Genomic DNA, 72,089 nt, shown 5'->3' with positions numbered 1-72,089 from the left:
GTTGATTTCTTCACATTCAGAGTGACATTCTTCATCAGTTGAAGAAAATCGATTCATCATGTGTTGCACATCTAAGTCATCAATTTTGCATAAGTGTTAGGATGTGTGCATGTTTTTACAAAACATTTGAAGATTCTAAGATATTTAGCTCACACCGCAACTTGCAAAACCTTTTCTCATCCAAGGGCTTAGTGAAGATATCTGCCAGTTGATCATCAGTCTTCACATGGTCGATGAGGATATTGCCCTTGAGGACATGCTCCCGAAGAAAATGATGACGAATCTGGATGTGCTTGGTCTTTGAGTGTTGTACTGGGTTGTATGCAATCTTGATAGCACTCTCATTGTCACAGTAGAAGAGGCACATTCTTCATGTTGATGTCGTAGTCCTTGAGGGTTTGCTTCATCCATAGTAATTGAGCACAGCATGAACGAGTAGCAATGTACTCAGCTTCGGCAGTGGAGAGTGATATGCAGTTCTGCTTCTTTGAGGACCAGCAAACTAGTGATCTTCTGAGGAAATGGCATGTGCCAGAAGTTGACTTGCGATCCACACGGTCACCAGCATAGTCAGAATCAGAATACCCTACCAGATGAAGATTTGAGCCATTGGGATACCATAATCCTAGTGTTGGTGTGTGAGCTAAGTATCGAAGAATATGTTTCACAGCCTTATGGTGTGATTCCTTCGATTTTGCTTGAAAACGTGCACACATGCAAACACTAAGCATTATATCTGGCCTAGATGCACATAGATACAATAAAGAACCAATTATAGAATGATATACCTGCTGATCGAAATCTTTACCATTTTCATCAGTGCCGAGGTGGCCGTTGGTAGGCATTGGAGTCTTGGCACCTTTGCATTCATGCATGTCGAATTTCCTCAGAACATCTTTGAGGTATTTCTCCTGTGATATGAAGATTCCATTGCTTTGTTGACGAATTTGAAGACCTAAGAAGAATTTCAGCTCCCCCATCATGGACATCTGATATTCTTCACTCATCATGTAAGCAAATTCATCACTGTATCGTTTGTCAGTACAGCCAAATATGATATCATCGACATATATTTGACACACAAATAGCTCATTATCATAGGATTTAGTGAAAAGAGTTGGATCGAGTGAACCAGGTTTGAAGCCTTTCTTCATGAGGAATTCCTTCAATGTATCATACCATGCCCGAGGGGCTTGCTTGAGACCATAAAGAGCCTTTTTGAGTCTGAAGACTTTGTCTGGATTCTTTGGATCCTCAAAACCTGGGGGCTGAGCAACATATACTTCTTCCTCAAGCTTACCATTGAGGAATGCACTTTTCACATCCATTTGATATAAGATGATGTTATGATGATTAGCATAAGCAATTAGTATTCGAATAGCTTCAAGTCTAGCAACAGGTGCAAAAGTTTCATCGAAATCTATTCCTTCAACCTGGGTGTAGCCTTGGGCTACAAGTCGTGCCTCGTTCCTCACCACTTGACCGTCCTCATCTTGCTTGTTTCGAAAAATCCACTTAGTGCCGATGATGTTGTGCTTGCGAGGATCTGGTCGTTTGACGAGCTCCCATACGTCATTCAGCTTGAATTGAAGAAGTTCGTCTTGCATAGCTTGGATCCACTCCGGTTCCAGAAAAGCCTCAGCAACTTTTGAGGGTTCTGTGATGGATACAAAGGAAAAATGCCCACAAAAGTTAACTAAGTGTGAAGCTTTTGAGCGAGTGAGAGGACCTGGCGCGTTGATGTCGTTGAGGATTTTGTCAAGTTCTACTTCATTTGCAATCCTCGGATGAGCTGGTTGAGGATTTTGTCTGGGCTGAGGAAGTGGTTCTGATGCAATTTCCTCAGGAGCATCTTCTTGATTTTCATCAGTGATGGGGATCGTTTCTTCACCAATTTCCTCAGTCGGGACAATGTCTTCAGTAGGTTTGAGCTTTATTGCTTCCTCAGGAGACAGCTTATCTGGATCAGAAGGCAATTGCTCTCTTTGCGAGCCATTAGTTTCATCGAACCGCACATCTATAGTCTCAACAACTTCGTTGTGATAGTTGTTGACGAGTCTGTAAGTGTGCGAGTCCTTTCCATAACCGAGCATAAAACCTTCATGTGCCTTAGGTGCAAATTTTGAGCTATGGTGAGGATCTCTAATCGAGCATTTTGCACCGAAGACTTTGAAATAACTTACATTGGGTTTCTTGTCAGTGAGGAGTTCATATGAGGTTTTCTTGAGGAATTTGTGAAGATATACCCTATTGATGATATGGCATGCAGTGTTGATTGCTTCAGGCCAAAAGCGGCGAGGAGTCTGATATTCTTCAAGCATAGTTCTTGCCATTTCAACCAGAGTCATGTTCTTCCTTTCGACGACACCATTCTGCTGAGGAGTATAAGGAGCAGATAATTCGTGAGTAATACCAAGTTCATCAATACAATCATCAAGACCAGTGTTTTTGAACTCGGTTCCATTATCACTCCTGATATGTTTGATCTTGATGCCAAAGTTCGTCGAGGCCCTTGAAGAAAATCGTTTGAAGATTTCCTGCACTTCAGTTTTATACACTATGATATGCACCCAAGTATATCTAGAATAATCATCAACTATGACGAAGCCATATAACGATGCTGCATTGGTTAATGTGGCATAGTGAGTAAGTCCAAATAGATCCATATGAAGCAATTCAAATGGACGTGTAGTGGTCATGATAGTCTTCGAGGGATGCTTGGATCTGGTCATTTTCCCAGATTCACAAGCACCGCAGAGATGATCCTTGAGGAATTTGACTAATTCGATGCCGATGACATGCTTCTTCTTCGCGAGCGTGTGCAAATTCTTCATGCCTGCATGACCTAGTCTTCGGTGCCACAACCATCCTTCTGAGGTTTTTGCTAGTAAGCAAGTGGCTGGTTGAGGACCTGTAGAGAAATCAACAATGTACAAATCCCCTCTTCTTACACCTTCGAAGACTTTGGATCTGCCAGATTCCATGATGACTACACATCTATATCTACCAAAGATAACAATCATATCAAGATCACAAAGCATCGAGACTGACATGAGGTTAAAACCAAGGGATTCAACAAGCATCACTTTGTCCATATGCCTATCCTTGGAAATAGCCACTTTGCCAAGTCCCAATACCTTGCTTTTACCTTTGTCAGCATATGCGATTTGCTTCAGAGGTGATGGAGTTAGTGGCATATTCATCAGTAAGCTTTTATCACCAGTCATGTGATGTGTGCATCCACTATCAAGAACCCACTCCGTATTCTTGGGTTCGTCATCCTGCAGATGAATTAGTACAGCTTACCATCTCATATGCTTCAGATTTGAAGAATATGATACTAATTTCATCAGATCAGTAATTTCGTCATAACAGAAATGTAAGGACGTGTGAAATATTTCTATTTCATCAATCATTAGCTTGCGTCCTATCAAGCATTTCCTCAGGTCTCCAACAAATTCTTCAGATGATGATTTTCATCTGGAGACTTGACCTGCAGAAGTGATTAGTTCGATTTCTTCACCACCCACATCTGAAGGGGTGGCAAAGCATTCATCATCCTGCGAGCACCATATGAGAACGGTGGCATTGAGGCCAATGCACTTCTCTTAGAAGTAGGGGGGTTAAAATACTCATATGAATATGCAGAGAACTGGTTTGAGGATTTATGAACATAATGATTTGAGGAGTAACACTCATATTCATATTCCTTGTAGTTTCCCTGCATGTTAGACGCATTAGCACGGGCACGAGCATAGTTTTTACCAGTTGAGGACTTTGATCCTCTTCAAGACTTTGGTCCTCCTGAGGAATTTGATCTAGGGTTCAGATTCTTCAGTGGTGGTGTCATGAGGACATTCACCTGAAGATTTTCAAGACAACTTTTGGGAACCTAGATTTTCCTCAGGGGAGGGCCATTCCTACAGTTAGTTCCAACATATCGAGCAAATACTTCACCAGATTGATTTTTAAACAGTTTATAGTTGGAGTCAAATGACTCATCTGAGGAATAGGACAAAATTCACATGAAAATCCAGTTAGATTAGATGGATCAAAAGGAGGCCCAGTAGCAGCAACCCATGAGGTTTTGGGATACTGCTCAGGTTTCCAATAAGATCCATCAGCATTTAATTTCCTCTCAAAGGCAATTCCTTCTTTCCTCGGGTTCCTGTTCAAGATCTGCTTTTTGAGCACATCACAAAGGGTTTGATGTCCTTTGAGGCTTTTGTATATGCCTGTCATGTACAATTCCTTCAACCCTGCATTTTCATCAGTAACATTTGTTTTTTCCTCAAGTGAGGAAATAGACACAACAGGTGCAGTTGACGAATTTGTAGCAATAGTAGCATTTGATGATTCTGGTGAGGAATTAGCAGTTTCGCGTTCAATGCATTTAATACATGGAGGAATGAATTCAAATTGACCAGCGCTGATCTGTTGAGCTAGTAATGAATCATTTTCCATACGAAGATCATCATGAGACATCCTCGGCTTCTCAAGATCAAGCTTCCTTTGAAGAAATTCATAGGAAAGCTTCTCATGATCAGTGAGGAGTGTATCATAACGATCCTGAAGATTATCAAATCTAGACTGAAGACTTTTCACATCTTCAGTGAGGATTTGGGTAAGGTTCATTTCATCACAACAGATCATCACTTTTATCTAGTAGTTTCTGAAGCTTTTCCAGGGCAGTTTGTTGTTTAGTGGCAATGATAGCAAGTTTACTGTAACTGGGTTTCTTATAATCATTAGGTTCACAGTCACTTGAATCAGAGGAGGAGGCATTATTTGGTACCTTTGAACCTTTTGCCATGAAGCAATAGGTTGGAGTGAAGTCATCAGCATAGTCATCAGTGTGGATGGTGCTATCATTTTCTTCAAGGTTGAAGATTGACTTGCTGACGAAAGTGATTGCCAGTGCAAGACTAGCCTGTCCGGATTCTGAGTCTTCATCAGAACCCTCTTCTTCATCACATTCCTCTGATTCTGCCTCGGAGTCCATTTCCTTGCCAATAAGTGCCCGAGCCTTTCTGAAACTAGTCTTCTTGTGCGATGAGGGCTTTGAAGATGAGGATTTTGAAGATTTCTTCTTCTTCTTCGAGTCATCAGAACTGTCATCCTTGTATTTCTTCTTCTTTGATTCCTTTCCCCAACGGGGACAATCAGCAATGTAATGACCTGATTTCTTGCACTTGTGGCAGGTTCGTTTCTTGTAGTCCTGAGATGAAGATTCTGACTTCCTCATATCTCTTCTTGAAGATTTACCGAACTGGCCACGTCGTGTAAATCTCTGGAATTTTCTCACGAGCATTGCAAGCTCATGTCCAAATTCTTCAGGGTCACCAATGTTTTCATTTGTATCTTCTTCTTCAGATGAGGAAATTGCTCTAGCCTTCAGTGCACGTGGTCTGGAATAGCTTGGTCCATATAGATCTCTCTTTTCTTCTAGCTGGAATTCATGAGTATTTAGCCTTTCAAGTATATCAGCTGGATCAAGCATCTTGTAGTCTGGTCTTTCTTGAATCATCAGGACTAAAGTATCAAATGAAGAATCCAAAGATCTCAGCAGTTTCTTCACAACTTCATGATCAGTGATGTCTCGAGCTCCCAGTGCTTGCAGTTCATTTGATATGTTAGTGAGGCGATCAAAGGTGTCTTGGCAGCTTTCATTGTCATGTCTCTTGAAGCGATTGAAGAGATTGCGAAGAACATCAACACGAGAGCCACGCTAGGTTGATACTCCTTCATTTACCTTGCACAATCTCTCCCAGATCAGTGTTGCAGAGCCCAAAGCACTTACCCTTCCAAACTGGCCTGGACTTAGATGGCCACAGATGATGTTCTTCGCTTGAGAATCGAGTTGCTTGAATTTCTTCACATCAGCAGCAGAGACACTGGCAGAGATGATGGGGACGCCATGTTCCACAATATACCAGAGATCATTATCAATAGCTTGTAGATGCATTTGCATTTTGTTCTTCCAGAAGGGAAAGTTCTTTCCTTCGTAGGTAGGACATGCTGCAGTCACCTTAAACATGCCTGCAGTCGACATAACTAAAACTCCAGGTGGTTAAACCAAAATCACATAGAACAAGGGAGTACCTTACTCTGATACCAATTGAAAGTGCGTTATATCGACTAGAGGGGGGTGAATAGGAGATTTTTAGAATTTCATCACTGAGGAAATTCCTTTTGAGGAAATTCCTCACTGATGACTAACTTACAGCGGAAACAGTAAAGGATCAGAAGTGCAAAGTTTCACAACAGCAGTTTTTCAGAGTGAAGAATGTGAAAACAGATTGCACTGTGAGCAGGCACGCAGAATACAGATGAGGATTAACTGACGTGAAGAATTTGGGGTTGAGGAAATTCAGAGAAAGTATTCAGCAAATTCTTCAAACAGTCGCAGTGAAAGTCATCAACACATAATATGAGGAAAGTAAGGAGTTGAGGAATTAGAACCCGTTTCTCAGTGAAGACAGTCGTTGATGACCCAGTTCCAACTGCTGTGACAGTCGTACATCTGGTTTGGAGCGGCTTGGTATTGAAACCAAAGGACACACAGTCTCGGGACACACATTCCCTACCGTATTCTCCTTGAGCTAAGGACACACAGTCCTCGCCCAACACTCGTGGTAAGTCTTCAGGGCAGACTTCCAAACCCTCACAAACTTGGTCACCCGACGACCCACAATTGACTGTTGGAAAGCTCTAGACCATGATGCCTAACCGTCTGGAGGATGCACAGTTCTCAAAGGTAAAAGGCTTCAGTCCCACACAGGAACAACTTCTTCAGTGATGCTCAATCACTAGGTTTGGTTTGTGGTTTCGGTGTATGGGGTATTTCCTCACTGATGAATTACTCTCGAAGACTCTGAGGAATTGGATTTCTCTTATGACAAGTGTCAGTTTCTAACGGAGCAGCCCCCCAGTTAATGGTTGTGGGGGTGGCTATTTATAGCCTGGGAGCATCCCGACATAATTTGAAACTAATGCCCTTAAATAATATGATCGTTGGAGTGGATAAGACCAATGACTTGGCGTGGCTATCGAAACGGTCGGAACCCTCAACTGTGAGAGTCCTCATATCACTCGTATTCCTCACTTGAGGCTTTTGGTAGGATTAGGCTTGGGTTGAGCATCATGAGGAAATTCATTCCAAAGTGTAACTTCGGCCCCCTTTAACAGTACGGTGTTCCTATTACTCAAATGCGAAGAAAATAAAACAGAAAGTGTAAATCTTCATGCTTCAAATTCTTCAGAGTGATTTTCTTCAGGACACACCGGATTCCTCGATATCAGTATCTTCATGAGGAATATCAATTTCATCGTAGATTCCTCGCTATTCATTTCTTTAGTTCACACTAATTTCTTCAACTGAAGACATATATTTTTAGAGGTCGATATTCTTCAAATATCTCAAACTCCTCGGTGACTTATAGATCCTGTGTACACTCACAAACACATTAGATACTTAACTTATAAGTCTTCAAACCACCAAAATCACTAAGGGGCACTAGATGCACTTACACCATACCACACCTCATATGGTGTCGTCTCAACGGATTTTGATCGTGCCCTATTTAAAATGCATGCACCTGTCTCCAATGCATAGCCCTAAAATGATAACGGCAAATCGGTAAGAGACATCATAGAACGCACCATATCTAATAAAGTATGATTACGATGTTCGGAAACACCATTGCGTTGTGGTGTTCCATGCGGTGTCAACTGTGAAACAATTCCACATTGTCCTAAGTGAGCACCAAACTCATAACTCAGATATCCACCTCCTCGATCACATCGTAGGAACTTGATCTTCTTGTTACGATGATTTTTAACTTCACTCTAAAATTTCTTGAACTTTTCAAACATTGCATACTTATGCTTCATCAACTAGATATAACCATACCTACTCAAATCGTTAGTGAAGGTGAGAAAATAATGATATCCGACGCGCGCCTCTATGCTCATCGGTCCGCACACATCAGAATGTATGATCTCCAACAAGTCACTTGCACGCTGTTGGAAATATGCCCTAGAGGCAATGATAAATAGTTATTATTATATTTCATGTTTAAAGATAATCGTTTATTATCTATGCTATAATTGTATTGAATGAAAACATACATACATGTGTGGATACATAGACAAAACAATGTTCGTAGCAAGCCTCTAGTTGGCTAGCCAGTTGATCAATGATAGTCAAGGTTTTCTGACTATATGCAAGTGTTGTCACTTGGTAACTGGATCACATCATTAGGAGAATCATGTGATGGACTAGACCCAAACTATGAACGTAGCATCTTGATTGTGTCGTTTTATTGCTATTGTTTTCTTCGTGTCAAGTATTTGTTCCTATGACCATGAGATCATATAACTCACTGGCACCGGAAGAATACCTTGTGTGCATCAAACATCACAACGTAATTGGGTGACTATAAAGGTGTTCTACAAGTATCTCCAAAGGTGTTCGTTGAGTTAGTATGGATCAAGACTGGGTTTTGTCACTCCGTGTGACGGAGAGGTATCTCGGGGCCCACTCGGTGATACAACATCACACACAAGCCTTGCAAGCAATGTGACTAAGTGTAAGTCACGGCATCTTGTATTACGGAACGAGTAAAGAGACTTGCCGGTAACGATATTGAAATAGGTATGCGGATACCGACGATCAAATCTCGGGCAAGTAACATACCGAAGGACAAAGGGAATGACATACGGGATTATATGAATCCTTGACACTGAGGTACAACCGATAAGATCTTCGGAGAATATGTAGGATCCAATATGGGCATCCAGGTCCCGCTATTGGATATTTACCAAGGAGTGCCTCGGGGCATGTCTACATAGTTCTCGAACCCGCAGGGTCTAAACACTTAAGGTTCGATGATGTTTTAGTATAGTTGAGTTATATGTGTGGTTACCGAATGTTGTTCGGAGTCCCGGATGAGATCACGGACGTCACGAGGGTTTCCAGAATGTTCTGGAAACAAAGATTGATATATAGGATGGTTTCATTTGGTCACCGGAAAGTTTCAGGCAATTCCGGCAGTGTCTCGGGAGTGACGAATGGGTTCCGGGAGTTCACCGGGACGGGCCCACCCACCCGGGAGTGAGCCCAAGGCACTAGGGTAGCTCCACAAGTCCTTAGTGGGATGGTGGAGTCAGCCCAAGGGGCCCATGGGGCCACATAAGAAAATACCAAAAGAAGAGAAAAAGGAAAAGGAAAGAGGGAGGTGGGAAGGAAGAGGAGGACTCCTCCTTCCCAAACCGAATTGGAGGAGGAGTCCTCCTCCTAGCGCCGGCGCACCCTTGAGGGCCTTGTCCCTCAAGGCTAGCCCCTCCCCCTCCCTCCTATATATAGTGGAGGTTTAGGGCTTTTTGAGACACAACTTTGCCACGTGCAACTCTAGCCTAAACCACACAGTTTCACCTCTAGATCGGATTTCTGCAGAGCTCGGGCGGAGACCTCCAGGAGTAGATCATCACCACCACCGAAGCGTCGTCACTCTGCTGGAGAACTCATATACTTCTCCATCTTGCTTGCTAGATCAAGAAGGCCAAGATCATCGTCGAGCTATACGTGTGCTGAACGCGGAGGTGTCGTCCGTTCGGCACTAGATCGGAACGGATCGTGGGACGGATCGCCGGACGATTCGTGGGAAGGTTCGAGGGACGTGAAGACGTTCCACTACATCAACTGTGTTTCTTAACGCTTCCTGCTATGCGATCTACAAGGGTACGTAGATCCAAATCTCCACTCGTAGATGGACATCACTATGATAGGTCTTCGTGTGCGTAGGAAATTTTTTGTTTCCCATGCAACGTTCCGCAACATTGGCATCATGAGCTAGGTTAATGCGTAGATGTTATCTCGAGTAGAACACAAAAGGTTTTGTGGACGGTTATGTTTGATTTACTGCCCTCCTTAATATTTTCTCGATTCGGCGGTATTGTTGGATTGTAGCGGTCCGGACCGACATAACTCATACGCTTACGAGAGACTGGTTTCATCGATTGACATGTAACCTCGTTGCATAAAGATGACTGGCGGGTGTCGGTTTCTTCAAATTTAGTTGAATTGGTTTTGACCGAGGCGGTCCTTGGAGAGGTTAAATAGAAATTTGCACATCTCTATTGTGGTTTTTGCGTAAGTAAGATGCGATCATACTAGATACCCATAGCAGCCACGTAAAACATGCAACAACAAATTAGAAGACATCTAACTTGTTTTTGCAGGGTATGCTTGTGATATGATATGGACAATGACGTGATGTGATATATTGTATGTATGAGATGATCATGTTGTAATAGTTAATATCGACTTGCACGTCGATGCTACGGCAACCGGCAGGAGCCATAGGGTTGACTTTAAACTAACATTTGTGTTTGCAGATGCGTTTACTATATTTCTAGGTCATAGCTTTAGTAGTAATAGCATAAGTAGCATGACAACCTCGATGGCGACACGTTGATGGAGATCATGGTGTGGCGTCGGTGACAAGAAGATCATGCCGGTGCTTGAGTGATGGAGATCAAGAAGCACAAGATGATGGCCATATCATGTCACTTATGAATTGCATGTGATGTTAATCCTTTTATGCACCTTATTTTGCTTAGAACGACGGTAGCATTATAAGGTGATCTCTCACTAAAATTTCAAGACGAAATTGTGTTCTCCCCGGCTGTGCACCGTTGCTACAGTTCGTCGTTTCGACACACCACGTGATGATTGGGTGTGATAGACTCAACGTTCACATACAACGGGTGCAAAACAGTTGCACACGCGGAATACTCGGGTTAAGATTGACGAGCCTAGCATGTGCAGCCATGGCCTCAGAACACATGAGACCGAAAGGTCGAACATGAATCGTATAGTTGATATGATTAGCATAGAGATGCTTACAACTGAAACTATTCTCAACTCACGTGATGATCGGACTTGAGTTAGTGAATTTGGGTCATGTACCACTCAAATGACTAGAGAGATGTACTTTTTGAGTGGGAGTTTAGCAAATAATTTGATTAGTTAATCTCTAATTATCTTGAACATAGTCTAAGTCCACTTTGAAATATTTGTGTTGTAGATCAATGGCTCACGTGGCAGTCACCCTGAATTTTAATACGTTCCTAGAGAAAGCTAAGTTGAAAGATGATGGAAGCAACTTTGTAGACTGGGCTCGTAGTCTTAAGTTGCTCGTGCAAGCTGGGAAGAAGGATTATGTCCTTAATGCTGCGCTAGGAGATGAACCACCAACTACGGCTGACCAAGATGTTAAGAACGCTTGGTTAACACGTAAGGAGGACTACTCAGTAGTTCAATGTGCAGTCTTGTATGGCTTAGAGTCGGGACTTCAATGTCGCTTTGAGCGTCATGGAGCATATGAGATGTTCCAGGAGTTGAAGTTTATCTTTTAGAAGAACGCCTGGATCGAGAGGTATGAGACCTCCAATAAATTCTATGCTTGCAAGATGGAGGAGAATTCGTCTGTCAGTGAACATGTGCTCAAAATGTGTGGGTACTCAAACCGTCTAGCTGAGCTGGGGATTGAACTCCCGCGAGAGGCTATCACTGATAGAATTCTTCAATCACTGCCACCAAGCTACAAGAGCTTTGTGTTGAACTATAACATGCAAGGGATGAACAAGTCACCCGGCGAGTTATTCGCGATGCTGAAAGTCGCAGAGTCAGAACTTCGGAAAGAGCATCAAGTGTTGATGGTCAATAAGACCACTAGTTTTAAGAGAAACGACAAAGGCAAGAAGGGTAACTCCAAGAAGAGCGGTAAACCTTTTGCCAATCCGACGAAGAAACCCAAGGCTGGACCTAAGCCTGAAACAAAGTGTTATTATTGCAAGGGACTGGGTCACTAGAAGTGCAACTGCCCCAAGTATTTGGTTGGTAAGAAGGCGGCCAAGGAAAAATTAGGTATATTCTATATACATGTTATTGATGTGTACTTAACCAACTCTCGTAGTAGTGCCTGGGTATTCGATGCCGATTCTGTTGCTCATATTTGCAACTCGGAACAGGAACTGCGGAATAAACGAAGGTTGGCGAAAGAAGAAGTGACGATGCGCGTGGGAAATGGTTCCAAGGTTGATGCAATCGTCGTCAGCATAGTTTCACTTTAGTTACCACCAGGATTAGTTATGAACTTCAATAATTGTTATTTAGTGCCTGCGTTAAGCATGAACATTATATCTGGATCTTGTTTATTGCGAGACGGTTACTCGTTTAAGTCAGAGAATAATGGTTGTTCTATTTGTATGAGTAATATCTTTTATGGTCATGCACCCAATGTGAGAGGATTGTTCATATCGAATCTTGATAGCAATGATACACATATACATAACATTGAGACCAAAAGAGTTAGAGTTAACAATGATAGCGCCATGTTTTTGTGGCACTGCCGCTTAGGTCATATTGGTGTAAAGCGCATGAAGAAACTCCATTCCGATGGACTTTTGGAGTCACTTTACTTTGATTCACTTGACACGTGCGAACCATGCCTTATGGGCAAGATGACTAAGACTCCGTTCTCCGGAACAATGGAGTGTGCAAGTGACTTGTTGGAAATCATACATACCGATGTGTGCGGTCCGATGAGTGTGGAGGCGCGCGGCGGATATCGTTATTTTCTCACCTTCATTGATGATTTGAGTGGATATGGTTATGTCTACTTGATAAAGCACAAGTCTGGAACATTTGAGAAGTTCAACCAATTTCAGAGTGAAGTTGAAAATCATTGTAACAAGAAGATCAAGTTCCTAAGGTCTGATCGTGAGGGTAAATATCTGAGTTTCAAGTTTGGTGCTCGCTTAAGAAAATGTGGAATTGTTTCACAGTTGACACCGCCTGGAACACCACAGCGTAATGGTGTGTCCGAACGTCGTAATTGTACTTTGTTAGAGATGGTGCGATCTATGATGTCTCTTACTGAATTGTCGTTATCGTTTTGGGGTTATGCATTAGAGCCAGCTGCATTCACTTTAAACAGGGCACCATCAAAATCCATTGAGACGACACCATACGAACTGTGGTATGGCAAAAGACCAAAATTGTCGTTTCTTAAAGTTTGGGGATGTGATGCTTGTGTCAAAAAGCTTCAGCCTGAAAAGTTGGAACCCAAAGCGGAAAAGTGTGTCTTCATAAGTTACCGAAAAGAGATAGTTGGGTATACCTTCTATCTCAAATCCGAGGGCAAAGTGTTTGTTGCTAAAAACGGAGCTTTTCTTGAGAAGAAGTTTCTCTCGAAAGAATTGAGTGGGAGGAAGATAGAACTTGATGAGATTCTCTAACCTCTAATCCCTTTGGATGGTAGCGCGGGGCAAGGGGAAACCCCTGTCGTTGCGACGCCGGTTGAGGAGGAAGTTGATGATGATGATCACGAAACTTCAGATCAAGTTCCTATCGGACCTCGCAGATCGACGAGATCACGTACTGCTCCTGAGTGGTACGGTAATCCTGTCTTATCAATTATGTTGTTAGACAACAATGAACCTGCGAATTATGAAGAAGCAATGGTGGGCCCGGATTCCAACAAATGGCTGGAGGCCATGAAGTCCGAGATAGGATCCATGTACGAGAACAAAGTGTGGACTTTGGAAGTACTACCTGAAGGTCGCAAGGCTATTCAGAACAAATGGATCTTTAAGAAGAAGACGGACGTAGACGGTAATGTGACCGGTTATAAAGCTCGACTTGTGGCAAAGGGTTTTTTCACAAGTTCAAGGAGTTGACTATGATGAGACTTTCTCATCGGTAGCGATGGTTAAGTCCGTTTGAATCATGTTAGCAATAGCTGCATTTTTCGATTATGAAATCTGGCAGATGGATGTCAAAACAACGTTCCTTAACGGTTCTCTTAAGGAAGAGTTGTATATGATGCAACCCGAAGGTTTTGTCGATCCAAAGAATTCTAACAAAGTGTGCAAGCTCCAGCGATCCATTTATGGACTAGTGCAAGCATCCCGGAGTTGGAATAAACGCTTTGATGAGGTGATCAAAGCATTTGGATTTATACAAGTGGTTGGAGAATCTTGCATTTACAAGAAAGTGAGTGCGAGCTCTGGGGCGTTTCTAATATTATATGTGGATGACATATTGCTGATTGGAAACAACGTGGAGCTTTTGGAGAGCATAAAGGAATACTTGAATAAAAGTTTCTCTATGAAGGACCTAGGAGAATATGCTTACATTCTAGGCATTAAGATCTATAGGGATAGATCGAGACGCGTGATAGGACTTTCACAAAGCACATACCTTGATAAAGTTTTGAAGAAGTTCAAAAAGGATCAGTCCAAGAAAGGGTTCTTGCCACTGTTACAAGGTATGAAATTTAGTAAGACTCAGTGCCCAGCAACTGCGGAAGATAGAGAACAAATGAGTTTCGTCCCCTATGCTTCAGCCGTAGGTTCTATCATGTATGCAATGTTGTGCACTAGACCAGACGTCAGCTTGGGCATAAGTATGGCAGGCAGGTTTCAGAGTAATCCAGGAGTGGATCACTCGACGGTTGTCAAGAATATTCTGAAGTACCTGAAAAGGACTAAGGAAATGTTTCTCGTTTATGGAGGTGACGAAGAGCTCGTCATAAAAGGTTATGTCGACACAAGCTTTGACACTGATCCGGATGACTCTAAGTCTCAAACCGGGTACGTATTTATTCTTAATGGGGGTGCGGTAAGCTGGTGCAGTTCCAAGCAAAGCGTCCTAGCAGATTCTACATGTGAAGCGGAGTACATGGGTGCCTCGGAGGCACCAAAGGAGGGTGTCTGGATGAAGCAGTTCATGATAGATCTTGGAGTTGTGCCGAGCGCATTAAATCCAATAACTCTGTTATGTGACAACATTGGTGCCATTGCCTTAGCAAAGGAACCAAGGTTTCACAAGAAGACCAGACAAATCAAACGATGTTTCAACCTCATCTGCGACTACGTCGAAGGAGAGGACGTGAATATTTGCAAAGTGCACACGGATCTGAATGTAGCAGACCCGCTGACTAAACCTCTTCCACGGGCAAAACATGATCAGCACCAGAACTATATGGGTGTTAGATTGATTACAATGTAAATCGCATGGCGATGTGAGGGCTGGATTATTGACTCTAGTGCAAGTGGTAGACTATTGGAAATATGCCCTAGAGGCAATGATAAATAGTTATTATTATATTTCCTGTTTAAAGATAATGGTTTATTATCCATGCTATAATTGTATTGAATGAAAACATAGATACATGTGTGGATACATAGACAAAACAATGTCCCTAGCAAACCTCTAGTTGGCTAGCCAGTTGATCAATGATAGTCAAGGTTTTCTGACTATATGCAAGTGTTATCACTTGATAACTGGATCACATCATTAGGAGAATCATGTGATGGACTAGACCCAAACTATGAACGTAGCATATTGATCGTGTCGTTTTATTACTATTATTTTCTGCGTGTCAAGTATTTGTTCCTATGACCATGAGATCATATAACTCACTGGCACCGGAAGAATACCTTGTGTGCATCAAACATCACAACGTAACTGGGTGACTATAAAGGTGTTCTACAGGTATCTCCAAAGGTGTCCGTTGAGTTAGTATGGATCAAGACTGGGATTTTTCACTCTGTGTGATGGAGAGGTATCTCGGGGCCCACTCGGTAATACAACATCACACACAAGCCTTGCAAGCAATGTGACTAAGTGTAAGTCACAGGATCTTGTATTAGGGAACGAGTAAAGAGACTTGTCGGTAACGAGATTGAAATAGGTATGCGGATACCAACGATCAAATCTCGGGCAAGTAACATACCGAAGGACAAAGGGAATGACATATGGGATTATATGAATCCTTGACACTGAGGTACAACCGATAAGATCTTCGGAGAATATGTAGGATCCAATATGGGCATCGAGGTCCCGCTATTGGATATTGACAGAGGAGTGCCTCGGGGCATGTCTACATAGTTCCCGAACCCGCAGGGTCTGCACACTTAAGGTTCGATGATGTTTTAGTATAGTTGAGTTATATGTGTGGTTACCGAATGTTGTTCGGAGTCTCATATGAAATCACGGACGTCACGAGGGTTTCCAGAATGGTCCGGAAACGAAGATTGATATATAGGGTGGTTTCATTTGGTCACCGAAAAGTTTCGGGCAATTCCGGTAGTGTACCGGGAGTGACGAATGGGTTATGGGAGTTCATCGGGAGGGGCCCACCCACCCGGGGGTGAACCCAAGGCAATAGGGTAGCTCCACAAGTCTTTAGTGGGCTGGTGGAGTCAGCCCAAGGGGCCCATGGCGCCACATAAGAAAATACTAAAAGAAAAGAAAAAAGAAAAGGAAAGAGGGAGGTGGGAAGGAAGAGGAGGAATCCTCCTTCCCAAACCGAATTGGAGGAGGAGTCCTCCTCCTCCTAGCGCCAGCGCACCCTTGAGGGCCTTGTCCCTCCAGGCTAGCCCCTCCCCCTCCCTCCTATATATAGTGGAGGTTTAGGGCTTTTTGAGACACAACTTTGCCACGTGCAACTCTAGCCTTAACCACAGAGTTTCACCTCTAGATCGGATTTCTGCGGAGCTCGGGGGGAGACCTGCAGGAGTAGATCATCACCACCACCGGAGCGTCGTCACTCTGCCGGAGAACTCATCTACTTCTCCGTCTTGCTTGCTGGATCAAGAAGGCCGAGATCATCGTTGAGCTATACGTGTGTTGAACGCGAAGGTGTCGTCCGTTTGGCACTAGATCGAAACGGATCGTGGGACGGATCGCGGGACGGTTCGTGGGACGGTTCGAGGGACGTGAAGACGTTCTACTACATCAACCGCTTTTCTTAACGCTTCTTGTTGTGCGATCTACAAGGGTACGTAGATCCAAATCTCCACTCGTAGATGGACATCACCATGATAGGTCTTCGTGTGCGTAGGAAAAAATTTGTTTCCCATGCAACATTCCCCAACACAGGCTCCATTGTTCCGGAGAACGGAGTCTTAGTCATCTTTGCCATGAGACATGGTTCGCATATGTCAAGTGATTCGAAATCAAGTGACTCCAAAAGTCCATCTGCATGGAGTTTCTTCATGCGCTTTACACCAATATCATCTAAGCGGCAGTGCCACAAGAAAGTGGCGCTATCATTATTAACTCTACATCTTTTGGTCTCAATGTTATGGACATGAGTGTCATCACAATCGAGATTCAATATGAACAAACCCCTCACATTGGGTGCATGACCATAAAAGATATTACTCATATAAATAGAACAACCATTATTCTCTGACTTAAATGAGTAACCGCCTCGCAATAAACAAGATCCAGATATAATGTTCATGCTCAACGCAGGCACTAAATAACAATTATTTAAGTTCATCACTAATCCCGATGGTAACTGAAGTGAGAGTGTGCCTACGGCGATCGCATCAACCTTGGAACCATTTCCCACGCGCATCGTCACTTCATCCTTCGCCAGCCTTCGTTTATTCCGCAGTTCCTATTTCGAGTTGCAAATGTGAGTAACAGAACCGGTATCAAATAGCCAGGCACTACTACGAGAGTTGGTGAGGTACACATCAATAACATGTATATCAAATATACCTTGTTTGGCGTTGGTCGCCTTCTTATCGGCCAGATACTTGGGGCAGTTTCGCTTCAAGTGACCAGTTCCCTTGCAATAACAACACTCAGTTTTCGGCTTAGGTCTAGCCTTGGGTTTCTTCGCCGGAGGGGCAACAGATTGCCACTCTTCTTGGAGTTACCCTTCTTCCCTTTTTCCGTTCTTCTTGAAACTAGTGGTCTTATTGACCATCAACACTTGATGCTCTTTCTCGATTTCTGACTCTGCAACTTTCGGCATCACAAACAACTCGGCGAGTGACTTATTCATCCCTTGCATGTTATAGTTCAACATGAAGCTCTTATAGCTAGGTGGCAGTGATTGAAGAACGCTGTTAGTGATAGCCTCTTGCGGGAGTTCAATCCCCAGCTCAGCTAGATAGTGAGAGTACCCAGACATTCTGAGTATGTGTTCACTGACATACCCGTTCTCCTCCATTTTGCAAGCATAGAACTTATCAAAGGTCTCATACCTCTCGATTCGGGCATTGTTCTCAAAGATAAACTTCAACCCCTGGAACATCTCATGTGCTCCATGACGTTCAAAACGTCTTTGAAGTCCCGGTTCTAAGCCATACAAAATTGCACATTGAACCAATCAGTAGTCATCCTTACGGGACTGCCAAGCGTTCAAAACATCTTGGGTCGCCGTAGCGGGCGGTGCATCACCTAGCGCAGCATCAAGGACATATTTCTTTTGGCCAGTCATGAGGATAAGCCTCATATTACGAATCCAGTCAACAAAGTTGCTTCCATCATCTTTCAGCTTAGCTTTCTCTAGGAACGTATTAAAATTCAGGGTTGCTACTGCGCGAGCCATTGATCTACAACATAAAATTTTGCAAAGATTACTTAGACTATGTTCAAGACAATTGAGTTTAGCTAATCATATTACTAATAAACTCCCACTCAAATAGACATCCCTCTAGTCATTCGAGTGTCGCATGATCCAAATCCACTAACTCAAGTCTGATCATCACATGAATTGAGATTAGTTCCAATGGTGAACATCTCCATGTTGATCATATCAACTATATGATTCATGCTCGACCTTTCAGTCTCTTGTGTTCCGAGGCCATGTCCGTACATGCTAGGCTCGTCAAGTTTAACCCGAGTGTTCCGCATGTGCAACTATTTTGCACCCTTTGTATGTGAACGTTGAGTGTATCACACCCGATCATCACGTGATGTCTCGAAACGACGAATTTTCGCAACGGTGCACGGTCGGGGAGAACACAATTTTATCTTGAAATTTTAGTGAGGGATCACCTTATAATGCTATCGTCGTCCTAAGAAAAATAAGGTGCATAAAGGATTAACATCACATGCAAATTCAAAAAGTGACATGATATGGCCATGAACTTGTGCTTCTTGATCTCCATCATCAAAGCACCGGCATGATATCCATCGTCACCGGCGCCACACCATGATCTCCATCATTGTGCTGCCATCGAGGTTGTCGCGCTATCTATGTTGTTACTACTAAAGCTACTGCCTAGCGATATAGCAAGAGCATCTGCAAGCGCAAAATAAATTTAAAGACAACCCTATGGCTCCTGCCGGTTGCCACAGCATCGGCGTGCAAGTCGATATTTAACTATTACAACATGATCATCTCATACGTCCAATATATCATATCATGTCTTTGGCCATATCACATCACAAGCATACCCTGCAAAAACAAGTTAGACGTCCTCTAATTTGTTGTCGCATGTCGTACGTGGCTGCCATGGGTATCTAGTATGATCGCATCTTACTTACGCAAAGCCACAACGGTGATATGCAAATTGCTATTTAACCTTCTCCAAGGACCGCCTCGGTCAAATCCAATTCAACTAAAGTTGAAGAAGCACACACCCGCCAGTCATCTTTATGCAACAAGTTGCATGTCAGTCGATGAAACCGGTCTCTCTTAAGCGTACGAGTAAAGTTGGTCCGGGCCGCTTCAATCCAACAATGTCGTTGAATCAAGAAAAGACTAAGCAGGGCAGCAAATTGAACATCAACGCCCACAAACTCTTTTGTGTTCTACTCGAGATATCATGTACACATGAACCTAGCTCATGATGCCACTGTTGGGGAATGTTGCATGAGAAACAAAAAAAATCCTACGCACACGAAGACCTATCATGGTGATGATCATCTACGAGAGAGAGGTAGGATCCACATACCCTTGTAGATCGCTAAGCGGGAAGCGTTAAGAAATGTGGTTGATGTAGTGGAACATCTTCGCGATCCAAATCACCTCCATCCCACGATCCGCCCCGATCTAGCACCGAACGGACGGCACCTTCGTGTTCAGCACACGTACAGCTCGATGACGATCTCCGCCTTCTTGATCCAGCAAGAGAGACGAAGAGGTAGATGAATTCTTCGGCAGCTCGATGGCGTGGCGGTGATGATGGTGGAGCTACTCCGGCACGGCTTCGTCGTGCCGTACCGAACTAGCTACGGGGTGTCATGAAGTAGTGGAGGGGGAGAGGGCTGCACAAAGGCTTGGGGTGCAAAAACCCTCTCAAACCTCCACTATATATAGGAGGAACAAGGGGGAGGGTGGCTTGCCTCCTACTCCAAGGAGGAGGAGTCGGCCGAGCCAAGGGGAGGAGTCCTCCTCCAATTCGGTTTGGTGGAGGACTCTTTCCCATCTTGTCCACCTCCTTCCTTCTCTTTTTTTTTCTTTTTCCTTCTTATTTTTGCGTTGGCCGAAATAGGCCTATTGGGCTGGCCTCACCAGCCCACTAAGGGCTGGTGCGCCACCCATGGGCCTATTAGGTCCTCTCCCGGGTGGGTGGCCCCTCCCGGTAAAACCCCGAAACCCATTTGTCACTCCCGGTACTTTACCGGTAATGCCTGAAATCTTTCCAGAAGCCAAATGCAACAATCCTATATATCAATCTTTGTTTCCGGACCATTCCGGAGACCCTCGTGATGTCCGAGATCTCATTCGGGACTCCGGACAATATTCGGTTACCAACATAAATAATTCAACTATACCAAAAACGTCACCGAACCTTAAGTGTGCACATCCTGCGGGTTCGAGAACTATGTAGACATGACTGAGATACTCTCCGGTCAATATCCAATAGCGGGACCTAGACGTCCATATTGGATCCTACATATTCTATGAAGATCTTATCGATTGAACCTTTATGTCTAGGATTCACACAATCTCGTATATCATTTCCTTTGTCCTTCGGTATGTTACTTGCCCGAGATTCGATCGTCGGTATCGACATACCTATTTCAATCTCGTTAACGATAAGTCTATTTACTCGTTCCGTAATATAAGATCCCGTGGCTAACTCTTTAGTCACATTGCTTGCAAGGCTTGTTTGTGATGTTGTATTACCGAGTGGGCCCCGAGATACCTCTCCGTCACACGGAGTGACAAATCTCAATCTTGATCCATGCTAACTCAATGGACACCTTCGGAGATACATGTAGAGTACCTTTATAGTCACACATTAACGTTGTGACGTTTGATACACACAAGGCATTCCTCTGGTGTCAGTGAGTTACATGATCTCGTGGTCATAGGAATGCATAATTGACATGTAAAAAACAATAGCAACAAAGTGACACGATCATATGCTACGTTTATAGTTTGGGTCTTGTCCATCACATCATTCTTCTAATGGTGTGATACCTTCATCAAGTGACAACACTTGTCTGTGGCTAGAAAACCTTAACCATCCTTGATCAACAAGCTAGTCAACTAGAGTCTCACTAGAAATATTGTTTTGTTTATATATCCACACATGCATTTATGTTTTCATTTAATACAATTATAACATGGATAATAAACGATTATCTTGAAACAGAAAATATAATAATAACTATTTTATTATTGCCTCTAGGGTATATTTCCAACAAAAAATATCTAATTTTTATAAATTTATCACCGTGGGAACGAGATCCTTGACTTAGCTCTGGCTAATTCAGGCAACATCCGGCAGCGACGAGCCCTCGCCTAGCAAATGGCAGAACGGTGAGCGAAAGGGGCTGTTTTTTCTGTTCTAATATAAGGTAATTTTTAGCTGCTTAACGGTGAGCGAAAGCATCGCCGCCCGTTGCCATCGGATGTTGCACGGACGGCGTCCCTTTGAAGTAACCAGAGTTAACACAGATGATCTTGTTCCACCAAAGCATTGGTTAGCCTTGAAATGGTATTAATAAAGTAAATGCAACATCACAGGTTGCTATCATGTCCTTGTGACTTCCCTGATGTTATAATTGTATTATTATTATTACTAGCAAAATAGCCCGTACGTTGCAACGGGAGAAAAAAAAAATACCATACGCTTTTAATCTTTTTATAATTGTTTTGATTTATTAAAATAAGAAGCTAACTAACTAATGTAGTTAGTCCTATCCTATTTTGTTAAAAAGTCAATCCGTCCATTGTTAATTCCACCATAATAAAAAAATTAAAGCGTGGGTTGAATAACAAAAATTACAAGGGCTTTTTTATAAAAATGGCGTGGTGGGTTTTCCGACGAAAGCAATAGCCGTTTTATTATTATTATTATTATTATTATTATTATTAGGTATAGATTTTCAGGGTCGATCTTATACTTGTCCAGGTGCCTTGTATGTGCCACGAGGATATGCGAAAATAGGCGCGGAGCCGGGAAACACATAATGCGCGCGTGTGTCCCATTAATGGGCCATGGCAACTGAAACTGATGGTGGTGGTTGCCTTTGCCTCCTTTTGCTTCAGGTAAGATCGCATCAAAGCTTTGGATTCTAGTGCAGGTGTCCCCTGAGCAGTGCAAATATCATCACCGTTCCCCTCGTTGCTCCAAGGAAGAAGACGTCCTCAAATCAAGTGGACGCAGCTGTTAAGTCTGAATCACTGATGGGAACAGTGCCAACAGTAACGCAACAAGGAAATGCCTCCACTAGAGCATGTGATTCAGCTCAGTCTCAGATGTGCACATTTCAATTTCTAACAGCTGTGCATTGAATCACACCACATCATCCAACCCTTTTTTTTATCTCTCAAACATATGTACTACTCTCTTTCAAAAAACGTCTTACCTTATGGGACAGAGGGAGTATTCCAGTAAAACAGCAAGGAAAGTGGGAGCTGTGATTTGCATGTGTAAGATGGAAGGGTAAAAATTCAGTGCAATATTATCAGTAAACAATACAGAGTAAGTAGTTTGTATACTGCTCTTTATTCCTTAATAATGGTAAAATTCTGTTTCAACTATAATAAAAGGGGGGAAATGCTGTTCTTGCCAAGAAGGAATGTTTAAAAGGCAAAAACAGCAAGTTCCCTGCATTAAATAAGCAACCGACTGTTTACAATGGCAGTAACCTGGTAACTATGACATCCAAGGATGTACTGTATTTTGCTGAACTTGGGATACTTGATCCATGTTCTGTTTTCTTTGAAGGGAACTTACAACAATCTCTATACCTAGGATGTTTTTTATGCCGGGTGACAAACAACAGATGAAAGTTCACTTTCACTGAGAACATACCTCGGGCATAATTTTTAGGTCTATAAACGATTCGAAAAGAGCGATTGAATCAGATCTTATTATGGAGGTTAACAACCAAGTCGTGCGCATCATCTAGAAGCCTCCAGACGTCGAGCTGCCCAGCCATGCTATGGCACTCCCGCAGTATCTCATCCATGCTGCTGTACCTCTCGATGATCAGCTTCCTCCTCTGCAGGACACAGGCTGCAATGGCATAGAGCAACAAATCGTCGGTTGGAGGAGCATGGAGCCTTATCCTTCCCCATGTGGACCTTCCAATACCAGCTCGAACAGCGGCCTGATCAGCCCACATAACCTCCCACAGGCATAAAGTCTGCTCAAAGGTGAGCTCTCTCCTGAAGAGGACTAACACCATTCTGTACACAAAGAAGCAGTCCTCGGCCTGCAGCTTCTGCAGGTGCCTATAGAGGTGCGAGTCTTTGCGCTTGATGATCTGGGAGACGGTCTTCAACTGTCTTCTTATTCCAACCTCATCCAGCCTGAAGTTGTGCCGTGCTTTCTTCATGAAGCCCACAAAGCACCAAAATGCTTCATGGTCTTCCTTCATTACCGCAATTATCGGTGACAACAGGTCACTCATACCTTGGCAGTAGCCAATCTCTGGATCATAAAGTGCATACGCCTCAAGCAACGCAACTAACCGGGCAGCATGATATATCATGTAAGGCTCTAAATGGTCATAGTCTTTCAAACCAACAGACAATGCACGCTCCAGTGCCTTTTCCTCGGAGATTTCAGCCTGGTTACAGGAGAATAAAGCCCAGTCTGTGTTTGCACGGATAGCATCTAGACGTATAATGCGCTGCCATGTTGCAAAATCCTCTGGAGTTTTGTTAGATCTAAAGAAGTCTGACTTGGATGAGGTACTCCTGACAAATTTAGGCTCTGGAGAGCAGTTCTCTTCTATATCAGCACAGACGGATATCTGGCCATGGTAATCTTCATCTGAAGACCCAGAGTCAGAAGATTCTGATTCTGCCATAGATGGACCTACACAAGTTAACTCATTTGTATCATCATCCATGCATTCTTCAGCACCACAGGCAGCATTATCCGGACTGTTTGCCTCGCTGCCTGAACAACTAAATTCCTTGGCTGATACAGAAACACTTGCACTAACATCTTGCAGATAAGGCACACCACGAGAACACCCCTCATTATTGGTTTCATTTATAACCTTTAGCCCAAATCCCTTTTGGCAGTTCAGAATTTGATGGCATTTGCGGCTGAGCTTTTCGTACTCATTCCTGCACCAGAAGATGTGCCAAAAAAATGTCAATAAATTAAGCAGAGATCATTAAAGTCAGTGTTTGCATGCCATTCTCGTCTGATAATTTGAAAAGCAGCAAAGTCTAGCATGGGTCGAGTTTCACCCAAGCTTATATGTACTCCCTCCGTTCCTAATTATAAGACCTTTTAGAGATTACACTATGGACTACATACGGATGTATATAGACACATTTTAGAGTTTGTTCACTCGTTTTGCTCCTAATAAAGTTCATAGTAGAATCTCTAAAAGGTCTTACATTTAGGAACGGACGGAGTATTACTTATCTACTGTCACTTCGTGCTACTTATATGTGAAGGTGAGTTATTATAAATGCAGACCATGTGTACAATTAAAATCTAGAAAGTAAGTACCGACAGAAGGTGAGTTATTATGAAAATGTTACCTTTTCTTTGTCTTGATGATATTTCTTTCCTCTTCAGAACTATTTAAATCATAGCTGTATATGACAAGAAATTTGGTCAATCTTCAGACTTAGTGTAAAAAGCCTACTAAGCAAGAAGTACTTATTAAATGTTTTAAAAGGCAACATCGAAGTACTTTGTTCACAGGTTCACACTAGATTTTACTACACCATATAGAACCACCAAATATTACTGTTTCAGACATAGTTCTGAATTCTGAAGCATGGTTTAAAAAAACTGACAAGACCAGTTAGACCGAAAAATCCTAGACTGTTGGAAGGTCTGGTCCACTTCAGCAGTTGGACCAATTTATGGAAACACTGAAAAAAATAGTGCAAAATATGTGTCAGCCTCACCCTCACAGAGGACCTTCCCTATCGGGCTATAACAGTACAACCTGAGCTGAACTTGATTGCTGTCTAGGGCAGCCCGGTGCATGTAGCTCCCGCTTGCGCAGGGTAAGGGGAGGGGTCTGACTAATACATACTCCCTCCGTCCCAAAATTCTTGTCTTAGATTTGTATAGAAATAGATGTATCTAAATACTAAAACGTGACTAGATACATTCATATCTAGACAAATCCAAGACAAGAATTTTGGGACAGAGGGAGTATAATACAAATACAGTATGCTATCTGGCCACAGTCAAACAGCTCACACCATAGTTCCAACCGTTCAACCGGTCGCCACAGCAGCTTACTCGCCTGTCTGGGTCTTAAAATTGTATTCTACAAGAGCAGTTTTCTTGATCAGTTGCCATAACAGCTTAACCGCCTGTCTGGGTCTTTAAAACTGTTTGCTGTGCATGCTGGTGATCCTTAAAGAGTAGTTTTATTAATCTAAACAGTACTAACAGGCCTCTTGGATTTGCAGGATTCCCCAGGACGCAGGAATAGGAAAAACGCAGGTTTGGAATGTCATGCCATCTTCACTACTATACAAGATTGAACAGTTTTTTTTTTTAATTGTGCATAGGAGAAACATAGCATTCTTTCCAAGAGGCTGGAGTGGATGGAAAAAATTCCTACAAAACCTAGTACAAATGAATCCTGGAAAAGTTCCTATGGACTGCAATCCTATGAATCAAACAACCAATGTGGGAAAAATTCATAAGGATCAGAATCCTCTAAAATTCCTTTGGAGATCCATTGAATCAAATAGACTTTGCAGTTTTCACTACATGGTGCAATATCAGATTTTATCTCTATTGTAGCTATCATGTGAAGTCTCATTTTCAACTATATGGCTGAAATAACTACAAGAGCATAGTATTACTCACCATCACGAGCATAGGTTGATAAGAGGTTCACATTATACTGACATATTTAATGTTATGTGGATCAGCCCTTTAAACGTGGAGTCTTATCCCTTCATTAGAGTCTTATATAGTTGATTAAGCATCTTTGTTAGGAAAGACTCTAGTCAGTTCAGAGATGGTATTAGAGTTTGAATAGATTTCTAGCTTGTTGGCTAAGTCTTGTCTCTTATATAAAGGGGCTGACCCCTCTTAACAAAGCAGAGAAGAATATTGTCGTTTACTTTTATCTACTTTTCAGTAATTAGGGTTAGGTCAGTAGTAGTTTTTCCAATTTGGTATCAGAGCCATCTACGATGGCGGACAAAGAAATCGAGAGTGAGACTGTGGAGTGTTAAGAGTATATATAATATAGCCATGTACCCCTTCGTATTTAGCCCATTATATAAGGGGTTTTCTGCATATTGTCCACACCTGTATATGTATATATATCGGCCTATGGCCTCATGGGAATACAAGTTGCATATTCCTAACATGGTATTAGAGCCTAGGTTCTTTTTTGCACGCGCAACTCGTGCTCTTCCCGATCCAATCTTCCACACTGTCGCCTGTCCGTCTCGCATCTCGTCTGCCCCCGTCGATCTCTGGTGCTAGCTGGTTCTGCAGGCCGAATCTCGTCCCGCTCGCAGGATCTGTCCGCCCCATCGATCTCTGGTGGAGGTTCCGCTCGCTTCTCGTCCCGCTCGCTTCTCGCGAGTGGTGGAGGTTCGGATCTCGGGTGGTGGTTCCGCTTGCAGAGTCTACCCGCACCGAAGCCTAGTCAACCCCTGCTTCCTCCAGATCTCCTGGTCTCCTGGTCCAACTGGATCTCGTGGTCTCCTATCGCTCGATCCCATGGCTCTCTGTTGGCTGCTACTGTTGAGGGTTGTTGACTATTAAAAAAAATGTTTGTTGCATCAGGCTACGTTGTTGTTCCTCGTTGTCAGGTGATTTTTGATGGCACTAACTACACCGAGTTCATTGGCTTCATGCGCATTCACATGCGCGGCATCCGTCTATGGGGCGTTCTTTCTGGCGAGGTCCGTTGTCCGCCACGTCCGGTTCCTCCTGTGGCCCCCACTCCGCCGACGCCACCGGTTCTTCCTGCGGATGCTAATCAGGCTGCAAAGGATGCAGCTAAGCTTGCTGATGAGGCCACTGTTCATACTTATGATGAGCAGGTTTTGACTTATGAGGAGGCTCTTCAGACATATCATGGTGCTCTGTTTGTCTACACTCAGTGACTTGATGATGATGCTCGTGCTGCAGTTGTTCTCACTGCTAGTGTTCTGCCTCAGTTTGCCTTTGAGTTTCTGAGCCTTCCTACTGTATTTGAGATGTGGACCTGTCTTCGTCAGCACTATGAGCCCTCTGGTGATGCCTTATACCTCTTTGTGGTCCGTCAGGAGCATGCTCTTCAGCAGGGTGACTCCACTGTTGATGATTTCTATGCACAGAGTTCTGCTATCTGGCGCCAGCTTGATTCTCTCCGCAGTGCCGGTTGTCGTACTTGCCCGTGTTGCCAGGCTGTGCAGGCCAATTTGGAGTTTCATCGTGTCTACGAGTTCTTGGCTCGGCTTCGTAAGGAGTTTGAGCCCCGGCGTGCTCACTTGTTTGCTCGTGGTTGTATCTCTCTCGTGGAGGCGCTTTCTGAGATTCGTGCCGAGGAGACTCGCTTACGTGGCGCTGGTTTACTAGAGGTTCCCTCTTTGCTCGCTGCTCGAGCTCCCACTACGCCACATGCTGCACCAACTCCTCGCTTAAGTGCTCCGCCACTCTTGCCCACTCCTTCTGGCGGCTTGGGCCGCCCCCGTCCACATTGCGGCTACTGCAACCTGGATGGTCATGTCGAGTCTCGGTGCTTCCAAAAGAAGAAACACCTGCGTAAGGCGCGATCATCATCTTCAGGGACTTCGTCTACTACCTCGACATCTTCAGCCACCGCTTTGACTGAGCAGGATATTCTGAGACTTAAGCGTCTGCTCGTTGCTTCAGGTTCTTCCTCGACGGGTACTGATGGTTCTGTGACTGATACTTCCTGCACTGAGCAACCACCTTCTACACAGAGCAACCACCTTCTACACAGTCAGGTACATCCCCATGGGTTCTGGATTCTGGAGCTTCCTTTCATATGTCTTCTCATTCTTCCACTTTGTCCTCTCTTCGATCGCTTGATTTTCCTGTTCATGTCCTCACTGCTGATGGTACTCCTCTTTCTGTTGCTAGTAGAGGCAATCTTAGTACTCCTTATTCTGTCCCTGATGTTGCTCATGTTCCTCGACTTACCATGAATCTGTTTTCCGCTGGTCAACTTACTGATTCTGGTTGTCGCGTCATCCTTGACGTTGACTCTTGTTTTGTCCAGGACCGTCGCACGCACACTCTGGTTGGGGCTGGCCCTCGCCGCCGTGATTCTCAGGGTCTTTGGGAGTTAGACTGGCTTCATGTTCCTTCCGCTGCCACCACTATCGCCAGTTCCTCCGCTTCAGTCGCCTCCGCTACCGGTTCCTTCCAGCAGTGGCATCATCGACTTGGTCATCTTTGTGGTTCTCGTTTGTCGTCCTTAGTTCGTCGAGGTCTTCTGGGGTCTATCTCAGGAGATGTCTCTTTAGAATGTCAGGGTTGTCGTCTTGGCAAGCAGATTCAGTTACCATATTCACGTAGTGAGTCAGTGTCTAAGCGTCCTTTTGATTTAGTCCATTCTGATGTATGGGGTCCGGCTCCCTTCGCTTCGAAAGGGGGTCATAAATCCTATATCATTTTCATAGATGATTTCTCTCATTACACATGGCTTTATTTCATGACTTCTCGTAATGAGGTGTTGTCTATTTATAAGCGTTTTGCTGTCATGGTTCACACTCAGTTCTCTTCGCCCATTCGGGTGTTTCGTGCTGACTCCGCTGGCGAGTATATTTCTAAGATGTTGTGTGGTGTTCTTGCTGAGCAAGGGACTCTTAATTCTCTTATCCTGGTGCTCACGCTCAGAATGGCGTGGCTAAGCGAAAGCATCGTCATCTTCTTGAGACGGCTCGTGCATTGATGATTGTTGTCTCTCTCCCGCCTCATTTTTGGGCTGAGGCCGTCTCCACCTCCACCTATCTCATCAATCTACAACCTTCCGCTACTCTACAGGGTGGAGTTCCTTTCGAGCGTCTTTTTAATCGTTCTCCGGATTATTCGATGCTTCGCTTGTTTGGTTGTGTTTGCTATGATTTCTTGCCCCTCGCAAACGCACCAAACTGACTGCTCAGTCTGTTGAGCGTGTCTTCTTAGGCTATAGTGATGAGCATAAGGGCTATCGTTGTTGGGATCCTATCGGTCGTCGGATGCGTATCTCTCCGGATGTGACTTTTGATGAGTCTCGCCCCTTCTACCCGCGTCCATCTTCCTCGACTTTTTCAGTGGAGGATATCACTTTCCTCACTTTTCCTGACACATCCCTCACCCCCATCGAGCCTTTGTCTATTCGTTCTGCTATCTCTGCTTCTCCACCTCGTGTCAATTTGCCACCACCATCTCCCACGGTTTCCTCCCCTAGCATGTCATCGGATTCTGCACCTTCATCTCCGGTGACTTCTTCGTCTTCACCGGATTCTACCTTGGTGATCCCTCCTTGCATTGTTCCATCTTTTCTTCAGTGTTACACTCGTCGTTCACGTCATGTGGATGCCTCTGCGGATGTGTCGTCATCCTCGTCTCAACCTCCCTATGGCTTTGCGTTCTCGTCCTCGTCCGCCTGTTGATCGCCTTGGATTTCCCACTGCTGGTGCTGGTGTTCTTGAGCCGACTTCCTATCTTCAGGTTGTTGTTCATCCTGAATGGCAGTTTGCGATGGCAGAGGAGATTGCCGCTCTTGAACGCACTGGTACATGGGATCTTGTTTCCCTTCCCCCCGATGTCCGTCCCATCACTTGTAAGTGGGTCTACAAGGTTAAGACTCGCTCTGATGGTTCTCTTGAGCGTTATAAAGCTCGTCTTGTGGCTCGTGGCTTTCAGCAGGAGCATGGTCATGATTACGACGAGACTTTTGCTCATGTGGCCCATATGACCACTATTCGTACACTTCTTGTTGTGGCCTCTGCACGCCACTGGTTTGTATCTCAGCTTGATGTTAAGAATGCCTTTCTTAATGGTGAGCTGCGTGAGGAGGTGTACATGCGGCGACCACATGGGTATTCTGTTCCTGATGGCATGGTATGTCGTCTTCGTCGCTCTCTCTATGGCCTTAAGCAAGCCCCCCGCACCTGGTTTGAGCGATTGCCTCTATGGTAACTGTTGCTGGTTTTTCAGCCAGTGCTCACGATCCAGCGTTGTTTGTTCACCTTTCTCCTCGTGGTCGGACTCTTCTTCTTCTCTATGTTGATGACATGATCATCACTGGTGATGACCCCGAGTATATTGCCTTTGTAAAGGCCCGTCTTAGTGAGCAGTTTCTTATGTCTGATCTTGGACCTCTTTGTTACTTTCTTGGGATTGAAGTCTCTTCTACCTCTGATGGCTTTTTTATATCCCAGGAAAAGTATATCCGGGACCTTCTTGCTCGTGCTGCTCTTACAGACGAGCGCATTGTTGAGTCTCCCATGGAGTTCAATGTTCACCTTCGTGATACTGATGGTGACCCCCTGCCTGACCCGACGCGTTATCGTCATCTTGTTGGCAGTCTTGTCTATCTAGCTGTCACTCGTCCGAATATCTCTTATCCGGTTCATATTCTAAGTCAGTTTGTCTCCGCTCCCACCTCGGTTCACTATAGTCACCTCCTTCGTGTTCTCCGATATCTTTCGGGCACGATCTCCCACCGTCTATTCTTTCCTCGCTCCAGTTCTTTACAGCTTCCAGCCTATTCGGATGCTACGTGGGCTAGTGATCCTTCAGATCGCCGTTCACTTTCTGCTTACTGTGTTTTTCTTGGTGGTTCTCTCATTGCCTGGAAGACAAAGAAACAGACCGCAGTTTCACGTTCGAGTGCAGAGGCTGAGTTGCGAGAGATGGCTCTTTTGAAGGCAGAGGTGACTTGGTTACGGTGGTTACTTCAGGATTTTGGTGTTTCTATCACTACACCTACTCTGCTCTTATCTGACAGTACAGGTGCTATCAGCATTGCGCGCGATCCTGTGAAGCATGAGCTCACCAAGCACATTGGTGTTGATGCTTTTTATGTGCATGCTGGTGTGCAGGATCAAGTTATTGCTCTTCAGTATGTAACTTCCGAGTTACAATTGGCGGATTTCCTGACGAAGGCCCAGACTAGAGCGCAACATGGCTTCTATCTCTCCAAACTCAGTGTTGTTAATCCACCATGAGTTTGAGGGGGGTGTTAGAGTATATATAATATAGCCATGTACCCCTTCGTATTTATCTCATTATATAAGGGGTTTTTTGCATATTGTCCACACCTGTATATGTAGACATATCGGCCTATGGCCTCATGGGAATACAAGTTGCATATTCCTAACATGGAGCAGATAAAAATCATCATGAAGCAGTTGGAGGCCTTCGCACTCCAACAAGAGGAGGACCAAGCGCTCCTCGCCGGGCTGGTGCAGCGCTTGACGTCGCTCGAGCAACGGCTGTCGGCCCTTCCCTCACCTCTAGATTCCACGGCTGCACCAGCTGCTCATGACACCACCTTCACGGACCAGGCCCTCCTCCTCCCCAGTAACGACTCACCCTTGGTGCTCCCCCTTGCCAACAGCACCTCTGGTGTCCCCTTTTCCAGCGGGGGGAATCACCGCTTCCGTCGCCGGACCCCACCGGACAGATTGTCCACCCCCTCACTTTTGGAGCCAACCACCATCAGCCGGCAGCACCCCTTTGCCACCTCCAGCTATCTCCTTACTCGCCACAGCCACCCCCTAATATCAATCTGGCCACTTGGCACCCTTACCCTACAGCCCAAATCCCACCCCAATGTTGCCACCCACAGACCCACCTACCAGCAGCAGCCCTACCATCAGCAGCAGCAGCATGTTTTCACCACCGCCTCTACCGCCTTCACAAACCCATCTATGCCCATCAGCCCCCCTACACAACCCATCTATGGATCGACCCCGCCCTTCCGCCCCTATCTAACAATCACCTCGGCCCAGGTTCCGGTTCAGGCGTGCCTCGCTTCCACAAGCTCGACTTCCCCACATGTGATGGTTCGGTCAACCCTCTTGGTTGGCTCCATAGGTGCGAGCAGTTTCTCCGTGGACAGCGCACGGCCGAAGCTGACAAGATCTAGACTGCAGCATACCACCTCACCAATGATGCTCAGTTCTGGTACTTACAGCTTGAGCGCGATTTGGCATGCCGACATGGGAGCAGTTCAACGAAGCTTGCCACGCTCAGTTTGGGCCGTAACTCCGCGCCAATCCTTTGAGCGAGCACATCTGCCATTCACTTCCTCAGTTGCCGACTACACCAGCAGGTTTCTAGCGCTCATGTGCCGCAATAGTGAGCCGTTAACACCGTCCCAACAATGGTTTCTGTACACAGAAGGGCTGCCCGATGGTCTTCGCGTTGACGTTGAGCTTCAGGGTCCATCTTACCTCCACACCGCCATCTCCTTCGCCAAGGCCTGTGAGCAGAGGCATTTCCCTCCAACAACGTCACCGCACCAGCCTTCTGGTCCTATAAGGCTCTTGTGCCCCTCCGATCTATAACAATACCTTCCCCGCCAGCGCTACTAGCACATGTTCTGCCATTAACCACTCCAGAGCCAACCCCCGCCACGGCAGGTTCGGCGCCTCACCCCAGCTGAGTTAACAGAACGTCATCGCCAAGGCCTTTGCTTCAACTGCGACGAGACTTATGTTCAGGGTCACCGGTGTGCGTGGCTCTTCTTCATCGAGGCTGATGGCTGTGACCAAGATAGCTCCACATCTGGTAGCACCCAAGGTAAGTGACCAACCTACAGCTTGCGGACAAACTGTTTTTCAAGGAAGGGAAAGATGTTATCTGGACCAACCCTCCAAATGTGCAGTCTTATCCCTTCATTAGAGTCCTATAGTTGATTAAGCGTCTTTGTTAGGAAAGAGTCCAGTCAGTTTAGAGATTGTTTTAGAGTTTGAATAGATTTCCGGATTGTTGGCCAAATCTTGTCTATTATATAAAGGAGCAAACCCCTCTCAATAAAGCAGAGAAGAATATTGTCGTTTACTTTTATCTACTTTTCAGCAATTAGGGTTAGGTCAGTAGTAGTTCTTCCATTTAAACAACAGTTCAACAAGTTCACATTTAAATGCATGAAAGGACAGGAAGGAGATTCAGAACACACCTTAAAAGTCATAATTGATGGCTCTCTGCATTAACCCAACTAAGCATTAGTGACACAACGTTCAGATTTCATGCCTAAACTATGATGTGGCCATCAAACACATGCTTCGCAGCACTTCAAGGCCAGATTACAGTTCAGGCATACTAGTTTATCCCAATTTACATTTGCCATCAACTGAGGTGTATGTACCACATGCAAGGTTGTCCAAATAGTTCTTTATGCTTTAGGTGATTTAATCATAAAAACTCCGCTAGGACATGCAAAAGAAGGGGCCCAGATAGGTAACATTTCAAGCAGTTCACCTTACATTCTTTGAGGGTCACAACATTATTTTGCTTAGCACGCAACAAATAGGGAGGCAGACAGCAAAAGTAAATAGCACAAGTACTCCAGGAGTACTAGAACAATGAAGATATATCTAAACTACAGGAAAAAAAACTCAAGATGATTGCTACTGAAATTGCAATCATGTCTAAAAGCTTAAAACTTCAGACCATGTTAACAAGATGACTGTTATAACATACCAGATGTATAAAATAGAGAGGTCGGGTAACTTACACTCCAAGTAGAAAGGGCCAAACTTCAGCCCTGATACCTGGTTCAATTCCCTGTAGAGTGATAGAATTAATAACCTCGATATTCTTTAAAGTGGACTTAGATGCAGAACATTACATCATGGTGAACATGTGTATAGCTAATGATCACATATGTATGTCGGACATCCATTACAAACGAAACCTGGATACTGACGAAACTTACCCCACTGCGAACTTTCTTCAGAAATTTTCTTCCTCCATCACGAAACTTCCCATTCACAGAAAATAGACGGCTCCAGTTTTGACAAGAGAGTGCTTGTTTTCTTTTCCTCCGAGACCATGGAGATTTAATTTCACCTCTGGAAATAGATTGCTTGCTTTTATAAAAAATGAAATAGATAATTCTATAAAGTGGTGCGACCAAATGATAGTTCGGTGATAATTTAAGTTATGCATTACTGTAGTTGAGCATAGCATTCACAATACAACTTTCCTTCTACTGCTCTACAACCAAATAGTATCACAGTCACATGTTAGTGGTGTTCAAAAGAATTTCTACTCAACCGATGGAAACCGGCAATCAGTGGCATAGTTCATTTTCATTTGTTGCTTTCAAATAGGGTGGTGAAGTTAGTTCGAAAAACTGAATTACAGCTTTCATGGTTCGGTGTGAAACTGTTTTTGGAGACAGCTGCCACAGGTAATGCAAACCTTAGAAGCTAAATGTACCTCTTTATGAGTTGCCACCAACACCCACATACAATTTGTAATCTACTTCCTCCGTCCCATAATATAAAGATGTTATAGATTACAACAACATAATATAAGATGTTATTACAACTCAAACAGATGCTGAAGGTGCCCAGTTCATGATACTAGGAAACAATTGCAATGAAAAATCCATGGTGCAAGCTTGCGAAACAACTCTACAACTCAACCTACAAATCCATGGCACATACTCGCAAAGCAACTCTACAACTCTGCACAGACCACTCAAACAGATGCTGAAGGTGTGCCCAGTTCATGATACTAGGAAACAATTGCAATGAACAAATCCATGGCACATACTTGCGAAACAACTCTACAACGGCCAACACATCAAACCAAAACACCCTATATTGCATGTCCAAACTTTTTTTAAGATGACATATTGATTTTGGTACTAAATTGGCTGAACAACTGGTGCGCATTTCACGGAAACGGAGCTAACACTATAAGGTGAAATACGACTTCTTGCCTACGAAGTGTGAACTCCTAACTAAGCCTTATCTAGATCAAAGCGTAAAACAACTTGGTCTGACCAGTGAGCACTTAAATAAAAGTAACATTATTTTAGTCTAAAGGGGCATCTACATCAGTACTACCACTGACCAAACCAGCATTTCGAACAAAACACACACAAGAAGCATAATTTTGAGCATCATTAGTTGATTTAATCTAACTATGGGACAAGAAAACGAAAAAATGCTATTGGACAAAAATCCCCCATTTAAGCAACTTCATTTAGGTATTGACCGGTGGTCATAACTCCGGAGGAGAGAACTGACCGGTCCGAGTTCGGTGGGGACGACGATGAGGAATCTGCGGCAAGCAACGCCGATGCTGAAGCCGAAGCCGAAGCCGCCGGGGCCGATTTCCCCAACGCCGCCAAAGAGGAGGCCGACGAGGCGACGAGAAGAAGCGAACGGCGGTGGATCCGCGAAGAAGGCGGCGTCGGCGAAGATGGCGTCCTCGGGGACGAGGAGGATGAGGACGAAGACGAGGTGCTGGATCGCCGCAGGGCCTTCATCGCCGCGGCGCTCTCCCGCCTGCCCCTGCCCCCACCAACCGATTGTAACTACCGGGGCCAAGCCCACACGGACTGCTCCAGCGTGAGGGCGGCGAGCCTCTCCATCTACGCCGCCGGACAACGATGCGGACCTCGCCGACGGTGAGGTGGGACTCAGTGGCGGATGCGGATCACTTCGCGGTCGATTGGTGATTTGTTCTCTCTCTCCGAAGAGAGACAAGGGGAGTTAAAAAAAAAAGGGTGGGTGCGGTGGGTGCTGGTTTTAAACAGTCGCGTACTGAGACTGACGTATGAGGTAGTAGGATTCTCCGAGCCCACAAGTCAGTGTGATCGTTCGAGTATGGAGCAGCCTTTGTCCTTTTTGTTGTTGTTTTTTTTGGCAAGTTTTTTCTTTGTTGTTGTTCTTCTTCTTTGGTACTGTAATCATTCTTGGTGGTAATGTAAAATTCGGTCAATCGATAAATGAATACGGTGGATTATGAATTATAAATTCGAAATCAGCTAATTGTTTGGAACGGTATCTCTCAAGAATAAGTACCAGGCATTAAATAGTTCGGTTGGTTTATGAATTATATACCCATTCATAATCAGCTAATTTTGCTAAAGTTATTCCTCTCTTTTCATAGAATATGTTGAAGTTCTTTCATTTAAAGGATTTAAGAAGATCTTATTTAATTTTTTATGTCCATCTTATTTAAAGTTTGGTACTTGTCGTGAGAACTAAATTTTTGATATGGATCTCTCCCTCCTAAAGTATCATGAGATTTTGGTTTGGTATGTGTCCGTTTCTTGTGTTGGTTATTTATATGGGTTTGCATGTCCGTGCCCAGTTTATGCCTTCCATTTTGAAAATATACTCTTATACAATATTCTCTTTGTTCCTAAACTAGCATAAATGCCCGTGCGTTGCAGCGGGAAGAACAATATTTGTTTTTTTAGGCATAAAATACAATAATTTTATAGGCAAGACTCTTCGCATTTTAGTATGGATTTTGAACAAACAACTTCAAATTTGAATATTAAAATGTGCAACTAAAGCTCATTTTTGTCTTTGTGTGGCCAAAACACCCACCTCTCACACGTGATGATCTTGGGTCGAGGTATAGTAGTATCTTGATGGATCCGCCCATGCATAACCTTTCTGCCCAACACCTACGAAAAATAGTAGACACGATAGAAAAAACATATTAAAAGAGAAGATGAGAAAAATTGATGGTGCAAAAGGGAGATCAAGAAAAGAATGGAGATAAGGATCATAAAATCACAAGCTTAATCACTTGTAACCAGAAATCCATCTCCACATGACTAATCATGTGACAAACAAGGAGTAGGCCAGTAGACACAAATCCATGAGACATGCGTAATTATTAGGAGGCACGAAATCCGTTTGTGCATGCAAAAATCTCAGCTCAAAATGAACCATATATTGTATACGCATCAGAAAGAATATAATAGGAAATCTAGAGCACATCACGCAGTCAATTGTGCTACACACCGCACGTCCCTTTGTGGGACCCATATTTGTTTTGGTTTGATGCTAAGATGGATAGGCTATCGACGGTTGGTTGTCTGTCATTATTCTCTTTCCAGCGATTTTGTCCATGCATCGTCTCTCTAAGTCTTCATCTCTCTCTTTCCATGCAAAGTCCCTACCTACCTTAGATCTGTGTCGCTTGGAGGCACTCGAGGTAACTGCGCAAGTGCGGCGGCCGGCGACCGGCAACCAGCACAGCCAAGGTAGCGAGGCAAGCTCCTGCCTCTCCAGGAGCTCGATTTCGATGAGACTCACAGGCGAGGGAGCGGAGGAGATCTCGATTCTTCGCGGGCGAGCTCGATGGTGTGGAGTCGCACCAATGATCTTTTTTTTAAGATTTTAGACTGCCTGACCTATAGCCGATGGGGAGGAAGATGAGCGCGGCTAGTGGCTAGTGTACTGAACACGGCAGCAACCCTCGCCCGTCAATTTGCTCACATGCATGCACGCGTCAACGTCAATATTTGAGTTATTGCGTGCAAGCTCCCGTCACGTCTGGCTATCTATTGACGACGGGCTCCTTCACCTGGCCAGCATGCATCATGTCAATCCATTGAGCGTCAACTCATGCAACGATCGGTGATGGGTACAGAACTTTTCTTTATTAAGAAATATTAGGGCAGGGACTCTGCCTATCACAAAAATTATAGGAACTTTTTTATAAAAATACCATGGTGGGTTTTCCGACGGAAGCAATAGCCGCTTTATTATTAGGTATAGATAGATATATGGTGTATTTTCTTTTAAAGCCAAACCTTGTCTATGTTTAATCAACTTTATAGCAAACTATATAATGATTTATAGTACCAAATATATATAATATGAATATATATTTCATGATGAATCTAGTGATGATGATTTGGTATTCTTGATCTTGATATTTTTGTCTCGCTCCGTCTCGCCCAGCCCACTCTTGCGAGGGGGGGCGAAAGCGCACACCGCCCTCTCCAACCCTCCTTCACCCCTTTCCCTCCCCCCCCCCCACCGGTGTCGATGGCGGCGGGACTTCCCTTTCCCTTCCTCATGGCGTGTGGTGACGCGGGAGAACCACATCGGGCGGAGGCGCGCAGCTAGGCGGGGTTGTGCACGGCGACGTGGCACGGCTGCGACTGTGCGATGGCTCCGTGGACGGACGACTATGGGTTAGGTGGAACTTCCCTACGTAAGGAGGCATTGGTATGCTGCTCCATCCATATCTGCAAGCAACATGGCCAGCCGTCACTCGTGGCCTCCGCTGCTGCAGGGGGTTAGTGCGGGCTCGGGCCGGTGGTGCGGACCTGACGCAGATCTGGCAGGGCGGCGCGGGTCCGACAAGGTGGAGCTACTCGGGGTCCTCCGGACGGCAGCGGGGCAGACTGCTGCTCCATAGTAGTGGTGGTCCATGTTGCCGGCAGTCGGTGTGTGGTGGTATCTCCGGCTGGTCAAGGCGGCACGGATCTGGTATGCGGTGGTGGATGTTGTTCGATAGTCCGCAAGTGTAGGGGGCGACCTAGTCCGCATTGGTGCAAGCTTCTGCTTTAGTGCTCTTCCTCCTTCTTGCGTCGTGGTGGCGTCGATCCGAGGTTTGCTCTTCGGGCATCATTGTGTCATTGTACAGATCGATGCAATGACCACGGACATGGCGGTGTGCGAGCGTGCTCGGCGATGGCCGTCGGTAGTCACTGGGTTGTCCCTTCCCCCCCCCCTCCCCAGTCCACCGGGACCGTTAGGGACAAAGGCATGGGCGCTTCCTACTGTGGAGGTGTCGACCCAAAGCCACTGGTGTCGACCCAAACCCGGTGGTTGATGTCGGGCTCGGAGTCAAAGGTGTTCACTTTCACTCTTACTATTGTGGTTAGGTGCTCATTGTTAGGAAGTATTAGTATTGGTCTAGGAGTCCTATTAGTCTATGTTTACTTTCCTTTCACCTCAAATCTTGTGTAATATATATATACCCATTGGTCCTTCAATAGATTGGGCCTTCAATAGAGATAATATGCTTTCCTAACACTCGTGACGTGGATGGTCGGCGGTGCCTAGGGGCTTCGGTGCTGGGGCGGCAGCCCTGGTCGTCGAGCCTCACGGTTGGCTTTCCGACAGGCTTCGTGGTAGCGGTGGTGACTCCATATTTTGGTCGTGTGGGCAACTAGGGATGTAATGACGGGAGGCTTAGGCCTGCTCTCACAGTGCCCAGATCTAGGGTGCGAAAGCTTGTCCCTCATTGAGGTGGTGGTCGAGACTCCTCTTGGTGGTGCAGGTGTGTGTCCGGGTGAAACCTTCGCGCTTCTGGCGCCGACGACAGTGACACATGTGGATGTCGCTTGCTTCTTGAAGTGGACGTCATGGATCTCGTACCTGTGCCAGGGCTCACGGTGAAAACTTTTGTCTATTCTCAGACTCGGCAACGGCGATGCTTCATGTCGTCACCCTCTTGGGGGTGTTATCTTAGGGGTCTTTGTTCGGGCATCGGCGAGATGTTAGACTTGTTCTAGGCTCATGTTTTATCTTTGATCTATTTTGTAAGGGGCCTCCCCGCCATATTGTATCGTCCGATCGTGTATTTTGGTTCGTTGATTTATTTATAAAGCGGTACGAAAGCCTTTGTCGAGATATTTTTGTCTACAAACTTAATCAAAGTTAGAGAAATTTGACTTTTATTTTTAGACAATACACCTTATATTTAGGAAACAAAGGGACTATCCCGATATCTTTTATTATAATAGTACTCTTTAATTATTTCATGTAATTATAAGTACTTACGTAAGTAGCGAAGCAATCCAAAATTGACTGCGAATTGAGTACTTTGGTGAAACCAATCCATCACGGTTTAAGTTCTAGTCTTAGTATCCATGCTTGCATATTCGAACGATGTTCATGGGACTTATCTAGTTTGTTGCGTCGCGGAAGAGCGGAGCGGAAACTGTCCCGGTGCTAGGGTTCCTCCCGCCGCCAGCGGCTCCCAGCGCAACCGCCGCCATTGCCGGAGCCCGTCAGCGCTGCCAGCCCCCTCCCCCACCCCTCCCTCTCCCCCTCCCTATGCCCCCACACGATGCCCCCCAGCGGCGCCCGGGGCGGCGCCGCTCCCCCAAGCCGCCAACTCCCTTCCTCCCCGCCCCTTCCTACCGTGGGGCAAGGCCCGAGGGGTGTCAGCGGTGGCGGGACATCCCTTCCCTGCGCGTTGATAACCCACAAGTACAGGGGATTGCAACAGTTTTCGAGGGTAGATTATTCAACCCAAATTTATGGATTCGGCTCAAGGGGAGCCAAAGAATATTCTCGAGTATTAGCAGCTGAGTTGTCAATTCAACCACACCTGGAAGACTTAATATATGTAGCAAAGTAGTATAGAAGTAATGTAACAGTGGCAAACGTGACAGTAGGAGTTTTGTAGTGATTGTAACAATAGCAACGGAAAAGAAACATGGCAAAGATCAATATGTGGAAAGCTCGTAGGCAATGGATCAGTGATGGATACTTATGTCCGATGGCATTCATCATGCAACATTCATAACATAGGGTGATACAGAACTAGCTCTGATTCATCAATGTAATGTAGGCATGTATTCCATATATAGTCATACATGCTTATGGAAAAGAACTTGCATTACATCTTTGGTCCTACCCTCACGTGCAGCGGTGTCCTAATGGAAACTAAGGGATATTAAGGCCTCCTTTTAATAGAGAACCGGACCAAAGATTAGGACTTAGTGAATACATGAACTCCTCAAACTACGATAATCACCGGAAAGAATACTAGTTATTGTCACCCTGGGGGATGCAGATCATAACTCGTAATAGGTGTCTACAACTTGCAAGATAGGATCAAGAACAAATATATATTCATGAAAACATAATAGGTTCAGATCTGAAATCATGGCACTCGGGCCCTAGTGACAAGCATTAAGCATAGCAAAGTCATAGCAACATCAATCTCAGAAACATAGTGGATGCGAGGGATCAACCCCTAACAAAACTAACTCGATTACATGATAGATCTCATCCAAGCCATCATTGTCCAGCAAGCCTACGATCAAATTACTCAGGAACGACGGAGAGCATCATGAAATTGGTGATGAAGGATGGTTGATGATGACGACCGCGTCGATTTCCCCTCTCTGAAGCCTAAATCAGACTCCAGATCTGCCCTCCCGAGGAAGAATAGGAGATAGCGGTGGCTTCGTATCGTAAAACACAATGAACTCTTCTCCTCGAATTTTTTTCTCCCTGGATAGGAATATATAGAAGTGGAAACGAGGTTGGAGGAGCCACATGGGCCCCACAAGACAGGGGGCGCGCCCTAGGGTGGCGCCCTGCAGGCTTGTGGCCTGGTGGTGGCCCCTCTCCGGTTGATTCTTTCTCCAATAATTTTTTATTAATTCCAAAAGTATTCTCCGTGAATTTTCATGTCAATCCGAGAACTTTTATTTATGCACAAAAATAACACTAAGGCAATTCTGCTGAAAACAACGTTAGTCCGAGTTAGTTCCATTCAAATCATGCAAATTAGAGTCCAAAACAAGGGCAAAAGAGTTCGGAAAAGTAGATACGTTGGAGACGTATTAACTCCCCCAAGCTTAAACCTTTGCTTATCCTCAAGAAATTCAGTTGATAAACTGAAAGTGATAAAGAAAAACTTTTACAAACTCTGTTTGATCTTGCTGTTGTAAATATGTCCAACTGATGTTCGGATTTTCATCGAAGATTGTAGACTAACCACATTCACAATAATATTTAGGTCTCATATTTACTTATATCCATGGCATAATCAACTAGCGAGCGATAATAATAAGCCTCGGATGACAACAATTTTATCAAAACAATCATAATACAATATGATATACTAGTATCTCGCTAGCCCTTTCTGAGACCGCAAAACATAAATGCAGAGCACCTGTGAAGAACAAGGACTAATTAGACATTGTAATTCATGGTAAAAGAGATCCAGTCATACTCATTCTCAATATCAATTGATAACAAAGCATACAAATGATGGAGGTGCTCTCTAACTGGTGCCTTTTATAAGAAGAGGATGACTCAACAGTAAAGTAAAATAGATAGGCCCTTCGCAGAGGGAAGCATTGGTTTATAGAGGTGCTAGAGCTCGAGCTTTTAAAACAGGGATGAATCAAAATTTTGGGAGGTATGCTTTCATTTTCAACATAACAACTAAGAGATATCAATATCTTCCATGCCAGATACATTATAGGCGGTTGCCAAACAGAATAGTAAAGTTTTTACTCCCCCTCCACCAATCGATCACACTCCACGGCGGGCCGAATCCACGGGTACCGTCCATACAAACAACAATCCTGGGGGAGTTTTGTTTTATTATACTTTGATTTGACTTTTGAGCATGGAATTGGGCTTCCCGAATACCATCCACTTTTCTCGTGAATGATAGTGAATCAACGCATATCGTGAGAATAACCCACCTAGCATGGAAGATACTCACAACCCCCAGTCACTACATGAGTGATTCGGGCATACAAAACATAATATTTATTTGAAGGTTTAGACCATGGCACATGCAAATTTACTTGGGACGGAGGGTAAATACCGCATATAGGTTAGTACGGTGGACTCATATAAAACAACTTTGGGTTTATGGAAATGGATGCACAAGCAGTATTCCCGCTTAGTACAAGTGGAGGCTAGCAAGAGACTGGGAAGCGACCAACTAGAGAGTGATAACAGTCATAAACAAGCTTTGAGATTAACCAACATTGAATGCAAGCATGAGTAGGATATAAATCACCATGAACATAAACATCGTGGAGGCTATGCTGGTTTTGTTTCAACTACATGCGTGAACATGTGCCAAGTCAAGCCACTCGAATCATTCGAAGGAGGATACCATTCTATCATACTACATCACAACCATTTTAATATGCATGTTGGCACCCAAGACAAACCATTATTCACTCCTAGCTAATTAAGCATGGCATAAGTAACTATAATCTCTAATTGTCATTGCAAACATGTTCAATCCATAACAAGCTGAATCCAGAACAATGAGCTAATCATATTTACAAAAAACAAAATAGGTCAAGTTCATACCAGCTTTTCTCCATCTCCGTCACTTCATCATATATCGTCATTATTGCCTTTCACTTGCACGACCGAACGGTGTGAATAATAATAATAAGAGTGCACGTGCATTGGACTAAGCTGGAATTTGCAAGCAATACTCAAAGGAGAAGACAAGGTAATATGGGCTCTCTGATAGATAAACGATAATGCATATGAGAGCCACTCAGCATGTCATCGTGGTCTTCTCCTTACGACCCAAAGAACAAAGAAAAACTATTTACACGGGAAAGCCCCCCAACAAGCAAAAGAAGAACGATTTTTTTTGGGTTTTCTTTTAACGCTACAACTTGAACAAACTAGAAGATAAAGCTAGAACTAAGTTTTTTTTGCATTTTCTCAAGGTTAGTGAAACACACAAGAAGAAAACAAAAATGATAAATAAACTACCATGGATGGTACAATGAAAAAGTATGGACACCGACAACTGGAATGAGTGTGTGAACATGAATGTAATGTCGGTGAGAAATACGTACTCCCCCAAGCTTAGGCTTTTGGCCGAAGTTGGTCTAAGGCCATTGCTGGCCCGGATAATATCCAAACTCATAGTTGGGGTTGTACTAGGCTGCGGCGGCTGCTGCCTGAACGGCTTCAGCGTAGAGGCGAGCGACTTTCGCCTCTCTCTCGTACTCGTTTGCCTCCTCTCTAGTTATAAAGTACCTCCGTTTTTCCTAAAAATTAAAGAAGGCAGGAGAAGGAAGGGTAATATGGAGAACATGATGTCTATCAAAAATTAGTCGGTATAGGAGGGGTTGTTCATTTCTCTTAAGAAACTGGTAGCGCACCATAGCCTCATAATCAAGAAAAGCAAGCGGTAACTCAATATCATTCTCCCTTATAGGTATCCCAAGATAATTAGCTACACGGGTAGCATAAATTCCACCAAAGAAATCTCCAGCCTTAGCATTTTTATGTTGTCTCCTAGCAATAATTCTCCCAAGTTAAATCGTCTATCCCCCATGACCGCACTCTTAAGAATACTAAGGTCAGGTACGAAGGTGGCAATGCTCATGTTTACCGTTAATACATCTACCTATGAAGAGAGCAAGATAATGTATGGCAGGAAAGTGAATGCTCTCCAAGGTAAATTGTGTAATATTTCTAGTCTCTCCCGCAGTGATGCTAGCAAGAAAATCATTATATTTGGTTTTGTGAGGATCACTATGGCTACCCCCATTGTGGAATTTTGCATGCATGGTTAAAATCTTCTAGGTCCATACAATAAGATTTCTCATAAAGATTAAATAGAATGGAATGTGTATTACGTCTGGATGAAAGTTTAAACCTCCGCACGAAGGAATCAGTGAGTTGATAATATTGCTTGCATTGGTCTGAAACAAAATCTTCAAGGCCAGCATTTCTTATATACGTGTAAAATTCTTCCTTGAATCCGGCATGGACCATGAATGGATCTGACGGCCATTCACAAGGCCGCACTTAAGCTTCCCTTGGTGGTTCAGAGTCGGGCTCCCGTATCACTAGTCCCGGGGTCTTCTTGCTTGAGGAACGACCTTGGTATATTTTCCTTAACGTTTTTTCTTCTCTGAAAAATAATTCCAAAATTTTTAGTGATTCCAAATAAGGGTGAACAAAGCTCAATCAAAACTTGAAGAAACTACTCCAAAAGTGCCTAGAAGATATATCATGCATCAAAACTACTTGGGACCCTACAAATTTGACATGCAAGCTCAAGAACAAGGTCACCACAACAGCAAAAAATTGCAACATATAAAGCACTAGAACAAAAACTAATTGGACCATTGGAGGAGTCACATATCTATGAACAATCCCCTAAAACAGTTTTGTAAATGGAGTTTTGAGCAAGGAGATCGAAAATGGCGGCAAGATGAGCTAAAACACGGGTTTGAGCAATGGTGGGATTTTTTCCGGAGGAAGACGAAGTGGATGGGTGCTGGAACAAGTGAATGGGCCCCACGTGGGACCCACAAGCCAGGGGGCGCGCCCGGGGGTGGTCACGCCCTGCAGGCTTGTGACCCACTTGTGCAGCCCCCTGATGTGTTCTTATACCAAAAATACTTAATTATTCCAGCAAAAAATCATACTAAATTTTCACGGTGTTTTGAGAACTTTTATTTTCACGTTATTTTTCTATTACACGGATAAAATGGGAAACAGAGAAATAATAGCATTTTACTAAATTGAAACTAAGGAACGGAAAATAAAAGTTGGGTACACAAGGTTGTGCTTTCTAAATTCATCCATCTCATGCCCGTCAAAAATAATACATCAATAAGGTTGATCAAGTCTTATTGACAAACTTTTTTCGAATGACATGGAACCAGAGAACTTTCGAATAACACTAGGTTACCTCAATGGGGATATGAATGTCTCCAACAATAAGTATATCATATTTCTGTTTGGCAGTAGGGAGAGGGAATTCAAAGTCTCTAATAGTAAATGTTGCAATTTTTTCAATGGAGTTGATACTATGAATTTGAGGTTATTTCTTCAAAAAGTGTATCGTATGCTCATTACCATTAACATGAAAAGTGACATTGCCTTTGTTGCAGACAATAACAGCCCCTGCTGTATTCATAAAGGGTCTACCAAGGATGATCGACAAACTGTCGTCCTCGGGAATATCAAGAATAACAAAGTTCGTTAGGATAGTAAGATTTGCAACCACAACAGGCACATCCTCACAAATACCGATGGGTAAAGCAGTTGATTTATCATCCATTTGCAGAGAGATTTCAGTAGGTGTCAACTTATTCAAATCAAGTCTAGGATATAAAGAGAACGGCATAACACAGACATAAGCTCTGAGGTCACATAAAGCAGTTTTAACATAACTTCCTTTAATAGAGCAAGGTATAGTAGGTACTCCATGATCTCCTAGTTTCTTTGGTATTCCACCCTTAAAAGTATAATTAGCAAGCATGGTGGAAATCTCAGCTTCCGGTATCTTTCTTTTATTTGTAACAATATCTTTCATATACTTAGCATAAGGAGATATTTTCAGAATATCAGTTAAGCGCATACGTAAAAAGACAAGTCTCGGCATTTCAACAAAGCGTTCAAAATCCTCATCATCCTTCTTCTAGGATGATTTAGGAGGAAAGGGCATGGGTTTCTGAACCCATGGTTCTCTTTCTCTACCATGCTTCCTAGCAATAAAATCTCTTTTATCATATCTCTTATTCCTTGGTTGTGGGTTATCAAGATCAACAACAGGTTTAATCTCCACATCATTGTCATTACTAGGTTGAGCATCGACATGAACATCGTCATTAATATTATCACTAGGTTCATGTTCATTACCAAATTATGTCTCAGCATCAGAAATAGAGATATCTTTTGGGTTTTCATGTGACTCAACAATAGGTTCGCTAGAAGCATGCAAAGTCCTATCGTCATTATTTTTTCCTTTTATTACAAGGACCAGGTGCATCAATATTAACTCTTTGAGAATCTTGCTCAATTCTCTTAGGATAGCCCTCAGGATACAAAGGTTCCTGAGTCATTCTACCACCTCTAGTCACAACTCTCACATAATGACCATTTTTCTTACTAATCATCTCATTGAGCAAATCATTTTGTACCTTAAGTACTTGTTCTACTTGAGTAGTTACCATGGAAGCATGTTTACTAATAAGCCTATGGTCATTAATAGTTCTACTCATATAATCACCCAAACAATCAAGCATGTAGGCATTATGTTTCAATTGTCTACTAACATAAGCTTTGAAATTTTCTTGTATAACAACAAAGTTATCAAATTCATCCAAGCATTGGCTAGCAGACTTATTATAAGGAATATATCACCTCCATCAAATCTACGAAGAGAATTTACCTCAACTACGTGTGTTGGGTTATCAAGACCATGTATTTCTTCAATAGGTGGTAGATTCTTAACATCTTCAGCTTTAATACCTTTTTCTTTCATAGATTTCTTTGGCTCTTGCATATCTTCAGGACAGAGGAATATAATACATCTTTTCTTCGGAGTTGGTTTTGGAGGTGGTTCGGGAATAGTCCAATCATTATCATTGCTCAATATATTATTCAGCAGTAGTTCAACTTGTTCAACAGTTCGTCCCCTGAAAACACACCAGCACAACTATCTAGGTGGTCCCTAGAAGCATTGGTTAGTCCATTATAAAAGATACCAAGTATTTCATTTTTCTTCAGAGGGTGATCAGGCAAAGCATTAAGTAACTCGAGAAGCCTCCCCCAAGCTTGTGGGAGACTCTCTTCTTCACTTTGCACAAAATTAAATATTTCCTGCAAGGCAGCTTGTTTCTTATGGGTAGGAAAATATTTTTCAGAGAAGTAGTAAATCATATACTGGGGACTACGCACACAACCAGGAGCAAGAGAATTAAACCATATCTTAGCAATATCCTTTAATGAGAATGGAAACAGCTTAAGAATATAGTAATAACGATTTTTTCCTCATGAGTAAATAGGGTGCCTATATCATTCAATTTAGTAAGGTGTGCCACAACAGTTTCAGATTCATAACCATGGAAAGGATCAGATTCTACCAAAGTAATTAACTCAGGATCGACAGATAATTCATAATCCTTATCAGTAACAAATATAGGTGAAGTAGCAAACTTGGGATAATATTGCATTCTAGCATTCAAAGATTTTTTCCTCCACTTGCATAGCAGTTTCTTAAGATCATCTCTATCCTTACAAGAAAGAAAGTCCCTAGCTACTTCTTCTTCCATAATATAACCCTCAAGTATATTAGGCAATTCATATCTAGGAGAGCTAGGTCTAGCAGGTGAATCATAGTGTTTAGTTTTATCGGATTCAGCAATATCATCAGTTTCAGAATTCACTCTAGCAATTTGTTCATCAAGAAATTCACCAAGTGACTGTGACAGCCCGATGCCGACGTTCCAGAAGATTCTCCCTTCTTTCTGTTTTCGTCGTGTGTCTATTTTCTTTTGTCTCATCATCATCGCATCATGCGCATCATCTGCATTGCATCGGCATCTCCGTTGCCGCCAGTTTTCAAAACTTGCATCCGTTGTTAGTTGCCGGTTCTCGTCGTTGTCCGTTCTGAGCCCGACCGCACTCGCACGCGCCCGCGGCATCGTCAAAACCCTGTATTTAAAGTGCGTTTAAAACTTTCTCTGATCGAGGTGAAACTTGGCATGCGGTCGTGATTAGTTATAGCTAGGCCGCCTGTCGAATTTCGTCGCGATCGGAGTCCGTCTGGTACCCGAACGGTCGACCGTAGCGGCAGCGTCTTCGGTTATTCGTCGGATGTTTTCGGGGTTTTAAATACCGTGTTGTCGCGCCGCGCTACTTCCCTCTCATCTCTGCCTAAGCCACTCTGCATGACCCATCTAGCCAAACCTAAATCTAGGACACTTCCGGAACCGTCCGATCTCGATCGAACGGCCCGAAAACGGTCTCTATCCCTAAACCCAGCCCCTCTTGCTATAAAAAGAAAGGCTAGCCCTTTCTAATCCGTCCTAACCCTAGCCTCCTTGGGATCCGCGCCGATCCAACCAGCTACCCGCCGCCTCCTTCCCTGTCTCCTTCCTCGCGCGGCCCTCCCAGCCCAGATCGGGGCCCGCCCGAGCCCGTCTAGGCCCGGAGCAGCCCGTCGTCGCGTCTGCCACCCGAGCTGTGCGTTCTCCCCTGCTCCTCCCGAGCTGCTTGTGCAGCCGCAGGAGGCCGTCCTCGCTGCTGGTCCCCTCAGGCCGCCGCGTCTCCTCCTGCCGTCGCCGGATCCAAGCGCTGCTCCTTCTCCCGAGCGCTGCCTCCGGTCACCTGCGCCTTGCCGCCGCCAGCGCCTTGCCGCCACCAAGTGCAGCTGCGTCGGCTGCCGGTGAGCCTCGCATGCACCTCATCGTCGCACTGCCGCCTGCCGTTGCCGCTGCACGGACCGGGCCGCCAGATCCGCCGTCGCCCTCGGTTCCATTCGCCGGAGCCTCGTCCGCCTCTCCCCGTCGCGGCCATCCCAGCGCTGCCGCCGCCTCTCTTGGTCTCGTTGAGATCGGGACGAGGGAGCGCCCCAGCGCTCGCCAGCACCCGCGTGGGCCGGCCTCCCGCGTAGGCCACCTCGGCCCACTACCAGGCGCCCCCGCGCGAGCCTTTCTGCCTCCCTGCACCATGGGCTTGGCCCATGAGGTGAGCATCCCTCCAGCTCGTCTATTCCCCGCCCCCGGCGATAGTTAGCTATATTGCGCTGCCTTGTTCGGCCCGTTAGTATATTTAGGAGTTTTTGGAATTTAATTAAATTCCAGAAAAATAACGTATATTCGAATGCCCGTAGTTTATTATCCGTGTGTCGGATCGGAGAGTATTATATATGGATTTCGTGTAGTTTCTCCCATAGAATACGTTTTCGCAACATGCATAATTGTTTGACATCGATTAGCGCACCGTATGCCTAGAAACACGTGCTGTCCTAATATGTTTTGCCCGTAGTTTATTTTTCGCGCGTGTCCGGATTGCTCGTATGCCGTAGATAAAAGGTTCATGCTCTAGGGACCCATTTGCCATGTATTTTAGAGTAGCCGTTGGTATTTTTGCACGTAGGGATTTGCCGCTAGATTATTTTCCGTGTTTAGGACGTTATCTCGCATTTTTGTGTGGCATTATTTTGTTGCGCAACCCCACATATTTTATATGTTTTCGGGGTAGAAAAATCCATGGGATTTTTCTGTGCAATTACTTTTAGCTTTTGAGTAAGTTAATTCGCGTGATATTTTGCCGTGATGCCCTTTTGTTTATTTCGTAGGATTTATTCCGTGCTTCGTTTGAATGAGTTGTCAACTAGAGAGTTGTTCTTGGATGTTTTGTCTAGCCACTGGTATTTTTAGTTGCAATATAAATGCATGTTTAGGTGTGGTTTGATTGCCCTCAAGTTGCTAGAAATAGTGCTGATTTGGAGGTGCTGAAATATTTCTAAGTCTGGAATCTGTTATATTTTGTTGTTGTCTTGTCTTGCTTCTATCTTTTGATCTGTAGCGCTTTTGAGGTTGGTCCAATGGAGTAAGTTGTATCCATTGTGTTTCTCTAGCATGCTGTGAAGTTTCATGCCATTTGGCTTCCTGTAGCTTATGATTTTGCTGCTTTCAATATTGCTTCAGATCGAAAACTGCACTCTCATGAGGTGTAATTTTCACTAAGTCTGAAATAGTGTGTGAGATGCCATGTTGTGTCTTCTTTTCCTAGTGTTCCTTGCTGCCATGCTAGTTGTTGTTGGTTGTATGTTGTAGTGCTTCTCACCCTCTGTCGTGTCATGCCTTGGTTGATTATATTTAAGTTGAATAGTTCGTAGTTGTGGGGTGTAGGAAATGCTATGTGGCTGATTTTGGCAGATTATAGTGATTTCTTGTTTTGCTCATAGTTTTCGAACCGTAGCTCCGTTTTGATCGTGTCCTACATGAAACTTGCTTAGAATCTCGTGTAGTTTCATTTTCCCTTGCTGGTTGTGTGTTTTGAAGTGCTTGTGACCGTCGTTGCACACATATTGCATTCATGCCATCATATCTTGCGGTGTCCGTATGTTGTGATCCGTAGCTCCGTTGGAGATGTTCTTTATGTGTAGGTTGCTTGTCTCGACGCGTAGAATCACATGAACCTATTTGTTTTTCTGTTTAACAACTAATTAAATGTGTTAGTTTAGATCTGGACAGAATTGTAAATTAACATGTGAGGTCGTTTCGGAGGTGCTATATGACATTTCCGACCTCATTTAAAATGCCTAGATAGTTAGTTTAATTACGCTTCACCTCTTGCCATGTTTAACCACATTTAATATTGCCGAGTATCTAATCGGGATAGAACTAAATAATTAACGTGGAGTTTCGTCAATATGCAACTCGTTGCATATTAAACTTCACTTAACGTGTAGTGTTTGATTGTGTGAATTGTCTTGCCGTGTCTTGCATGTATTCAGCTGCTCTTGCATCATATGTGTTGTGCACCGTGTGGTGAATTATCTGTTTTGATGCTTGTTTCCGATTTCCTCCGTCTCGATAGAGTTCCGCAAGCGTGTCGGATGTGAGGACCCGTTCGACTACATCGGTTCATCTGCTTCACGGAGGCATTCTTCTTCCAAGCGGGATCTCAGGCAAGATGACCATTTCCCTAGGTACCATTACTATCATTGCCATGCTAGTTTTACCGCTTCTATCGTTTATGTCTCGTAGCCTACCACATGTTAAATATCAGCCTCTCTACAATGCCATGTTAACCTTCAACCTGTTCAACCTAGCAAACCACTGGATGGCTATGTTACTGCTTGCTTAACCCTGTCGATAGCGTTGCTAATTGCAGGTGCAGATGCTTCCATGTGAAAACATGGGTTCGTTGTTATATCACCATATTTAAATGCTATTTAATTTAATGCACCTATATACTTGGTCAAAGGTGGAAGGCTCGGCCTTTCTACCCGGGGCAACTCGACGTTTGGCGTGGTAACCATCGCTCATCCGTCGTGTCCTGAGAACGAGGTACGCGACTCCTATCGGGATCGTCGACACGTCGAGCGGCCTTGCTGGATTAGTTTTACCTTTGACGAGATATCTTGTGCATCGGGATTCCGGTGATGCTTTGAGTAATCTCAGAGTTGAGGTTTTCCACTAGGGAATCCGACGAGATCGCGAGCTTCGTGATTGAGGATTTCTATGCGGCTTGTGGTAATTTGTGATGGACTAGTTGGAGCACCCCTGCAGGGTTAAATCTTTTCGGAAAGCCATGCCCGCGGTTATGTGGCAACGTGGAAACTTTGTTTAACACTGGTTCAAGATAACTTGAAGGTTAACTTAATTAAAATATGCCAACTGTGTGCGTAACCGTGATTGTCTCTTTCGTGAGTTCTTACTCCGATCGAGGACACGGTGGGGTTATGTCTGACGTAGGTAGGTGTTCGGGATCATTCATCTGATCATCAGTAGTCACGTCCGTTATACGTAGATCTTCCCCCTCTTATTTCTTGTACTCGTAAGTTTAGCCACCAAATATGTGCTTAGCCGCTGCTGCAACCTCACCACTTAACCATGCCTCACCCATTAAACTTTGCTAGTCTTGATACCTTTGGAAATGAGATTGCTGAGTCCCCTGTGGCTCACAGATTACTACAACACCAGTTGCAGGTACAGGTAAATGTTGCTTGACGCGAGCGCGTTGATTGTACATTTGGAGTTGCTTCTTCTTCTTCTTTTTCTTCTTCATCGATCTAGGATGGGTTCCAGGGCGGCAGCCTGGGATAGCAAGGATGGACGTCGTTCTTCTTTTGTCGTTTGTTATCGTCCGTAGTCGGACCCTGCTCTTACTCTTGATGATTATGTAATGTACTGATGTGACTCTGATGTAGCTTGTGGCGAGTGTAAGCCAACTCTTTATATACCTCTTCTTTTCAATACATGTACTTGTAACGATATTCATTCTTGCGACACGACGAGATGCGCTTCTATCCCTGACGAGGCCTTCATGCCAAATTGAGGATAGGGTCGTATCTTGGGCGTGACAAGTTGGTATCAGAGCGGTACCGACCTAGGAGCCCCTTGATTGATCGAACTTGGCTGAGTCGAGTCTAGTGAAAAACTGCTTTGAGTCTAGTTATATATCGGAGAGTGGGATTCTTTTTTCTCCTCTTCTATGCTCTGGTGAGGAATCTTGACGTAATAATTTAATTCTACTCCTCTTCTCACTCAAAAAAAATTTAGGATCACGCGGATATTTTTGAGATCTATATGATGCCGATGTGATAGAGTTCTGTCTTAGTGCCTCCTATCTGCTTTGAGTTTTAGGGGAGTTGAGCTCCAGGGGATTCTTGAGCACATCGTTATCATTCAGATTTCCTAATATCTCAGAATGAAGGATGTTCGTAATTGCTTCAATACTAGTAGTGGCGAGATAACCCCGATGTCCCCAGTACTGGTGCAGATTGTTCGGGAGTACTGCCATACTTTGTATCGTTGTGATCATGAGGGTCTGTTGTAGATGAAGGTACGAGATTCTGGTTGTGTGTTGACGGATGAGATACAGGTGACGGGTTTGTATAGGAGTTGTGTGAATATTACTCCTTGTATCCGTGTACCACACTGCATGACCAGATATTTCGGGAATTCATAGGTGGGAATTCAAGTTGTTACTTATAGGACATTCTTCCAACAAATGCATGATGTTAGGTTGGGGTTCGACATCTAGTGGATTCGTGTCCACGAAAATATCGGACGAAATCTTTCTCATGAGTTTGTTCTCGCTTGTTTCATAAGCCTCACCCTTTGTTTTGTTGAATGTGGTAATTCGTGTTGCTTCGATGTCAAGTGGTGATTTCAGATCTTTCCTAATCTGTGTTCTCATATTTTTATGTGAATGCAAGTTCTTTGCTCAATCAGATCGTCTTATCAATTCTTTTCAACCGGAGTCATCGTACCAATTCCATTCAACCGGTGGGCTTCTCTGCAACTGAATTCAATCTTCTCCAGTTGTTGCAGATCATTCTCTCATTTTATTCCGGAGTTCATCTCATCTGTCCCATGTTGTCTCTGTTTTTCCCGCCCTCCCACCCTTTTCTTCGGTGATTGGATTTTCGTCCAAGAGTTTTCTTTTCATTGTTGCTTCAGCTATCTTTTATTCCGTGTCGTATCCGGTGATTCATTGTGATGATTCTCAGGAGCTTCGTGTTCATCTTTATTCAATCGTGTTATCTTTTTTGGTGATGTTAATTCAGTTGTGCGTGATTCATCACATCCTTTTCATCCTTGTAATTCTTTCCTATGTTAAATTCTTATGAGCCTATCTTGTTTTTCATTCCTCTCTTTTCATCCGGAGCATTGAACATATTTCAGTAGTTTCTCGTTTTCAATTCTTTTAATTATTTCGAGGTGCTAACCTCATCTAGTTCTCTTTATACCGGTGCAATATCTCTCGTTCTAGCAATCATTTCAACGGTGGTTTCTTTGAGTGGCCCCATAACCCATAGGTTTTTCCCAGGATCTTATATGTCTCTTCTATTTTTTCCAGAGGTCTTTAATTCTTTTCAACTATGACGTAAGTATGAATTTCATCAGTCATATCCCTTCTCCAAGATCTATTTGAATTAATTCTCATATTTGGCTCAACCTTGCATTCTTCTTTATTCCGGAGTGTCTCAGTTATTCTTGGTGAGGTTCTTCTCGTCATTTTCTCCATTGAAGACCGAAGGGGTGTTTCTCTCAATCTTGGTTCATTCTCTTGCAGATTCATCATTTCAGCTTGGTTCCATCATCTTAATTGTTGTCAATCATGAGTATCCTTTTTCGTGCTATCCAGTGCTTCTCTGAGTTGTTTTCATTCTCGATCCTCTGAAGGCCATCATTTTAGAAGATTCTTCGTTCTCAGCTTTCAGCTTTCATCCTCAATTCTTCTCAATTGTTGTCTCTTCGCTCGTCTCTCGATTATCCGGTGCCTTGTTCAAGTTTTCTCTCAGCTGGCTTATGATCTCTTCATTCTCTTTTGTCTCCATGCTTTCTTGATATTCCATTCAATTGTGATTTCTTACCGGTGCTTCCTTCAATTATGCTTCAAGTGGTGCTTATCTATCTCTCTCTTCAAGTTTCCTTCAAGAAGAATAAGTGTTATGCTAAATCCGTTGCTTGTCATCAATTAAACTTGATGAAGGACTAGCATAACATAATTCTTATTCTTGTTAATAGTAATCTGAATTCTTCTTCCGGAGCGGCTCATGATATCAATTCCTTTTTCTCAAGTGTGCTTATCTTTTCTTTTCTGGAGTTCCAAGTTCTTTTAAGTATCTCTTTGTGAGGCTTCTTCTAAATCCTGGCAAGGTCATAATCTTATTCTTTTCTACCTTGTTATCTTTGCATCGTTCATTTGTATACGGAGGTCCTTCATGGTGGTTCATCAAGGTATTAATTCATTCTCAAAGTGTTCTTCAAGATTCTTGTTGGAGAACCTCAAGTATCCTTTCTCTTGCATTTCTATGTGCAATTGTTCTTCCTTTATCCTTTGCGGTGGTATTATAGCATTCTTGTTAGTGTGGGAGCCTCGAAGAGTTTTCCTTACAAGAATGAGAAAATTAAACCCACCAATTCTATGATCATGAGATAGTTTCAACCCATGATTTCTTCATTGAGTTATCTTGGTTTGGATTTCACCTAAAGATTTTCCTATGGATTGTTGCTATCATGGTGCTTGTCATTAATCCAAGTTCTCAATGTATCCTCTTGGTGTAAGAAATTGTTCATATCTTGTTTCTCCCAATCAATCCTTGTTTCTGTTAGTGGCTGGTTCTCACTTCATTAGTTTGAAAGGTTTCCATAAGCCCACTACTATCTTGTTCTTTTCGTTGTTATTTTTCCAACAACTCCGTCCAATTCTTCTTGCAAGGATGCTTGCCAAGTTCATTGGAGTTAGTAGTTGTCATTCTTTCTTCATTCTCTTCTTCCGTATGAGCTAGTTCCTATTCTATTGTTCCGGAGACTTTGTGATATTGCTCTTTTGGGTCAATCTTGTTGTTCTATCAAGATTGTGGTGTTCCCTTGTTCTATTTAGTTGTTTGTTATGAATATTGTCTATTTCTTCCATCTTATCGAATTTTTTGTCCCATTTTCCTACCGAAGTGCTGCCGAAATTTTCCGTGAATTCTTGCTTCTTTCTCCTATCATTCCTCATCGCTTTGCAACCTTCAGGGATCATTGTTTCACTCGTTGTCAAAGAAGCGACTAAAGTTTTACCTCTTGTTCTTTCTCATCCTCTCCCCCTTTCATTCTTGGATCTCGGGGCGAGATCCTCTTGTAGTGTAGGAGAGTTGTGACAGCCTAATGCCGACGTTCCAGAAGATTCTCCCTTCTTTCCATTTTCGTCGTGTGTCTATTTTCTTTTGTCGCATCATCATCGCATCATGCGCATCATCTGCATTGCATCGACATCTCCGTTGCCGCCAGTTTTCAAAACTTGCATCCGTTGTTAGTTGCCGGTTCTCGTCGTTGTCCGTTCTCAGCCCGACCGCACTCGCACGCGCCCGCGGCATCGTCAAAACCCTGTATTTAAAGTGCATTTAAAACTTTCTCTGATCGGGGTGAAACTTGGCATGCGGTCGTGATTAGTTATAGCTAGGCCGCCTGTCTAATTTCATCGCGATCGGAGTCCGTCTGGTACCCGAACGGTCGACCGTAGCGGCACCGTCTTCGGTTATTCGTCGGATGTTTTCGGGGTTTTAAATACCGTGTTGTCGCGCCGCGCTACTTCCCTCTCATCTCTGCCTAAGCCACTCTGCACGACCCATCTAGCCAAACCTAAACCTAGGACACTTCCGGAACCGTGTTCAGGATCATTCATCTGATCATCAGTAGTCACTTCCGTTATGCGTAGATCTTCCCCCTCTTATTTCTTGTACTCATAAGTTTAGCCATCAAATATGTGCTTAGCCGCTGCTGCAACCTCACCACTTAACCATGCCTCACCCATTAAGCTTTGCTAGTCTTGATACCTTTGGAAATGAGATTGCTTAGTCCCCTGTGGCTCACAGGTTACTACAACACCAGTTGCAGGTACAGGTAAAGGTTGCTTGACGCGAGCGCGTTGATTGTACATTTGGAGTTGCTTCTTCTTCTTCTTCTTCTTCATCGATCTAGGATAGGTTCCAGACCGGCAACCTGGGATAGCAAGGATGGATGTCGTTCTTCTTTTGTCGTTTGTTTTCGTCCGTAGTCGGACCCTGCTCTTACTATTGATGATTATGTAATGTACTGATGTGACTCTGATGTAGATTGTGGCGAGTGTAAGCCAACTCTTTTTATACCTCTTCTTTTCAGTACATGTACTTGTAACGATATCCATTCTTGCGACACGACGAGATGCGCTTCTATCCCTGACGAGTCCTTCGTGCCAAATTGAGGATAGCGTCACATCTTGGGCGTGACAGTGACACAATAGTATCAAGCAAAGTATCATCATAAGCATCATGCATGGCAAAAGTAGCATCATCAATTGCTTGCGACATATTAGATTCAGTAGCAGGTGGTGGTGTCACAAGTTTACTCATAACAGACGGTGAATCAAGTGTAGAGCTAGATGGCAGTTCCTTACCTGTCCTCGTAGTTGAGGGTATATCTTGGTTTTAGTGTCTTTCATATTCTTCATTTTGATTAACAGATATATATATTCCAAGTGACTCAGAGAAGAAAGCTATTGTCACCGGCAACGACGCCAGAAAAAAGTCTTGATAACCCACAAGTATAGGGGACCGCAACAGTTTTCAAGGGTAGAGTATTCAACCCAAATTTATTGATTCGACTCCAGGGGAGCCAAAGAATATTCTCGAGTATTAGCACCTAAGTTGTCAATTCAACCACACCTAAAAGAATTAATATCTGCAACAAAGTATTTAGTAGCAAAGTAGTATGGAAGTAACGGTAACGGTGGCAAACGTGACAGTAGTAGTTTTGTAGTGATTGTAACAATAGCAACGGAAAAGTAACTTAGCAAAGATCAATATGTGGAAAGATCGTAGGCAATGGATCAGAGATGTATAATTATGTCGGATGGCATTCATCATGCAACAGTCATAACGTAGGGTGATACAGAACTAGCTCTGATTCATCAATGTAACGTAAGCATGTATTCGATATATAGTCATACGTGCTTACGGAAAAGAACTTGCATGACATCTTTTGTCCTACCATCTCCTGGCAGCGGGGTCCTAATGGAAACTAAGGTATATTAAGGCCTCCTTTTAATAGAGAACCGGACCAAAGCATTAGCACTTAGTGAATATGTGAACTCCTCAAACTGCGGTAATCACCGGAAAGAATCCCAGTTATTTTCACCCTGGGGATGCGGAATATAACTCGTAATAGGTGTCTACAACTTTGAAGATAGTATCAAGAACACATATATATTCATGAAAACATAATACGTTCAGATCTGAAATCATGGCACTCGGGCCCTAGTGACAAGAATTAAGCATAGCAAAGTCATAGCAACATCAATCTCAGAACATAGTGATACTAGGGATCAAACCCTCACAAAACTAACTCAATTACATGATAGATCTTATCCAACCCATCACCGTCCAGCAAGACTATGATGGAATTACTCACGAACGACAAAGAGCATCATGAAATTGGTGATGAAGGATGGCTGATGATGACGACAATGTCGATTTCCCCTCTCCGGAGCCCAAATCAGACTCCAGATATGCCCTCCCGAGGAAGAACAAGAGGTGGCGGCGGCTCCGTATCGTAAAACGTGATGAACTCTTCTCCTCGAATTTTTTATCCCCTAATAGGAATATATAGAAGTGGAAACGAGGTCCGAGGAGCCACAGGGGCCCCACAAGACAGGGGGCGCGCCCTAGGAGGCGTGCACTGCATGCTTGTGGCCTGGTGGTTGCCTCTCTCTGGTTGATTCTTTCTCCAATATTTTTATTAATTCCAAAAGTATTCTCTGTAAATTTTCAGGTCAATCTGAGAACTTCTATTTCTGCACAAAAATAACACCAAGGCAATTCTACTGAAAACAACGTCAGTCCGGGTTAGTTCCATTCAAATCATGCAAATTAGAGTCCAAAACAAGGGCAAAAGAGTTTGGAAAAGTAGATACGTTGGAGATGTATCACGTGTCTTGGCCTCCTGCTCGGAGGAGCATTCAGATGACGGTGTGCCTCGGCCGGCGGGCGGTCCGGCGATCTCCGGGTGGCTTCTCCACGGTGGAGCTGCCCCTTGGCGGCGTGGTAGTGGCCGCCGGTGTGCTGGTCTAGTGCATCGCCCCCAACTCAGATCTAGGCCCTTGGGCCCCGTCTAGGCGAGCCGGTTCGGTCCTCTGGCGGTGCTGCTTTCGGTCGGATGGAGATGCACTCATGCTCGGCCGTGGATCGGCGGAGCCATGACACGCGTGCTGCATCGCGACAGCAGTGGCTTCACGGGCCCCTACGGGGCCTGGCCGATCCCATGGGCCCGTGGGACTCGTATGCCTTTGCTGCTGCGTCCAGTCAGCTACTACCTAGGTGATGGTGGAGGTTGGTCCCTCGTGCGTGTCTACGGTACTGTTGTTCCTGGTTTCCTGCATGTGTGTGTCTTTTTCCTTCACGCCTCGTGTATTTTCTTCGGGGAGACGACGTGGGAAGCTCCGAGATCATGTTGGCGCGGGATGGTGGTCGGTATGGTGGTGGCCTCCGGCGCGCCCGAAGTGATGGCTGGGATTGGGAGAAATCCCTGTCGGCCCGGCCGACACCGACGCGGTGGCGCCTGAGGGTGCCGCCAGACCTTCTTGGGGGGCGTCGGTGCTACCCTTTCTGTCTCCTCACCGAGTATCGTGGGGAAAGCCTTGGCAATAGCATCGTCATTGTCTCGTCCCTTCTTGGGGGTGTTAATTGGTACCGGTGATTCGAAGTCTAGGAGCTTGGTGGGAGATCTTCAATGGGCACATCGGTCATGAGGCTTCTCCGTTTTTTGTGGACCCGTCGTTGTCGGCATTTGTTCCTTTTGTATTTTCTATTTAGTTTCTTTTGGGTGTGACTGTGCTGTTTCCGCCCCAGCACCTATCATCGGTTGTTCGGTGTTGGTTGCTTTGGAATACAAAGCGGGGGAAACCTTTTTATGTCATATTAGGACGATGTTCATTCAATGGAGGAAACGTTTTTTGTCGACTTTGGAGATGTTTGTAATGACTTTATCAAACGCAAGATGACGTGTTGGCTCAGCCTCTCAAAGATGTTCTTAGAGCAACTCCAAACGAGCCACACATTTTGTTCGCGCGTGTGTGTTTGGGTCGCCGCGGTGACCCAAATGGACGTGCTTCTATTTCTAGCCCACCCGTGACCCATTCCAGGCCCAAATTTGGGCCGCATTTCCATTGGCGCGGACACGAAGCGGACACGCGCCTCGCCCGCATGATCCTTCCTCTGGCCCGCTCGTCGGCAGCATAATCTCGCCTTTTTTATCCCCTTCCCCCACTCATCGCACGCAGGTGCACAAACCCTAGGTCACGCCCATTTTCCCCGACCACATTGCTCTCCAAACCCCTCCCTCCTTCACCCAACATCAAATCCACCGTCAAGGTGCCTCTTTCGTCTCGATGTGGAAGGCAGAGTGGTAGATCTGTGGTGGCGGCGGCAAGATTTGGCGCATACCGACAGTGGGATTTGGCGAATCCGGCCACCGGCAAACTGAGATTGCCATGGATTGATTGGGTACCAGTCCACCCAGCCTGGGCAATGCCTCGGTGCCGCATGCACGTGCATAATCCGCCTCTAAGCGCTAAGATATGTACCGTTGTCGGTCCACCGGCAAAGCCATGGTCGGTCGTTGCCCTGGCTCGACGCTGGCCTAGAGGCTTGTCGGCTCACCATTGACGTTCATAAAGTGCGACGACTACCCGTTGCAGGTCGTCCGACGCGTTTCTTGGACGTCGGAACATCCCAGTTGGGTGTTTGTCAAGTGCAAAAATGACGTCGTAAGTGATTTTCGTTTGGCCTTTTACTCTTTGATTCGATGCAACGACAACTTATTTGCTAAATTTTGTGTGTAGGAGGGATGCACTTTTGGTATTGGAAAGAAGTATACATCGATCTATTGATCTCATGCACTTATAGCTAGAACTGAAGCTATAGATGAGAGTAAAGAAGTGACCAAAGGGAAAGCAACATCTAATTCTTTAGAATAGAAAAAGAAAAACGTTGTTAAGCTCAAGAATCTGCAGATCAACAATGAATACATAAAGAAGATATTAGTCCAACCAGTAGAAGCAGTTATGAAAGTTGGACATCTTTTAAAATGTCTAATTGTGGTTGTTGTTTTCTTTGGTCTTGTACTCGTAGCAAAGAATTGATAAAAAAATATATGTATTGAAATACATTTGATGAAATAAAAAATGTGTGATTAAAAATGGATGCTGGCCGACCGCAAAGACAAGATTTGGGTCCATCCGTTGAGCGCACGGGCAATCTCAAATGGACAAAAGACGGATAAAGCGTACTTCCATTTGGGATGCACGGTTGGAGTTGGTATTAGGGATAGAATGTGCGTGCACGCATTCATAGGTGAGTGCATGTCTATATATGAATGGATGTATCTATAGTTATGTATTGTGTTTGAGAAAAAAAACTCTTACAGATGATCATCCGAAAACGCTATCACCTAGAATTTAGATTGGTCGCATAGACCAACACTAAATTTCTTGCACACTTTGTCATCCCTCCTCGTGGATGAGCTTCAGAAAAACAAATAATTCCTTGTTAAATGTATATTCTACCAATCCTATTAATTCGGATGTTATAATTTGTTGGACATTACATTTTGTAGCAATGGTCAAAATTGAGTGACAAAAACATACTCCCTTTGTTTGTAGTTATAAGTCTTTTTTAGAGATTTCAATAAACACTACATACAAATTTGTGAATTTATACTTAAAATTATGTTTATATTTATCTGTATGTAGTTTATAGTGAAACCTCTAAAAAGAGTTATAGTATTTATTGAAGGGCCGCATCCATATTTTATTAGAAAGGAACAACACTCTTACAAGATTTTACAGTCTATTCAATCTAGACCAAGCATTACAAGAGCAAACCTCGGAAATGAAACAACCAGTTGTCAAACAACCAGGTGTTAACCAAGATCGGTTATCAAACCGGCTGATTTCCAGGAGAGAATATCCTCCTGGATTGACTGGAAGACCTGGGGAGCCGAGGAAATTTTGTTGTCAAAAATCCTGGCGTTGCGCTCCTTCCAAAGCTTCGAGTGCACCAGAATAACCACTATGTCGAAGTTCCTCCTAGCATTCTTGTGCACCTTCTCCCTGGCACGCAGTCACCCCTCTTCGGTAGAGCCGAAGGCCGAGCTTGGGATAGGAAAGTCCACAATTGACCACACTCTGAGCCTATCCCAGACCTCACAGGAGAACAGACAAAGGATGAAGAGATGATCACAACCCTCTCGCTTTACGTGGCAAAGTGCGCATAAGAGATCGCATGGCCAGTCCCGACACTGAAGGTTGTCCGTCGCGAGGCACTTGCGATGGACCTCCAACCACATGAAGAACTTACATCCCGGTGTTGCCTTGCTCTTCCAGATTGCACGGTGGTAGGGAAAAAGTACCTTGACCATGAAGAACATTTGGTAAGAGCTCACGGAAAACAGCCTATCCTTGGATATCTTCCAACAGATGGTGTCTTGTTCTTCTTCCCTGAGTGTTACTGACTCCACCATGTCCCAAATCCTCAAGTATTGGGCAATCGCCAGTACAGAGAGACCGCCACTAATGTCCCTGACCCAGGCACGTCCATGCAAGGCCTGAGCAACCATCTTGTTCCGTTGACGCATAAATGAGAAGAGGGCTCGAGCCGGCACGACGATCGAACATCCTCCCGGGAGCCAGTTATCAGTCCAGCGTTGGAAATATGCCCTAGAGGCAATGATAAAATAGTTATTATTATATTTCCTGTTTCAAGATAATCGTTTATTATCCATGTTATAATTGCATTGAATGAAAGCATAGATACATGTGTGGATATATAGACAAAACAATGTCCCTAGTAAGCCTCTAGTTGACTAGCCAGTTGATCAAGGATGGTTAAGGTTTTCTGACCATATGTAAAGTGTTGTCACTTGATAACTGGATCACATCATTAGGAGAATGATGTGATGGACAAGACCCAAACTATGAATGTAGCATGTGATAATGTCATTTTGTTGCTATTGTTTTCTGCGTGTCAAGTATTCATTCCTATGACCATGAGATCATGTAACTCACTCACATCGGAGGAATACCTTGTGTGTATCAAATGTCACAACGTTACTGGGTGACTATAAAGGTGCTCTACAGGCATCTCCGAAGGTGTTCGTTGAGTTAGCATGGATCAAGACTGGGATTTGTCACTCCGTGTGACGGAGAGGTATCTCAGGGCCCACTCGGTAATACAACATCACATATAAGCCTTGCAAGCAATGTCACTCAAGTGTAAGTCATGGGATCTTGTATTATGGAACGAGTAAAGAGACTTGCTGGTAACGAGATTGAAATATGTATAGAGATACCGACGATCAAATCTCAGGCAAGTAACATACCGAACGACAAAGGGAATGTTATACGGGATTATATGAATCCTTGGCACAGAGGTTCAACCGATAAGATCTTCGTAGTATATGTAGGATCCAATATGGACATCCAGGTCCCTCTATTGGATATTGACCGGAGAGTGTCTCGGATCATGTCTGCATAGTTCTCGAACCTGCAGGGTCTGCACACTTACGGTTTGATGATGTTTTAGTATAGTTGAGTTATAGGTGTTGGTGACCGAAGGTTGTTCGGAGTCCCGGATGAGATCACGGACGTCACAAGGGTTTCCGGAATGGTCCAGAAACGAAGATTCATATATAGGATGGTTTCATTTGGTCACTAGAAAGATTCTGGGCATTACCAGGAGTGTACCGGGAGTGACGAATGGGTTCCGGGTTTTCACCGAGAGGGGCCCACCCACCCGGGAGTGAGCCCAATATTCCTAGGGTGGCGGGCTGGTGAGGCCAGCCCAAGTGGACTATAGCGCCACAAGAAGAAAACCAAAGAAAAAAAGAGGGAGGTGGGAAGGAAGAGGAGGACTCCTCCTTCCCGAACCTAATTGGAGTTGGAGTCCTCCTCCTCCTTTCGGCCAGCTCCCTTGGGGCTCTCTTGAGCCCCAAGGATAGCCCTCCCCTCCTCCTATATAAACTAGAGGTTTTAGGGTTTTTGAGACACAACTTTGCCACGTGCAACTCAAACCTATACCTCGTAGTTCGTCCTCTAGATCGGATTTCTGCGGAGCTCGGGCGGAGCCATGCAGGAATAGATCATCACCATCACCGGCGCGCCATCACGCTATCGGAGAACTCATCTACTTCCCCTTTTCTCTTGCTGGATCAAGAAGGCGGAGAACGTCATTGAGATGTACGTGTGCTGAACGCGGAGGTGCCGACCGTTCGGTGCTAGATCGGGACGGATCGTGGGACGACGGTGATTTGAATCACTGATAACCCACAAGTATAGGGGATCGCAACAGTTTTCGAGGGTAGAGTATTCAACCCAAATTTATTGATTCGACACAAGGGGAAGCCAAAGAATATTCTCAAGTATTAGCAGCTGAGTTGTCAATTCAACCACACCTAAAAGATTTAGTATCTGCAGCAAAGTATCACTAGCCAAGTAGTATGATAGCAGCAGTAGCAACAGTAACCAGTAGCATCAAAGTGACAGCAGTAGCAGCAGCAGAGTAACAGTAGCAACAGTGACAGCAGTATCGGCAAAGTAACATAGCAAGGACCAGTAGGAAAAACTCGTAGGCATTGGATTGGTGATCGATGATTATGCCGGATGTTATTCATCATGTAACAGTTATAACACGGAGAGATATGTAACTAGCTCCAGTTCGTCAATGTAATGTAGGCATGTATTTCGTATGTAGTCATACATGCTTAGGGAAAAGAACTTGCATGACATCTATTGTCCATCCCTCCCATGGCAGCGAGGTCCTAATGGAAACTACGGGATATTAAGGTTCTCCTTTTAATAAAGAACCGGACCAACGCATTAACACTTAGTGAATACATGAACTCCTCATACTATGGTCATCTCCGGGAGTGGTTCCGGCTATTGTCACTCCGGGGTTGCCGGGTCATAACACATAGTAGGTGACTACAACTTGCAAGATAGGATCAAGAACACACATATATTGGCGACAACAGAATAGGTTCAGATATGAAATCATGGCACACGGGCCCTAGTGACAAGCATTAAGCATGGCAAAGTAGTAGCAACATCAATCTCAGAACATAGTGGATACTAGGGATCAATCCCCGTCAAAACTAACTTGATTACATGATAGATCTCATCCAACCCATCACCGTTCAGCAAGCCTACGATGAGATTACTCACGAACGGTGAAGAGCATCATGGAATTGGCGATGAAGGAAGGTTGGTGATGACGATGGCGACGATCTCCCCTCTCCGGAGCCCAGAACGGACTCCAGATCTGCCATCCAGAGGGAGAACAGGAGGTGGCGGCGCCTCCATATCGTAAAACGCGATGAACTCTTCCCTACAAGCGTGGAGGCGGTGGAGCTTTGTGGGCCCTACAAGCCTGCCAGGCGCGCCCAGGGGGGAGCCTGCGCCTGGTGGGCTTGTGAGCTCACAGCTCCACCCCTCCGGTTGATTCTTGCGCCAGTATTTTTAATATATTCCAGAAAAATTCCCGTAAATTTCCAGGTCATTCCGAGAACTTTTATTTCTGCGCAAAAACAACACCATGGCAATTCTGCTGAAAACAGCGTTAGTCCGGGTTAGTTCCATTCAAATCATGCAAATTAGAGTCCAAAAGAAGAGCAAAAGAGCTTGGAAAAGTAGATACGACGGAGACGTATCAATCACGAAGCTGTACCACTACAACAACCGCGTTTCTTAACGCTTCCCGCTTAGAGATCTACAAGGGTATGTGGATCCGATCTCCCTCTCGTAGATGAACATCACCATGATTGGTCTTCGTGTGCGTAGGAAATTTTTTGTTTCCCATCCAACGTTCCCCAAGAGTGGCATCATGAGCCAGGTTCATGCGTAGATGTAATCTTGAGTAGAACACAAAAGTTTTTGTGGGCGTTGATGTTCGATTTGCTGCCCTCCTTAGTCTTTTCTTGATTCAGCGGTATTGTTGGATTGAAGCGGCACGGACCAACATTACTCGTACGCTTAAGAGAGACCGGTTTCATCGACCAACATGCAACTCGTTGCATAAACATGACTGGCGGGTGTCGGTTTCTTCAACTTTAGTTTAATCGGATTTGACCGAGGCCGTCCTTGGAGAGAGGTTAAATAGCAATTTGCACATCTTCGTTGTGGTTTTTCCGTAAGTAAGATGCGATCATACTAGATACCCATAGCAGCCATGTAAAACATGCAACAACAAATTAGAGGACGTCTAACTTGCTTTTGCAGGGTATGCTTGTGATGTGATATGGCCAAAGACATGACGTGATATATTGGATGTATGAGATGATCATGTTGTAATAGTTAATATCGACTTGCACATCGATGCTACGGCAACCGGCAGGAGCCATAGGGTTGTCTTTAAACTAACGTTTGTGTTTGCAGATGCGTTTACTATATTTCTAGGTTGTAGCTTTAGTAGTAATAGCATAGATAGCACGACAACCTCGATGGCAGCACGATGATGGAGATCATGGTGTTCCTCTGGTGACAAGAAGATCATGCGGGTGGTTTGGTGATGGAGATCAAGAAGCACAAGATCATGTCCATATCATGTCACTTATGAATTGCATGTGATGTTAATCCTTTTACGCACCTTATCATGCTTAGAACGACGGTAGCATTATAAAGTGATCCCTCACTAAAATTTCAAGATAAAATTGTGTTCTCCCCGACTGTGCACCGTTGCGATCATTGTTTCGAGACACCACGTGATGATCGGGTGTCATAGACTCAACGTTCACATACAACGGGTGCAAAACAGTTGCACACGCAGAACACTCGGGTTAAACTTGACGAGCCTAGCATGTGCAGACATGGCCTCGGAACACAAGAGACCGAAAGGTCGAGCATGAATCGTATAGTTGATATGATTAGCATAGAGATGTTTACCACTGAAACTATACTCAACTCACGTGATGATCGGACTTGAGTTAGTGAATTTGGATCATGCCACACTCAAGTAACTAGAGGGATGTCTATTTGAGTGAGAGTTTATTAGTAATCTGATTAGTTAAACTCTAATTGTCTTGAACATAGTCTAAGTCCACCTTGCAATATTTTATGTTGTAGATCAATGGCTCACGCAGTAGCAACCCTGAATTTCAATACATTCCTAGAGAAAGCTAAGTTGAAAGATGATGGAAGCAACTTTGTAGACTCGGCTCGTAATCTTAGGCTCATCCTACAAGCTGGGAAAAATAATTATGTCCTTGATGCTGCGCTAGGAGATGAACCACCCGCTATGTCTGACCAAGATATTTTGAACGCTTGGCAATCGTGTAAGGTGCAGTCTTGGATAGCTTAGAACCAGGACTTCAACAATGCTTTGAGCCTCATGGAGCATATGAGATGTTCCAGGAGTTGAAGTTTATCTTTTAGAAGAACGCCCGGATCGAGAGGTATGAGACCTCCGATAAATTCTATGCTTGCAAGATGGAGGAGAATTCATCTATTAGTGAACATGTGCTCAAAATGTCTGGGTACTCAAACCGTCTAGCTGAGATGGGGATTGAAATCCCGCAAGAGGCTATAAGTGACAGAATTCTCCAATCACTGCCACCTAGATATAAGAGCTTTGTGTTGAACTATAACATGCAAGGGATGAACAAGTCACCCGACGAGTTATTCGTGATGCTGAAAGTCGCAGAGTCAGAACTCCGGAAAGAGCATCAAGTGTTGATGGTCAATAAGACCACTGGTTTCAAGAGAAACGACAAAGGCAAGAAGGGTAACTCCAAGAAGAGCGGCAAAACTGTTGCCAATCCGACAAAGAAACCCAAGACTAGACCTAAGCTGGAAAGAGAGTGCTATTATTGCAAGGGGATGGGTCACTGGAAGTGCAACTGCCCCAAGTATTTGGCTGATAAGAAGGCGGCCAACGTAAAACCAGGTATATATGATATACATGTTATTGATGTGTACTTAACCAATTCTCGCAGTAGTGCCTCGGTATTTGATACCAGTTCTGTTGCTCATATTTGCAACTCGAAGCAGGAACTACGAAATAAACGAAGGTTGGCGAAGGATGAAGTGACGATGCGCGTGCGAAATGGTTCCAAGGTTGATGCAATCGCCGCCGGCACAGTCTCACTTCAATTACCATCAGGATTAGTTATGAACTTAAATAATTGTTATTTAGTGCATGCGTTAAGCATGAACATTATATCTGGATCTTGTTTATTGTGAGACGATTACTCATGAAGTCACAGAATAATGGTTGTTCTATTTTTATGAGAATATCTTTTATGGTCATGCACCCAATGTGAGGGGTTTGTTCATATTGAATCATGATTGTGATGACACACATATACATAACATTGAGACCAAAAGATGTAGAGTTAACAATGATAGCGCCACGTTTTTGTGGCACTGCCGCTTAGGTCATATTGGAGTAAAGCGCATGAAGAAACTCCATATCGATGGGATTTTGGAGTCACTTGACACATGCGAACCATGCCTCATGGGCAAGATGACTAAGACTTCGTTCTCCGGAACAATGGATTGTGCAAGTGACTTGTTGGAGATCATACATACTGATGTGTGCGGTCCAATGAGTGTGGAGGCGCGCGGCGGATATCGTTATTTTCTCACCTTCACTGATGATTTGTAGGTATGGATATATCTGCTTGTTGAAGCACAAATCTGAAACATTTGAGAAGTTCAAGCAATTTTAGAGTGAAGTTGAAAATCATCGTAACAAGAAGATCAAGTTCCTACGTTCTAATCGAGGGGGTGAATATCTGAGTTTCGAGGTTGGTGCTCAATTAAGACAATGTGGAATCGTTCCATAGTTGACACCGCATGGAACACCACAGCGTAATGGTGTGTCCGAACGTCGTAATTGTACTTTGTTAGATATGTTGCGATCTATGATGTGTCTTACCGATTTGCCATTATTGTTTTGGGGTTATGCATTAGAGACAACTGCATTCACTTTAAATAGGGCACCGTCAAAATCTGTTGAGACGACACCATATGAGCTATGGTATGGCAAGAGGCCAAAGTTGTCGTTTCTTATAGTTTGGGGATGTGATGCTTATGTCAAAAAGCTTCGGCCTGAAAAGCTGGAACCCATAGCGGAAAAGTGCATCTTCATAGGTTACCCAAAGGAGACAGTTGGGTATACCTTCTATCTCAGATCCGAGGGCAAAGTGTTTGTTGCTAAGAACGGAGCTTTTCTTGAGAAGGAGTTTCTCTCGAAAGAAATGAGTGGGAGGAATATAGAACTTGATGAGGTTGTAGAACCTCTGCTCCCTCTAGATGGTGGCGCAGGGCAGGGGGAAACATGTGTCGAGACAACACCGGTTGAGGAGGAAGCTAATGATGATGCTCATGAAGCTTCGGATCAAGTTACTATCAGACCTCGCAGGTCGACAAGATCACGTACTGCTCGTGAGTGGTACGGTAATCCTATCTTATCTATCATGTTGTTAGACAACAATGAACCTGCGAATTATGAAGAAGCAATGGTGGGCCCGGATTCCAACAAATGGCTGGAGGCCATTGATACGTCTCCAACGTATCTATAATTTTTGAAGGTTCCATTCTATTATCTTGTCAACATTGGATGTTTTATATGCATGAATATGCTATTTTATATCTTTTTTGGGACTAACCTATTAACTCAGTGCCAAGTGCCAGTTTCTGTTTTTCCGTGTTTTTGACCCTTTTTCAGACGGAGTCCAAATGGAATGAAACTTTACGATGATTTTTTTGGACCAAAAGAGACCCCCGAAGCTTTGGAAGAAGGCCAGAAGAGCCACGAGGGATTCACAAGCCCTGAGGCCGCCACCCCCTAGGCGGCGCCTACGAGGCTTGTGACTGATACGTCTCCAACGTATCTACTTTTCCAAACTCTTTTGCCCTTGTTTTGGACTATAATTTGCATGATTTGAATGGAACTAACCTGGACTGACGCTGTTTTCAGCAGAATTGCCTTGGTGTTATTTTTGTGCAGAAATCAAAGTTCTCCAAACGTCCTGAAAATTTACGGGGAGCAGTTTTGGAAAATATCAAAAATATCTGCGCCAAGTTCCACCTCACGGGGTGGGCCAGTGGGCCACAAGCCCCTGCTCCGCCACCACCCCCGTGGTGGCGGTGGGCAGGCTTGCGGGGCCCACAGGAACCTTCCGCCCCAACTCCAGCTCTATAACTTGCCTTTCATCCCAGAAAAAATAAAAAGAGAAGTTTTCATCACATTTTTGATACGGAGGCGCCGCCCCCTCCTGTTCTTCATCTGGAGGGAAGATCTGGAGTCCGTCTTGGGCTCCGGAGAGGGGAAATCATCGCCATCGTCATCATCAACCTTCTTCCCTCTCCAATTCCATGAAGCTCTTCATCCTTCGTGAGTAATCTATTCGTAGGCTCGTTGGGCGGTGATGAGTAGGATGAGATCTATCATGTAATCGAGTTAGTTTTGATGGGGATTGATCCCTAGTATCCACTATGTTCTAAGATTTGATGTTGCTACTACTTTGCCATGCTTAATGCTTGTCACTAGGGCCCGAGTGCCATGATTTTAGATATGAAATTATTATGTTGTCACCAATATATGTGTGTTTTAGATCCGATCTTGCAAGTTGTAGTTACCTACTATGTGTTATGATCCGGCAACCCTGGAGTGACAATAAACGGAACCACTCTCGGTGATGACCATAGTTTGAGGAGTTCATGTGTTCACCAAGTGCTAATGCGTTGGTCCAGTTCTTTATTAAAAGGAGAACCTTAATATCCCGTAGTTTCCTTTTGGACCCCGCTGCCACGGGAGGGATGGACAATAGATGTCATGCATGTTCTTTTCCCTAAGCACGTATGACGACACACGGAATGCATGCCTACATCACATTTACGAACGGGAGCTAGCCACATATCTCTCCGTGTTATAGCTGTTGCATGATGAATATCATCCAAACAAATCACCGACCCATTGCCTACGAGTTTGTCCTACTGCTGTTACTTGTCTTGCTCTGCTGCTGCTGCTACTACTGTTGCTACTGCTGTTACTTGTTTTGCTCTGCTGCTACTGTTGCTACTACTGTCGCTTGCTACTGTTGCTACTTGCTACTGCTGTCACTACTGCTGTTCCTTGCACTGCTATTGCTCGTTACACTGCCGTTACTCGCTACTTTGCTGTTACTACTCTGCTTGCAGATACTAATCTTTCAGGTGTGGTTGAATCTGACAAATTCAGCTGCTAATACTTGAGAGTATACTCTCACCTCCCGTCGTGCAAACCAACAAATTGGGTTGAATACTCTACCCTCGAAAACTGCTGCGAACCCATGCGCTGGTGGGCCATCAACAACATTCTTCTAGTTTCATTGCCGGGAAGTGCTATGAACATTCTTCTGGTGCCGTTGCAGGAGAAGGTTTGTTATTATAAGCATTCGTCTAGCTAACACTAAAGACTGCAGGATCAACACTTTTCTGGAGCCATTGCCAGGGAAGCACAACTGACGTCAGTGACCTCCTCGTGGTCCCAACCGACGTAATTCCACCACCATAAATTCCTATAAATTCAGAAACCCCCAAAAAGAAACCTAGATCGGGAGTTCCGCCGCCGCAAGCCTCTGTAGCCACCAAAAACCAATCTGGAGCCCGTTCCGGCACCCTGCCAGAGGGGGAATCCATCTCCGGTGGCCATCTTCATCATCCCGGCGATCTCCATGACGAGGAGGGAGTAGTTCTCCCTCGGGGCTGAGGGTATGTACCAGTAGCTATGTGTTTGATCTCTCTCTCTCTCGTGTTCTTGAGATATCTTGATCTCGATGTACCGCGGGCTTTGCTACTATAGTTGGATCTTATGATGTTCTTCCCCTCTCCCTTCTTGTAATGAATTGAGTTTCCCCTTTGAAGTTATCTTATCGGATTGAGTCTTTGAGAACACTTGATGTATGTCTTGCACGTGTCTATCTGCTGTGATCAACTTGCGGGTTCGTGACATTGGGAACATATGCATATGGGTTGGCACACGTGGATTCATGTGAGTACTTGATATATGTTTTGGTGATCAACTTGCGGGTTCGTGACATTGGGAACCTATGCATAGGGGTTGGCACACGTTTTGACTCTCCGGTAGAAACTTTGGAGCACTCTCTGAAGTTCTATGTGTTGGTTGAATAGATGATTCTG

At 44.2% G+C, this 72,089-nt stretch overlaps 1 protein-coding gene across 1 annotated transcript; it reads right to left on the bottom strand.

The window, feature by feature from the left end:
* Nucleotides 1-22,763: 22,763 nt before the first annotated feature.
* LOC123407234 (rab GTPase-activating protein 22-like) lies at nucleotides 22,764-35,917 on the bottom strand. The gene is made up of 5 exons (XM_045100321.1): nucleotides 35,442-35,917; nucleotides 34,118-34,253; nucleotides 33,917-33,966; nucleotides 24,786-24,839; nucleotides 22,764-24,359 (listed from the first exon to the last, which is right to left on the bottom strand). The coding sequence occupies exons 1-5, from the start codon at nucleotides 35,681-35,683 to the stop codon at nucleotides 23,141-23,143; spliced, it is 1,701 nt and encodes a 566-aa protein (XP_044956256.1). The 5' UTR covers nucleotides 35,684-35,917; the 3' UTR covers nucleotides 22,764-23,140.
* Between the last annotated feature and the right edge of the window lie 36,172 nt (nucleotides 35,918-72,089).

The sequence above is a fragment of the Hordeum vulgare genome, chromosome 7H, assembly GCF_904849725.1.
Source record: "Hordeum vulgare subsp. vulgare chromosome 7H, MorexV3_pseudomolecules_assembly, whole genome shotgun sequence".
NCBI lineage: Eukaryota > Viridiplantae > Streptophyta > Magnoliopsida > Poales > Poaceae > Hordeum > Hordeum vulgare.
The sequence above is the reverse complement of the archived record's forward strand: the minus strand, read 5'-3'. Positions and strand labels throughout refer to the sequence as shown.

Bases quoted from the DNA above. Each gene is read 5' to 3' on its own strand.
- LOC123407234 (XM_045100321.1), bottom strand. From the start codon at position 35,683: ATGAAGGCCCTGCGGCGATCCAGCACCTCGTCTTCGTCCTCATCCTCC. The intron at 34,254-35,441 runs GTCAGTTCTCTC...ATCTATTTCCAG, and splicing joins TCCCCACCGAACTCGGACCG to AGGTGAAATTAAATCTCCAT. The intron at 33,967-34,117 runs GTAAGTTTCGTC...ATCACTCTACAG, and splicing joins TGAAGAAAGTTCGCAGTGGG to GGAATTGAACCAGGTATCAG.